Consider the following 72,089-nt stretch of genomic DNA (forward strand, 5'->3'; position numbering starts at 1 on the left):
GGCCCAGCTTGCGCACGCGCCCACGCTCGCCCGCACTGACAGGCGGACCCCGCCTGTCAGTCTAACTCGCCCGCACGCCCTCTCTTCCCCTCTCCCTCTCGCTGCTCGGTGGGGCCGATCTGTCGATGCCGTCTCTCTATCTCGCCGACCCCACCTGTCAGCGGTCCCTAACCTCTCGCCCACGACCCCCCGCCATCGATGCGCCCACATCCGCGCGTTCTTCGGCCACGTCCTCGCACACGCGCCACTTTTGAGCCTCGTTCCTGCTCGCCCACCTCCCCTCGCTCACTTGCGCCCTTAGCCGAACCCCTCCCCTCTCTCTCGCTCTGCGCGCGCGACCAGAGCCCCACCACCGCCCACCGACATCCGCGGCCCGTTCTACGGTCGCCGAGGAACTCCCCGCCGCGTCTGTTGCCCCGGTTAGCTCCTCCCTAACACCCGCCACCTGGAACACCCCTCGTTCGCCCCTAATCCCTCTGGTCCGCCCGGTCCGCGCTCACCGGAGTTCTTCCTGTGCAGCCGGAGCTCCGCCACCGTCGCCCTGTCGCGTCCCTGCGCCACCACCATTGCCCCGTGACTCCAACGCTTCCTCTCGAGGTGAGCAACCTGTCCGCGCCCTTATTTTGGTCGTTCCTGCCCTGGTTAGCGCACAATTGTTCGCCGGAGTTGCCTCGCGCCGCCGTTAGCCCGTCTCGCCGTGGTCAGCACCCTCTGGTGCCCCCGCGCTGGCGTGATGGCCATGGCCGAGTCCGCCAGATCGCCCTGAACGCGCCTAAGCTAAACCCCAAGCCTTTGGAGCCCTGCCGTGGCCAGCCCCCTCGTCTCCGGCGAGCTCTCGCCGCGGGACCGTGCGGGCCACCGCTCCTGTGTTTGCCCCTAGCTGTTAGATCTCAGGCGTTCGTCAGAGATCGGGCAGTTTGGATTTAACCAGAGCGGATCTAATCCCAGCCCTCCGATCTAGATCTGACTGCCCCTCTCTCTCCCCCTCACCCGCGCCCCTGCCCCTGGGCCCGGCTGGTTAGCCCGCCCTGGCCAGCTGACGCCCTCTCCCCACCTGTTAGTCGCGTCCGCGCGCCTGCGCTCGCCCGCACGATCTAGTCCTGGCCATTGATCTCTGATCCGCCGGTTGAAGTTACCCCGTACCCCTTCGCGTGTGAGTTTTACTTAAGAGACCCTCAGTTTTTAGGAAATCAACCCGTCGTCCTCTGTTTTAGCACGCAGGCCCTTGGTTTATTTTAAATAGCCCTCTATACTTTTAATTAATCACAGATTTAGCCCTAATTTCATATTTCAAACTTCAAAACTTGTTTATTTCATATCTTTCATATGAACTCCAAATTTAGTGGTTCAAATTGTAAAATGTTCATAATATTATTCTCTGTCCAAATAAACTATGTTCATCCATAGTCTGCACACTTTAATTTTACACCTAGATTATGGGATTGATGTAGATGTTGATTTATTCATTTAATGAAATAAATAAAAGGAGAGCCCAAGAAATTAAAGTATATTTAATCTTGTGAGATTAATAATATGAACTATATGAATTCACCTCTGGTTTAACTTTTAGGTCTCAATGAAACGAATAAAATTAGGTTATGTAATTATGGCTAACACTTAAAGAATAATTAAATTCCTAAAGGGGATTAGTCCATCTTATGATTTAATCTCTTTATTGTTTAAATTGCTACTCTACCTTTTCGAGATATGTTCCAAACACATATAGAGTAATCAACTCCTAATTAGAATTAGTTTACTTTATAACCTGACCTCATTACATTTATTTAATACTACATCTTTTGAGTTATGTTCCAATGTTTGTACATGTTTGATGTGATGTTCATTTTTTTACTTTCCAAATGTATAGAATGGATGATCGCTTTATTTAGACAACGGGCAGCTCGTGGTTCCTGAGTGTGTTGCCGAAGATCCCTCTGAGCAACAACCTGGTGAAGGCAAGTGTCCTCAGACCTATCATGTCCTACTTTACTTTATAATTCACTGTCACGCATTACATTATTAAAACTTAAGGATTGACTAGTTTGTATTTACCTTACCCTTGTTTACCTTTTTGAGTTAATCATGGTTAGCTTATGATATTGCTTTAACTTAATCAATGAACATGATGTGATTATTTATGATACGATGATGTTATCCTAATGAGGTTCTTGTGATTACTTTAGGGGGCTCAGGCTGTTTCCTGAGTACCTCTTTGTAAGGACCTGTTTGGGGAGTGACAACCCGAGATAACAGTGCAACCATGAGGGTGGAATGAGATGCCCTTAGCTGATTAATTAGAGGAACCAGAGGAGTAGTTGGCTTCGCCGTAGGACCGTCAATAGGGTCCAGGCACAGTACTTGGTCTGCCGAGGCTGGTTGCGGAGGTTCTTTGATTTGGTTTTGTTAGTCACCCTTCCTTTGGGGAGATGTACTGTGTTTATCAAACTGGAGAAACCTAACGGGCGACTATGACCTCTGGGAAATGTTTGTAAAGGCTACGTAGTGAGACCCTACTAGGTCACCTTGGTAGTGATCAATGGGGAGGCTAGAACCCCGGGCAGAATGGGAATCACGGCTTGTGGGTAAAGTGTGCAACCTCTGCAGAGTGTTAGAAACTGGTATATCAGTCGTGCTCACGGTTAAGAGCAGCCTTGGGATCCTCTTTGATTAGAAGAACTTTGATTACTTTTATGATGATGATTAGCAATGATGATTATAATTCTAATCTCTGGTATTTCCTCTTGGAGGGAGTACTTCTGGGTAATAACTGGGTTTATTACTAAAATCTGGCTCTACTTATAGTATTAAAACTTGACCAACTAAAAGCAACTGCTTAACCTTAATTCCACATACAGCTAGTCCACTTTAGCCAAACGGGACATTTGCTGAGTACGTTGATGTGTACTCACCCTTGCTTTACAAACCACCCCACCCCAGGTTGTCCCCACTGTACTCAGTGCTCAAGAGGAGATGTTGGCAACATGGAGGACTTTGAGGAGTTCCAGGATTACGATGAGTTCTAGTTTACTTTAGTGACAAACCCCCAGTCAGCTGCCTGTGTAGGCTTATCTTCTACGTTTCGTTACTCCGCACTTTGATATTATTGTTGAACCCTTTGGATATGTATTAGACTCTATGGATGTCTTGGACATCTTGATGTAATTAAAGTACCTTTCCGCTATTTAATTTGAGCATTATGTGATGGTGTCCAATTATGTAATCGCTGTGTATGTGAGTTTTGATCCTGGCACGTACATGGTTCGCATTCGGTTTACCTTCCAAAACAGGGTGTGACATAAGTGGTATCAAAGCCTTGCTGACTGTAGGACCGCTAACCTAGACTAGAATGGTCGCCCTAAGGACTATAGATCCCTACTCTTACCTTGACCTTAGTGTCCTTTCAAAAGTTGGTCATCTTGACCAACTCTATGTTATTTACTTATCTCAAAAGTTTTATCTCACTTTTCTTTCTGTTTACTTTCTGGTCTCCTAATTCTATTCTTACTCTTGTGCTACGATGCCTTTCGTAGATGGCCCGTATCAGGTGCACTGCATGTAAGTCTGTGATCCCCTTTTTGCCATCTCGTCTGGTGGAGCGTCCACTGCGTCGCACGGTGCCAGGTCAGTCCAGTCACCTGGAGTGATTGCATCGTCGCCTGCATGAGGACCAGGAGCGCTGATGTCAGGAGCAGGAGCAGTAGGACTCTTCCCCCTCGCCTCAGCAGGAGGTGGAGTCTGAGAGGCCGCATTCCCTTGCACCCTAGCCAAAGATGCCCCTGCACCACCACAGGGTATCCCGACTACTAGAGGAGACCCTGAAGGAGACAGAGACGGAGACGATGATGACGCCGGTGGTAGTTCGAGCCACGACACGGAGCGCTTGGAGGAGCCTTAGCCGGAGGGGTGGATCGCTAGACCCATCACTCGCAACGTCGCTCGCGGGTGTCACTTCCACGATGCTCTCGACACCCTGTTGCGTCGGGCCTTCGACCGACACACTTGGTCCATCGAGTACCGTTGTGTAGTCTAGCAGCATCGTCGTGGGTCATACCTGGACCAGTGGGAGGCTACTTGCTTGGTGCGCCGTCCGAACGATGATCTCCGAGGTGCAGAGGCCTTCTCAGAGCACTATTATATTACTGAGAGGGATACTCGAGGCAGCCATGCAGGATGCAGCACGACAGTCACTTTCTCAGTATTGCTCGTTGTTCAGCGGGGTGGCTGATGGCCTTGACCTGAAGTACTACCCTCGCCGTTCGACCGGCAGTGCTGGAGGTGCGATTGTTTTGCCAGTTGGTGAGGGCAATCCCAGGCTGAACAGCATGGTTAACCTGGCCGTCATGCTCAACACAGAGTTGGACCACGCCCTTGACGAGTTGGGCAAGGTTCAGGTGGAGGTTGTGGAATTGTGTGTTGAGTGCGCAACACGCCACTATCAGGATGGTGGTTCTCCCGCCCCTGTCAGGATTCATCACCCTTACCGTTTACCGCCGCGTGGTCGCTTTGACTATGGAACCCCAGACTTAGATCCATAGATCGATGGAGTCGGAGTCTGTAATAATGCTTAATTCAGTGTCTTAGTCTAGTCAGTCTTAGTTAGAGTTAGTTTGCTTATCATGTGTCGGAATGCTTGTTATGATGGACATGTAATGAAGTTGCATCTTTGTATTGATTGTCACCAAGGTGTGGGTATCTCCTACAACTTGGTGTAGTTATTAATAAAGTCAGTTTTTTAGTTAGGTAATCCATTTATTTCCACTTTCCTCTTTATATGAGAAGTTGTGAGTAAAGATGATCAATTGTTCGGTGCTATGAAGATTTTTGTATATCTTTTCTTATGCTGAAAGACTGCAGAGTTAGATCTGATGTATGTGTGCTTTCTACAGATGCCTGAGAACAGGCGTAGAGGTGCAAGGCGTGCTCAGCCGGAACAACAGGCACCCCAGGAGGATGCAGCCCCGCAGCAGCATTTGCCACTGCCACCCCCGATGACCATTGAGCAAATGTTCCTGATGCAGACCCAAGCAGTCCAAGCAATTGGTCAGACCTTAGCAGCGATGCAGCAGGTGTAGCAGCAGCCACCCCCACCTCAGCCTCCACTGCAAGTCCAGATGCCACAAGTGCCCAAAGACAAGCGGGCAGAATTCATGAGGGGCCATCCCCCTGTTTTTGCCCACTCTGCTGATCCCATGGACACGGAAGATTGGCTGCGTACCGTGCAGCGTGAGTTGCACACTGCTCATTGCAACGATCGTGAGAAGGTGTTGTATGGTCCACGACAGCTGAGGGGAGCAGCACAGTCTTGGTGGGAGTCTTACCTCACCACTCATGCCAACCCTGAAGCCATCACTTGGGAGGAGTTTAGGGACAGCTTCCGTCGCTATCATGTGCCCGAGGGATTGATGATAGCGAGGAAGGAGGAGTTTCTCGCCCTGAAGCAAGGTCCCCTGTCCGTTAGTGAGTACATGGATAAGTTTCTGCAGTTGTCACGTTACGCCCTAGAAGATGTCAACATGGATGCCAAGAGACAGTACCACTTTCTGAGAGGATTGGTTGATCCCCTTCACTACCAGCTCATGAACCACACTTTCCCCACCTTCCAGCATTTGATTGACAGGGAAATCATGACTGAAAGGAAGCGTCAGGAGATGGTGGATAGGAAGCACAATATTGGTGGACCTTAGGCCGGGAGTAGCAGCTGTCCCTGCTACTTAGGCAACTCACCCTAGTAATTCAAGCAAGGTCACCAGCACCAATGCTAGCATCAGCACCAGTACTAGAGGCAGTTTCCGCAGCAGCAGTACCGTCAGAGCACCTAGCCGGGAGGAAATCAGTACCCGCGTCATTACAACCAGGTAGCTCGCCTTCCTGCCCTAGCACCCAACCAGAATGGCCAAGCAGCCCCAACACAAGTGGGAGGTCATGCATCCTTCTACTGTGGAGAACAAAACCACTGGGCGAAGAACTGTCCAAAGAAAGCAGCTCAGCAGCCGCCAGCAGTAAATGCACCAGCAAGACAAGGAGCGCCACAGCAAGCATCAGGAGGCCGTGGTCAGGCCTACAACCATGGAAAGGTGAATCGCCTAGAGGCCGAGGCAATCCAGTATGCTCAGGACGTGGTAGTAGGTATGTTTACAGTCGAATCCTACCCAGCAAAAGTAATATTTGATACTGGTGCCACATATTCTTTTGTTTCTGCATCTTGTGTAGAATCACATAACATGCCCATAGAACCAATGATCCCACCGTTAAGAGTTAATTTAGTTGGGGGAAAAGTTCAGTCCGATAGGATTTGTTAGAATCTAAGGATTGAAATAAGGGGGATAGACTTCCCTGCTAGCCTAGTAGTAATGGGAACTCAAGGGTTAGATGTCATCCTAGGGATGAATTGGTTACACAGAAATCAAGCCACTGTCAGTTGTGACAAGAGAACAGTTAAGTTGGTGTCCCCATCCGGAAAGGAAGTAGTAACCAAGTTGTACTTACCTAAACTAGAAGAAGGAGCATGTCACCATTTATCAGTAGATGACAAGGAGTCCAATCCAATTGAGGCAATTAGGATTGTGTCAGAATTCCCCGATGTATTCCCTGAAGAGTTACCAGGCATGCCACCTGAAAGGAAAGTTGAATTTGCCATAGAGCTTATCCTAGGCACCACCCTTATTTCCAAGAGATCCTATCAAGTATCCGTACCAGAGATGGTGGAACTCAAGAAGCAAATTGATGAGTTGTTAGAGAAAGGCTACATCAAACCAAGTACCTCACCTTGGGCAGCCCCAGTGTTATTTGTGGAGAAGAAGGATGGTATGAAGAGGATGCATATTGATTACAGAGCTTTGAATGAAGTCACTATCAAGAACAAGTACCCCTGCCTCGATTTGAAGACCTATTTGATCAGTTGAGGGGAGCTAGTGTGTTCTCAAAGATAGATCTAAGGTCAGGTTACCATCAGCTTAGAATCCGACCTTCAGACATACCGAAGACACCATTCATCACCAAGTATGGACTATATGAGTTCATGGTTATGTCATTCGGATTGATGAACGCGTCAGCTTACTTCATGTATCTGATGAACAGCGTGTTCATGGACTACCTCGACAAGTTTGTAGTAGTGTTCATTGATGATATTCTCGTATATTCCCAGAATGAGCAAGAGAATGAGGAACATTTGAGGAAGGTACTTCAGAGGCTACGAGATTGCCAGTTGTATGCCAAGCTTAGCAAGTGCGAGTTCTAGATCAGCGAAGTTCTGTTCTTGGGTCATATTATAAACCGAGATGGACTAGCTGTGGATCCAAAGAAGGTAGCAGCGATTCTGGACTGGAAAGGACCAAAAGATGTCCGAGGAATCAAGAGTTTCATTGGAATGGTTGGTTATTATCGGCGTTTCATTGAAGGTTTCTCCAAGATTGCTAGACCAATGATAGCCTTGCTAGCAAAGAAGGTCGAGTTCAAGTGGACCCCAGCGTGTCAGGAATCATTTGAGATGTTGAAGCAGAAGTTGACAACAACACCAGTATTGGTTCTGCCAGGTGTTCACAAGCCATTCTCAGTATATTGTGATGCTTCGTACACCAGACTGGGATGTGTGTTAATGCAGGAAGGGAAAGTAGTGGCATACTTGTCTCGATAGCTAAAAGTTCATGAGAAGAATTACCCCACTCATGATCTGGAGCTAGCAGCAGTGGTTCATGCACTTTAGACCTGGAGACACTATCTTTATGGGCAGAAGTGTGATATCTACACATATCACAAGAGCCTCAAGTACATATTCACTCAGTCAGAGTTAAACATGAGGCAGCGAAGATGGCTAGAATTGATCAAAGACTATGAGCTGGAGATCCATTATCACCCAGGCAAAGCAAATGTAGTTGCAGATGCTCTTAGCAGGAAGAGTCAAGTTAATATGTTGGCCGCTCACCCGATGCCGTTTGAGCTAGCGAAAGAATTTGATAGATTGAGTCTCGGATTTCTGAACAACACTCAAGGAGTGACAATTGAGTTGGAACCCACCCTAGAGTAAGACATCAGGAAAGGTCAGAAGGATGATGAGAAGATCAACGAGATCCGGCAGCTAATCATAGATGGGAAAGGTCCAGATTTCTGTGAAGATGCAGAAGGAGTGGTATGGTTCAAGGATAGGCTGTGCGTTCCTGACATCACATCGATCCGAGAACTGATTCTCAAGGAAGCTCATGAGACAGCATATTCTATACACCCTGGTAGCGAGAAAATGTACCAAGACTTGAAGAAGAGATTCTAGTGGTACGGAATGAAAAGAGAGATAGCAGAGTATGTGGCCAGATGTGACAGTTGTCAGAGAATCAAGGCAGAACATCAGAGACCCGCAGGTTTGTTGCAGCCGTTGCATATTCCTCAGTGGAAATGGGATGAGATTGGAATGGACTTTATAGTCGGTCTTCCCCGCACTCGAGCTAGTTATGACACCATCTGGGTAGTAGTGGACCGTTTAACAAAGGTGACCCATTTCATACCAGTCAAGACCACCTATAACACTGCGGTGTTGGCAGAACTATACATGTCCCAGATTGTGTGCTTGCATGGAATTCCAAAGAAGATAGTATCGGACAGAGGCACCCAATTTACTTCTCATTTTTGGCAGTAGTTACATGAAGCCTTGGGCACACACTTGAAGTTCAGTTCAACTTATCACCCGCAGACAGATGGTCAGACTGAGAGAACCAACCAGATTCTTGAGGATATGTTGAGAGCTTGTGCGTTGCAAAACAAGTTAGGTTGGGACAAGAGGCTACCTGTTGGGGACTTTTTCTCAAATACTATGAATTAAGAACAAGGCAACACAAAATGTTAAATGTTAGTGTCCTTCGTCCTTGGAAGCACTATTTCCCTTAGGATATAATGATCTTTAGACGAAGGTTATGAAGGACATACCTTCATCAACGTGATATATGCTAATAAAAGAAGAAGCATATGATATATAAGAGGCAAGATAAGCAATCACATAATATTATCAATTCATTCTCATTATATTATTCTAAAAAGACAGAGACAATATTGAATTAGAGATGTACCTTTTACTCGATAGAAGGCAAAAAGTACAAGCGTGACGCAAAAGCCAGTACAGGTCAGCGTGAACAGTACGGGGTACTGTTCATCTATTTATAGGCACAGGACACAACCTGTGAGAAATTACAGTTATGCCCTTTACATTTACTATTGACTTATAGAAAAATCTATAAGGACTAGATAGCCTTTTCCCCTTTAAGTCGGTTCCTTTTTCTGCAATTGAGCCGAAGCTCCCTTGCGCGTAGCTTCGGAGCAATGGCAACCTTCGTCACGATCATGCTCTTCTCATCGTGTATGCTTTTAACCTGAATCCGAAGGTACCTGTCCATAAGCCATGCTTGGAAGACATTGTTAAATCACGTTTTTGAGGACCTTCGGGGGACGAAGGCCCCCAACACTACCGTATGCAGAATTCTCCTACAACAACAGCTATTAGGCCAGTCTGAAGATGTCACCATTCGAAGCAATTTATGGGAGGAATTGCAGAACTCTATTGCATTGGGACCAACCCGGTGAAAGACAGGTGTTCGGTCGAGAGATTTTGCCTGAAGCTGAAGAGAATATCAGAATGGTCCGGGAAAATCTGAAGGCAGCGCAGTCGAGACAGCGAAGCTATGCTGACACCAGAAGAAGGAAACTCAGTTTTGAAGTGGGAGACTATGTCTACTTAAAAGTGTCACCCATCAGAGGAACCAAAAGGTTTGGAGTCAAAGGCAAGCTAGCAACTCGCTATGTCGGGCCGTATCAGATTCAAGCAAGACGTGGAGAAGTGTCTTATCAACTCAGCTTACCAGAGAATCCGTCTGCCGTGCACGATGTGTTCCACATGTCTCTGTTGAAGAAATGCTTACGAGTGCCAGAAGAGCAGTTGCCAATGGAAGACCTTGAAGTTCAGGAAGATCTGACGTATATTGAGAAGCCAACCCAAATTTTGGAGACAGCAGATCAGGTCACTCGGAGGAACAACATCAGAATGAGTAAAGTCAAATGGGGCCATCACTCAGAAGAAGAAGCATCCTAGGAAAGAGAAGATGATCTGAGAGCCAAGTACCCCGAACTCCTTGCTAGCCAGCCTTGAATCTCGAGGGCGAGATTCTTTTAAGGGAATAGGTCTGTAACACCCTGAATTTGGGGGTATAAAATTTCGTTCTTATGATCATCCAAATTCAGGTGTTACTCTTCTCTATCTCACTCTAGTTTCTCTCCCTCTCTCTAGTTTTTATCCCTCTCTTCCTCTTTTGATTAAGAGTTAGTTTAATTAGTGAAGGATTATTTATTTTATTTTGCCCAAAACATATGAGTCATGGAATGTTGCATCATATTGAGCCTAAATAATCTTTGAATTGTTGCACATATTTGATTTGGTTTGAATTTGAATCTTGGTTTGAATTTAAATTGAAAACCCCAGAGAAAATAAATAGAAAAGGCAATAGAAATTCCCTGAAAATAGAAAAAACCAATCTGGCCCAGTTAGCCCAAGTCGGCCCAGCTTGCGCGCGCCCGCACCCGCCCGTGCTGGCGGGCGGACCCTGCCTGTCAGTCTGTCTTGCCCGCGCGTCCTCTCTTCCCGTCTCCCTCTCGCTGCTCGGTGGGGCCGATCTGTCGACGCTGTTCCTTTTCCCCGCGCCCGCTCTCTCTCTCCACCCCGCCGACCCCACCTGTCAGCCGTCGCTAACCTCTCGCCCACGATCCCCTGTCGTGGACGCGCCCACGTCCGTGCGTTCTCCGCCACGTCCCCGTGCCCGCGCCCCTTTTGAGCCCCGCGCCCTGCTTGCCCACCTCCCCTCGCTCACTTGCGCCCTTAGCCGAACCCCCATCGCCCTGTCTCTCGGTTAGCGCACGTGACCAGAGTCCTACCACCGCCTACCGACGTCCACCGCCCGTTCTATGGTCATCGTGGAACTCCTTGCCACGTCATTTGCTCCGGTAAGCTCCACCCTATCACCCGCCACCTGGAACACCCCTCGGTTCGCCCCTAATCCCTCTGGTCCGCGCTCATCAGAGTTCTTCCTGTGCAGCCAGAGCTTCGCCACCGTCGCCCCATCTCGTCCCTGCGCCACCATTGTTGCCACGTGACTCCAACGCTTCCTCTCGAGGTGAGCAACCTGTCCGCGCCCTTATTTTGGTCATTACTGCCCTGGTAAGCACGCGATTGTTTGCCGGAGTTGCCCCATGCCGCTGTTAGCCCGTCTCGCTGTGGTCAGCGCCCTCTGGTGCCCTCGCGCCGGCGTGATGGCCATGGCCGAGTCCGCCAGACCGCCCTGAACGCGCCTGAGCTAAACCCCAAGCCTTTGGAGCCCCACCGTGGCCAGCCCCCTCGTCTCCGGCGAGCTCTCTCCGCAGGACCGAGCGGTGCCACTGCGCCTGTGTTCGCCCCCAGCCGTTAGATCTCGGGCGTCCATCTGAGATCGGGCGGTTTGGATTTAACCAGAGCGGATCTAATCCCAGCCCTCCAATCTAAATCTGACCGCCCCTCTCTCTCCCCCTCACCCGCGCCCATGGCCCTGGGCCAGGTTGGTCAGCCTGCCCTGGCCCGCTGACGCCCTGTCCCTACCTGTCAGTCGCGTCCGCGCGCCAGCGCTTGCGCGCGCGTCCGCACGATCTAATCTTGACCGTTGATCTCTGATCCGACGGTTGAAGTTACCTTGTACCCCTTCACGTGTGATTTTTACTTAAGAGACCCTCGGTTTTTAGGAAATCAACCCGCCGTCCTCTGTTTTAGCGCGCAGGCCCCTGGTTTGTTTTAAATTGCCCTCTGTACTTTTATTTAATCACAGATTTAGCCTAATTTCATATTTCAAACTTCAAAACTTGTTTATTTCATATCTTTTTCATATGAACTCCAAATTTAGTGGTTCGAATTGCAAAATGTTCATAATATTATTCTCTGTCCAAATAAATAATGTTCATCTATAGTATGCACACTTTAATTGTACACCTAGATTATGGGATTGATGTAGATGTTGATTTATTCATTTAATGAAATAAATAAAAGGAGAGCCCTAGAAATTAAAGTATATTTAATCTTATGAGATTAATAATATGAACTATATGAATTCACCTCTGGTTTAACTTTTAGGTCTCAATGAAATGAATAAAATTAGGTTATGTAATTATGGATAACACTTAAAGTATAATCAAATTCCTAAAGGGGATTAGTCCATCTTATGATTTAATCTCTTTATTGTTTAAATGCTACTCTACCTTTTTGAGATATGTTCCAAACACTTATAGAGTAATCAACTCCTAATTAGAATTAGTTTACTTTATAACTTGACCTCATTACCTTTATTTAATACTACATCTTTTGAGTTGTGTTCCAATGTTTGTACATGTTTGATGTGATGTTCATTTTTTTACTTTCCAAATGTATTGAATGGATGATCGCTTTATTTAGACAACGAGCAACTCGTGGTTCCTGAGTGTGTTGCCGAAGATCCCTCTGAGCAATAACCTGGTGAAGGCAAGTGTCCACAGACCTATCATGTCCTACTTTACTTTATAATTCACTATCCCACATTACATTATTAAAACTTAAGGATTGACTAGTCTGTATTTACCTTACCCATGTTTACCTTTTTGGGTTAATCATGGTTAGCTTATGATATTGCTTTAACTTAATCAACGAACATGATGTGATTATTTATGATACGATGATGTTATCCCGATGTGGTTCTTGTGATTACTTTAGGGGGCTCAGGCTGTTTCCTGAGTACCTCTCCGTAAGGACCTGTTTGGGGAGTGACAACCCGAGATAACAGTGAAACCATGAGGGTGGAATGGGATGCCTTTAGCTGATTAATTAGATGAACCAGAGGAGTAGTTGGCTTCGCTGTAGGGCCGTCAATGGGGTCCAGGCACAGTACTTGCTCTGCCGAGGCTGGTTGCAGAGGTTCTTTGATTTGGTTTTGTTAGTCACCCTTCCTTTGGGGAGATGTACTATGTTTATCAAACTGGAGAAACCTAACGGGCGACTATGACCTCTAGCAAATCTTTGTAAAGGCTACGTAGTGAGAACCTACTAGGTCACCTTGGTAGTGATCAATGGGGAGGCTAGAACCCCGGGCAGAATGGGAATCACGACTTGTGGGTAAAGTGTGCAACCTCTGCAGAGTGTTAGAAACTCGTATATCAGTCGTGCTAACGGTTAAGAGTAGCCTTGGGATCCCCTTTGATTAGAAGAACTTTGATTACTTTTATGATGATGATTAGCAATGATGATTATAATTCTGATCTCTGGTATTTCCTCTTGGAGGGAGTACTTCTGGGTAATAACTGGATTTATTACTAAAATCTGGCTCTACTTACAGTAATAAAACTTGACCTACTAAAAGCAACTGCTTAACCTTAACTCCACATATAACTAGTCCACTTTAGCCAAACGGGACATTTGCTGAGTACGTTGATGTGTACTCACCCTTGCTTTACAAACCACCCCACCCTAGGTTGTCCCCACTGTACTCAGTGCTCGGGAGGAGATGTTGGCAACATGGAGGACTTTGAGGAGTTCCAGGATTACGACGAGTTCTAGTTTACTTTAGTGGCAAACCCCCAGTCAGCTACCTATGTAGGCTTATCTTCTATGTTTCGTTACTCCACACTTTGATATTATTATTGAACCCTATGGATATGTATTAGACTCTATGGATGTCTTGGACATCTTGATGTAATTAAATTACCTTTCTGCTATTTAATTTGAGCATTGTGTGATGATGTCCAATTATGTAATCGCTATGTACGTGAATTCTGATCCTGGCATGTACATGGTTCGCATTCGGTTTACCTTCCAAAACCGGGTGTGACAATGTTCAAGAAGATTTGCTCATCCTAGAAAAGGAGATACCTAGAACTTAAAGGGTTGCTATCCAATAAAGATGAAATGTTAGAATTAATGACTAAGGAAATGCCTTTAGTCAAAATAACTATAGAGGATAAAGAAAAGGAAATTTCTATTGCTAAAACCTCTATAGTTAATCTTGCAAATGCTAAAGAGGCACTTGAGTCAAGCATATCACAAGGGAAAAGGGGCTTAGGCACAACACAAATAGGATGAACCCTAGCATAGAGCACAAGGGGTGGAGATCCCCTAAGTTCAAAGAAGGTACTACTTTGTATGATGCTCTAGGGAGGATCCACTCCTCTAAAGGCTAAACAATTCCAAGAAAGGAAAACTTACATCCGACAAAGGGCAAGTTAAAAGGGGTTGTCAAAACCTATGGAGACAAGGCTCCAATCCCTGTCTCACAATCCTATTTATGTGATTATATGTTAACCTAGGATCAAGGGAAATTTATTGTTAAATATGTTGGTGCCCACACCAAAAGAAGAGTAATGAAGAAGTGTGTGTGGGTACCAAAGGCATTGACTAACACGGAAGGACCCAATTCAATTTGGGTACCTAAATGCATAGCATAAATTTGTTTTGCAGGTCTACTCCGGTGGGGTCAAGCTTGGTGCTTGAAAGTGGGTGTACAAATCACATGACCGGGGAGAAATACATTTTAACTCCTTGCAGCTAACTCAAGACGCACAAGAAATCATGTTTGGAGATAGTGGCAAGAGTGAAGTGATTGGTATGGGTAACATCTCCATCACTGCCACCAGTCGCTTTCAAATGTTTTGTTAGTTGATTCATTAAGTTACAACTTGTTGTCCGTTTCACAACTTTGTGGAATGGTGTATGATTGTCTATTTACTAATGTTGATGTGAAAAATCCTTAGAAGGGAGGGTTCCTCTGTTGCTTTTACGGGTCACTTGAAGGGCAAACTCTATCTTATTGATTTCAATACAAGTAAAGTGACGTCTGAGACTTGTTTAGTGGCAAAATTGGACAAGGGTTGGCTTTGGCTTCACTGGCTAGCTCATGTTGGCATGAGGAATTTGGCCAAACTTCAAAAGGATAATCACATCATTGGACTAACAAATGTTGTGTTTGAGAAAGACAGGATATGTGGCGCATGTCAGGCAGGAAAGCAACATGGCATTCCACATCACCCAAAGAATGTGGTCACAACCAAGAGGCCATTGGAGCTTCTTCATATGAACCTCTTTGGACCAGTGGCCTACATAAGTATAGGTGGAAGTAAGTATGGACTAGTTATTGTTGATGACTTTTCTCGCTTTACGTGGGTTTTCTTTTTGAGTGATAAAGGTGAAAGCCAAGAAGTATGGAAAAAGTTCATGAAAAGAGCTCAAAATGAGTTTGAATTAAAGATCTAGAAAGTAAGAAGTGACCATGGAACATAGTTCAAGAATACAGGTGTTGAAGAGTTCTTAAGCAAAGAAGGGATCAAACATGAGTTTTTAGTTCCCTACACCCCACAACAAAATGGTGTTGTGGAGAGAAAGAACCAAACACTTATTGAAGCCACAAGAACTATGTTAGATGAATATAAGACACCTGACAACTTCTGGACAGAGGCGGTCAACACCGCTTGTCATGCAATCAACCTCCTATACCTTCACAAGATATATAAGAAGACTGCTTACGAACTTCTCACTGGTAACAAACCTAAAGTTGTTTAATTTAGAGTTTTTGGTTGTAGATGTTTTATTCTTAAGAAGAAAGTCAAGAGCTCAAAGTTTGCTTCTAAAGTGAACGAGGGTTTCTTGCTTGGCTATGCATCAAATGCGCACGGATATCGTGTTTTCAACAATACCACTGGTCTTGTTGAAATAGCGGTAGATGTGACATTTGATGAATCTAATGGCTCGCAAGGGCATATCTCTAGTGATATTGCATGAAATGACAAATCATCTTGTGAGGCCATCAAGAAGCTTGCAATAGGTGAAGTAAGGCCACAAAAGAAGGACGATGACGAAGGAAGAATTTGGATGACAAATGGGGTCATTGATGGGGTGCAAAGTTGTTGGTGATAAATCTTCCACCCAAGCAAACCCATCGACCTCAAGACATCCAATTCTTGAAGAAGTTGTCCAACCTCAAGAGATGCCAATTATTGTGGAAGATGAGCAAGAAATGGTTGTTAGTGAAGATCCTCTTGAACAAGAGGATGATGATGATCAAATACAAAGACAACCTCTGGTGCCTCATCCTCGAGTACACCAGGGCATTCAAAGGGATCATCCGGTGGACAACATCCTTGGTAGCATCAGGAGGGGTAACAACTCAATCTCGTTTAGCAATTTTTTGTGAATTTTACTCTTTTGTTTCCTCTCTTGAACCACTTAGGGTAGAAGAAGCACTAAGTGATCCAGACTGGATTGTTGCTATGCAAGAAGAGCTAAACAACTTCACAAGAAATGAAGTCTGGTCCTTAGTAGAAAGACCCAAGTAAAACATTATTGGAACCAAATGGGTCTTTAGGAACAAGCAAGATGAAAATGGTGTGGTAACAAGGAACAATGCGCAGTTGGTTGCTCAAGGTTTCACTCAAGTGGAGGGACTCGACTTTGGGGAAACCTATGCACCAGTAGCAAGGTTAGAGTCAATAAGAATACTAATTGCCTATGCTACTAATCATGATTTCAAGTTGTATCAAATGGAAGTCAAAAGTGCATTTCTAAATGGGTCACTACAAGAGTTGGTCTATGTGGAGCAACCGCCGGGCTTTCAAAATTCAAAGAAGCCAAATCATGTGTTCCTCCTCCACAAAGCGCTCTATGGGCTAAAATAAGCACCTAGAGCTTGGTATGAATGTCTTAAAGATTTCTTACTTAAAAATGGATTTGAAATAGGAAAATTAGACTCTACTTTATTTACTCACAAAGTTGATAATCAATTATTTGTGTGCCAAATATATGTCGACGATTTTAGGAAAATGGACCCCAGGCCATTTGGCTCAATAGGTTTTGGTGTTTGATTATCAACATAACATGTGGACAAATGTGTTTGCTAGTGTTTGTGTTTGTAGTTCACAAGATGCTAAAGTTACTTGGACTAAGGCATTAAGGAAAGCAACACCTCAAAAGAAGACATTATGAAGATCAAGTGAAATCCAAGAAACAAAGGAAGTGTTGCCTGCGGACTGTCTAGTCCGAAGCATCGGACTGTCCGGTGGCACACCAGATTGTCCGGTGCCACATGCCGGACTATCCGGTGCACCAAGAACAGTATCCCCAACGGCTAGTTCCAGGTGGCACTATGGAGACAAGACAACCAGACTATATGGTGTGATATCTATAGTATCCGGTGTAAAAAGCCTGTGCGCCAACTGTCATCTGCGCTGCTAGATCAACGGCTAGGCGCACCAGACAGTGAACAATGCACTGTCCGGTGCACCACCGGACTGTCCGGTGTGCCGCAGAGAGCACAACTTTTCTCTAGCAGCTAGTTTTGTGTTGGGGGCTATAAATGCATCCCCAACTGGCCATTCCAAGGTGTGGGAGCCTAAGCAACATACCAAGGCATATAGTAGACATTCACAAGTGCTCATACACCAAAGTGCTTAATAGAATCATTCAGTGATTAGCGTAGGTGCTTTACGAATTGCTTAGGTTAGTTAGACAGCTTTAGCGCGTGCTCAAGGTGAATCCTAGTTAGTTGAGTGAGTTTAGATAAACCACACAACCCCTCGTCTCTTGCTCGAGCCGTTGTAATTGTACCGAGTGGGGCGAGAGTCTTGCGAGACCGTGAAAACCGCAATTGTGTCATGGCCGCCACCGTGTACCGGAGGGAACAAGGCCCGCGACATTTTTTAGCTGGAAGCTCGATAGTGGAGAAGGCGAGGAGCGTTTGAGAGGAGCCGGAAGTGGAGCACCACTTGCACGTGGAGAAGGCCCGCGGCTCTCTACGGAGTTACTCGGCCAAGGTGCTTGGCCCTCGTGTGGGCTTCCCTTTGCATAGCGGCACCAACGAGGATTAGGCAGGACATTGCGTGGTTCCGGATACCTCGGTAAAGACCAGCATCATCCATGAGAGTTTGCATCTCTACCTTGCTCTTTAGCTTCTGCATTTACATTAAGCATTTAAGTTTCAATCTTGTATTTATACTTATATTGTTAGGATTGAAACTTAGACATTGCAGTAGAGATAGCAACACTTAGGCAAAACTTAGTTTGTATATTCCAGTTTGATTAATTGCATAGGTTTTGCTCTAGGGATTTATTTGTGGCCTAGTTTAGAGAAAGTGTCACACCCGACTTTTAGGGGTCCAAATCCCGGGCGCAAAATAATCACCAGGTGTGCTGGGACCAAGTCTCACACATATGATGAATCATGGCACATGATCGAATGTCACATCTTTACTATATAATAGCATTTATGTACAAAATAAATAAATAATTACATTATAAGGAGACAACGGTCCAGCAACCCAAAGTTGACTGGGAGACGACGGCCTAGACCTCTCACGAACTCGTCACAGCATCCTCCATGCACCTCATCCTGCGGTACCTGTTCTTGACCTGTGGGGGGTGTGAGACAGCAAGAGTGAGCTCACATACGTTCATAGCCCAACAAGTTGTGGGGAATAATGTGCATAAACTCGCCAAAGGTGGGAGCTCATGTGAATGTAAGGCTTACCAAAGAGGATGGTTGAAGCTGAGCATTGCTTTTAAAGTTGGTCAAAATTTTATTAGCAATTACTAAGTATAAGTAAATACCAAACCCAATTAAGTAGTAGAACAAAAGTAACAACAACACCTGTGATGCAATGCATATGACAAATTGAATTTAGTTCCATAAATTAATCATGTGAGTGTCCGAGCTACTCATGACCGTGAGCACGGCTAGTATACCAGTTTTACACTCTGCAGAGGTTGTACATCTTTACCCACAAGTCATGCTACCCATCTGCCAAGAGATGGCCAATCCCATACACCTTTACCGAGGAGACGAGGCAGGGTAACACTAGAAGGCCTTTACAAAGTTCCACTAGCTTCAGAAAACCCGCTATAGTTTATAGGAAGCTCCAGTGCAGGAATAACTCGCCCGACCGCCATCGCAGCAAAATCAACCCAAGGACCTCCCTACACTGACCACTCCCCTACTGCCCTTGCCCCTTTGGGTAAGGTAGTCATCCACTAGCTTTCCTAGTTAATCAGCCAAGGGCGTTCCATTACACCCTTGTGGTAGCACTGTTTTCCCGAGTGGTTCTCCATGTTCCAATTAACATAATGATCTTAACATGAACAGTAATAATAAACAGATAGTAAAGATGAAAGCATGAATAGTGTATCTCCATACCCAAAACCACAATAAGCAATAAAATATTCAGTGGTAACAAGGTATAAAGATAGCCAAAACTGGGGTAACCTATTGGATCCCATCAAAATTACCCTATGCAGATCATTATAATTAATAAGAACATGGTGGGAAAAAGTAAGTGATCAAGGGCACAACTTGCTTGGGACTTGAGATTCCAGGTACCAACTTGCTCATCAGGTGACTCTTGACCTCACGCTGGTTGTAGCAATACAAACAAACATGGTATAGACAAATTTAACATCACACCAAACATAAGAATAAACTGCATAATAATAATTTATGTGTTGCTACGAGATCGTGGACTCGAGAATCACTGAATTCGGAGCTCTGGTTAAGAAGTTATAGTTTTCCGAAGATCCACGTGGTTAAATATAGAATAGACTAAGTGCAACATTTTAACCTATGTTTCATGACAAAACAAAGTTACCAGATGATAATAAATATTATTATGAGACTAATGCAACTAGATGTGATCAAAACGGAGTTACAGTTATTGAGTTATGAATTTCTAGAGTTATTGAGTACATGGTATAATTAATTCAGATGAATAACTTTAATTCATATTTCATTGCTAAACAGAGGTACTAAGTGGTAGATAATATTAAAACAAAATTAATGTCTCTGGAATGAATTGATTTGGAGCTAAAATGAATTTAATATGAATTATATAAGTTTCTAGATTATTTCTAAACTAAAAATCCTTTTTCTGAATTGTTTTATTCCTTTTATTCTCTGGTTGGACTAGGGACACTATTCTGTGAAAGACAAGGGGCTATTTTATAAGAAACCAGGGCCGGTTGGAAACCACGACGGGTTCTTCGGCCCGAGAGCTTTGGCAGAGGTTGTTCCGAAGCCGCGCCTGTGCCCAGATTCCTATCCGTCCGGTTTGGTGGAGGAGGAGCTGACGCTCTAGTCCCACCCAATAGTAGCTGAGGAGGGTGCTCGTGACAGTGCCAAGTCACGAGCGCATGTAGAGGTGGGCCGCACGGGGATCTCGCCAGGGTTCAACGGAGCTCGGAATTCAGGGGCGCCATGCAGGGTTGTTGTGATGAATGGGATAACTCTCACAAGTTGGCCCCACGCATTGGTGACCCGAACGCGCGACAGAAGAGACTGAGAGATCGGCCCCACACGTAAGTGGCGGGTGCGGCTGAGGATAAGTGGGCCGCACGGGATTGCTAGGCCCAGACCGAGGGAGAGAAGAGTGGGCTGAGGGAAGAGTGGTCGGCCCAAACAGGTAGGGTTTCATTCTTTTCTTTTTATTTTCCTTTTCTATTTCCTATTTTCTATTTATTCAAATTTAAATTGGGTTTTGAATTCCACACCCAAGTTCAAATGCATAAACAAAATATATTCCAGCATTAAATGAAAAATTGTATTTTATTTATAATGTTTGGTTATCTATATGCCTCAAACCACACACACACACACACACACACACATATATATATATATATATATATATATATAGGATACTCATTTGGAATGTATATTTTAATTTTCATTACTTATTTTCTTTTAAAACAATAAATAAACAAATATATATTATATGTGTCACAAACTATTTTAATATAACTAATTGATTATAAAAGAAAAGGTCCCAATAACTTCTAATGGTAAAACAAAATCTCAAACCTTATTATAAATATATTTATTTATTTAATTTTTTCTTATTATTTTATACCAATTTCGGGCTTCACAAATCCTACCCCCCTTAACATGAATCTCGTCCTCGAGATTTGTAGAAAAAAGGTTATACCAAGATTGGTTTGTAATTGAGATTGTAGTTTCTAATTGATTCAAAAATTAAGAGTCTCTCTCTCTTTTTAATACTATTTAGCAAGTAATTAGAAATGCATGGGTATCTTCAATGTTTAGACACCCAGTTAGGTAAGAAGAGAGATGGTCAGAGTGAGGTTAGCTGATGGTAAGAAGAACTTGGTAAGGGAAGACTCCATCCAAGGTGGTAAATCTTGAATCATCTCGAGATCTGATTTGACTCGTATTCTTCCACGTCGAGGTTGATCTCCAACTTCTAGCTCTTTGGTGTCTCCATCTGGGTTTTAGAAGGTTTAGATACGTAGATGGTTGTGAAACGGGATATAGGTCAAACATGGTTTACTTTGCTTACATGTTAGGATAGGTGGATTAGACAACTTATCAAGTAGGTCAGGTGGTTCTGCATGGCCATGTTGGTCTAAGGTACTAATTTTAGGTCAACACATATTTATAGGATTAGGGTCTAATCTATTTCACCAGCATTAACTAACTTATTTAAGAACTCACCTTAGATTAGATCAAATTAGATTAGATAGATTGGCATGACTAGATTAGACTAGATAAGATCTAATAAATTTTGGACAAGATCATGGTGGTTACTCCAGGATGAGATAAGCAAAGTGGTTAGGATAAGATAAGATAAAATAAAATCTTTTAAGATGAGATGAATCTATTAAGGTAAGAGAGTATCTTTTAAGATAAGATGGATCTTATGAAGCTAAATGTTGGGGACTTGTTCTCAAATGCCCGCTATGAGTTAAGAACAAGGCAACACGAAATGTTAATGATTAAAGCCCTTCGTCCTTCGAAGCATTATCTCCCTTAGGATATAATAATCTTCAGACGAAGGTCATGAAGGACGTACCTTCATCATCACAGTATAAATTAATGAAAGAGGAAGCATATGAAACATGAGAGATAACATGAATAATCATATGATATTATTAATATATTTTTATTATATCATTATAGATGAATAAGAACAATATTGAATTACATTTGTACCTTCGACTTGACAGAAGGCAAAAAAGGTCTCAGCGTGACGCACGAGCGAATACAAGTCAGCGTGAACAGTACGGGGGTACTGTTCATCTATTTATAGGCATAGGGCGCAGCCTGTGTAAAATTACGTTCATGCCCTTTATGTTTACTACTGACTTAAGGACAATCCAACGAGGACTAGATAGCCTTTTCCCTTTTAAGTCAGTTCCTTTTTCTGCCGCTGAGCCGAAGCTCCCTTATGCGTAGCTTCGGAGCTGCATCAACCTTCGTCTCGACCATGCTTTCCATATCGTGTCCAGTTTTAACCCAAGTCCGAAGATATCTACACGTATATTACACCTGGGAAACATTGTTAAACCATATTTTGATGACCTTTGGAAGACGAAGGCCCCCAACAGTAGCCCCTCGCAGTGTTAATTTGTTATAACAACGAATTCAGACTGCGACATGAACGAAAGCCTTAAGCCGAAGGTCTGAAAAAACACCTTCCCTTTTGCTAGAATAGCAATAGTCCATGACAGATGGGGTCCACCAGATTGCAAGGCACTGGGCGTATAAATATGAACCCACACCGGCAACATTTGATACGCCATTTCTAGCATTCGCGTTATTTTCTCAAACTTTTTAACTCTTGCTCACTAGCTCTCGCCTGATTTTCAAGCTTTTCGAGCTTCGGTTTAAAGACGTGCTTTCACCATGTCTGGGGAAAATGACTGAGGAAAAGAAGATGACTGAGGAAAAAAGGATGACTGCGGAGACGAAGCTGACTGAGGAGACGAAGCTGTTCAAAGAAAAGAAAGCTGTGAATCCTTTTATCGCCGGGTTTATTGAGTCTATGTGAAAAACAAACACAGAGAAGATTACTAAAGAGATACTTGAAGGTTTATCTAAAGATACTTATGACAGTGATAGTTATGATGCAGAAAGTGGAGATGAAGATTCTGAAGATCGGCCCTGGCGACCAAGCCATTCTGTCTTCGGAAAATCGACTATTAAATAGAGTCATCTTGACAACATGAGAGGAAGATACTTTCGCGATATGTCTATCATGAGAGTTGGCGGAGACAACATCGTCCCTGCCCCTGAGGAAAATGAAGTTGTTATCTACCGAAGCTTTTTTAAGGTTGGTCTTCGGTTTCCTTTGAGCAAGTTTGTAGTTGAAGTGCTGAAGATATATCAGATCTTCCTTCATCAGATCACCCCCGAAGCTATAATGAGGATGGGGATTTTTGTCTGGGTAGTAAGAAGTCAAGGGCTGGAGCTGAGCGCGAAGTGCTTCTGCAGCATGCACGAGCTCCTGTATGAGACGAAGGCTACTGGCAAAGAACAGTACCACAACAACTTTGGTTTTATGGTTTCATTGCTCGCCCTAATGCAAGCCACCCGGTACCAACATTCCAGAAGAGATGGCCTGGGTCCTGGATGGGAGAGTGGTTTTATGTTAAGAATGATTTAAAGGCAAGGGAGGACATCAAAGAAATTATTCATCGACCCATCTAGTCTCGCTTCGGCCTTCGAAGGCCGAAGGTGGAAATTGATGGCAATGTCGAAGCATGTCAGAGAGCTTTTAGCACTGTTTGTGCCTTCATTGGCACAAGGGATCTGATTCAAGAGCATATATCCTTCAGGGTATGGCCACTTGTGGAAAGCTGGGATATGCCGAAGGAAAGCACCGCCGATTCTAGTGAGGGTGGTCTGGTCCGACTGAAGTATACCTTTAGATTCAGGGAAAACTTTGATGAGCCAAATGACGACTGGCTGAAGTGCATCGAAGCTACCAGTGATGAGCTACTTGGAGCATACTCCAAGGCCGAAGATAATGCTCTGTCCGCAGCTTTTGGAGGTCGAGGGAAGAAAAGATTAAACACGGTATTTGATGCTATTGGCTTCGTATACCCTAATTACCGCTACTCGCTGCGAGGGCAAGAGAAAAAGAGGAAGATTGCCGCTTCGGTCACCCCAGCTGAGCCTGAGCCGAAGAGCAGAAAGGTGAAGGTTCTGACCCACCGATCGTGTTATATTGAACCGGCCGTAGTGCCTGAACTTGGCGCAAGATCCACTTCAGCAGCCGAAGCAACAAAAACTGCTTTGATTACACAGAGCGCTGAAGAGCCGACCGTAATGCCCAAGGCGCATACAGTCGAGCCAGTTGAAGATAAGGTTGATAAGGCTGAAGAAATAATAAGAATGCCAAAAATTCTGAGCCCTCCAACAGAGGCAAAACTGCCGAAGGTGCAAAAGACTTCTGTCGCAACTCCCAAGAGGAGGAGGATGGCCAACGTGCTAGATGCAGTGTTGGAAACTACGAAGGCCTTAAGCCCTACTGTTACAAAGAAAATTGCTGAAGCTACAAAAATGCAAGCCGAAGCCAACACTGGGCAAGCAGAAGCCGAAGCTATACAAGCTCAAACTGGAGCCGAAGCTGGGCCTTCAGTGCTCACCGAGACGGAGCCTGCCGCGCCTGAAGAAAAAACGACAGAGCAGATTGCACCTGAAAAGATCGAAGCTCCTGGTGCCAAAGCTTCGAACAAAAACGCTGACTACATCATTCGTCATGCTTCGGGAAAGGAACTATCCCAAGAAGAAATACTAGAAGCATGACACTATGCCCAAAGATTGAAATATCCGATGGGGGCCTTAGTGTTCAATGGTAGTAACGAAGAAGATTTTCTATACTGTCTCCCGAATAACAAAGAAATATCCGTTTGTTGGGAGATAGGTAAGAGCGTAGGATTCGCTGGAAGACAACCTTTCGATTTTGTCGAAGGATGAACTTGCTGACAGCCCAGCATACAACAATATAAAGGTATAAAAGTTAACTTTGAATTTTAAAATGGAGTATTTTATTTGCCATGCTCAATTCTTTCCTCCTCTTTGCAGGGCTTAATTCTTAGTAATGCCCTGAGGGCGCAGAAGAATATTGAAGACGAAGGCTAAACAATGGCTCTAAATAACCTTCGTTCAGAGGTTATTGAATTGAGAAACGAAGGTCTGGAAAAAGGCAAAATCTTAATTTCACTGGTAAATAAAGTAAAGAAAGACGAAGCTAACTATAAAGCTCAGGCCGAAGCCCAGAAAACGGAAATTGATGATCTTCGGAGGCAACTGGCCAAAGCTAAGGAAAAATGCACAGTCGCACAAACTAATCAAGAAATCAGCGAATATTGGAAAAACTATCTAGAGGAAAATGTTGAAGAACTTTGCACATCCAAGGAAAGGTGCTGTGAGAAATCCTTGGATTGCGTGAAGAAAATAAAAGCTAGCTTCGCCAAAGTGGGTGCCTATTCTGCTGAAGAAAACTTCATACGAGGCGACCCCGAAGGCGTTGTTGAATGGACAAGTGGAGAAGCCGAAACCTTCGAAGAAATTTTGAGTGATCGCGGGGATGTTTGCTCGTTTTCCGGTGCGTGGGGAATTTCAGCCATCTTGGAGAAGGCGGGATGTGATCACATTAAAGTCGTAGCCCAGGCCGAAGCTGCCTTCTCCGTAGATGATACGAATGATCCTTCAGCTGAAGCAACATAGATGGGCGGGAAATTTTACAATGATGTCTGGGTGAATGGTGGCCGAGAGATGGCCCATGAAATTATAAAGAAAAGTGAAAAAGACACCCATGAAGTCCAAGCAGAAGCAAGGCGAGCTGAAGAAGCTGCAGAGTGCGAAAAGCGTATAGGTATTATTTTTTGGTTTTTAGTTTCAGCATTTGTTTTTGTGGCTTCGGACTAATTAATTTGCCTACTTCAGCTGAATTATCTCCGCCGCCGGAACCGTTCGATCCCCTAGCTGATCCAGAAATCAAGGAAGCGTTGGACTTCATAAACAAGGCTGAATCCATTGTCGATGAAGTCGTCAACAACTTGCTGAACGAAGTTGCAGAGAAAGTCCTTAAAGAGGAATAAATTTTATTGTAATAAACATTTTGAAAAGCTTGATGTATATCTGTACTACTTATTAAGAAGGTAAGAGTAGTCTGCCTCCCCTACGTTCTGCCGTTCTGCCGTTCTGCCATCCCTCGATCTCCACCGTGTATCCCACATCCCTGTTTGTGTGCGTCGCCTCCCGTCCGCCCCTTCCCGTTAGCAGTTCTCCTCCGCACGGACGAGCTCCCACCACACCTACGCCGCTCTCAGTCGCCTCTCCCACCGCGACATCACCCACAATCTGCGCCTCCCCTACCGCCCCCATTCCATCCATGGCCGTTGCACCTAATCCACGGTGCCGACCGCTCCACCACCGCAAGTGCCAGTTTTGCCGCCACCGTCGACTCCGGTTAGTCCTCATCTGCGCGTGGATGGCGCCCGCGCCTCTCTCCTCCAAGTGTGCCGTCCACACCAAGCTCCCCTGCCTCACCGCGCCCCGGCCCGCCACGCGATCTCTAGCCCCGCCGCGCCCGCCAAGTCTCCGAGATCGAGCAGATCCGCCATCCTGCACCCTCGCCCCCATCACGCGCTCACCTTGGCCCCGCATCCCTGCACCGCCATACCCTCGGCCTCGCCCTCGCCTCATCCTCCCCTGCCCCCGCACCGCATACAACGTGCAGATCCAGTGCCGTCGCCGCGATGCCTGCCCATGCCACCACGTGCGCCGAGTCGAAGAATCGGCGAGGAACGGTCGCAGGAACTGCTCCACGATGGAGGACGAGAAGCCGAGCTGCGCCAGATGCTCCCCCGTGGTCGTCTCTGGCGCCCCTGTGAAGCTCGGGTCCGCGACCACCACCCCTGCTCCCCCTCCATCCCATGCCACTCCCTTTGACGACGATGCGCTCGCCTCCTCTTCCGAATCACAAGTTCTTCGACAAGTCGTGGCGTAAGCTCCATGACGCCATCCGCGAGATCTACAACCACAACTGCACCGGCCTCTCCTTCGAGGAGCTCTACAGGTTAACATTGCATGCTTGCCCCTGGTCCCTTGGCATTTTTGGTTGCCGCCATGTTCCATCAGATTCTGTTCCAGGCACTTAGGTCGCGCTATATGATCACAGATGATTCAGATAGATAGCGGTCATGAATGGATTGATTGCTGTGCTGATTGGTGATCTGTAATTTTTCATGTTTTAATTTATAACCAATCCCCGTGTGGGCTTGTCAGCTTCTATGCATGTGAATAGATTAGTGTAGTAGGGCTTGTCCTGTTACCATAATTTGTCAACATGATATTAGGATATTTTATTATTGGTAGTTGCTCGAAGCCTTTAGTTTAGGCCATTTGCGGCGTCATTTTCTCGGTCTCGTCATTAAATGCTTAAACGTTGGAGATCTTCTTTCGATTCCATGTTATGCGTACACCAGAGCTGAACTGACGAGAACTGCCATCTAGACCTGCATAAACATTATATATTATCTAGAGAACTCCCTTAATAATCTTGTGCTCGTGTTCCTGTACTTCATAATATGTCTTGGCATCGATATTCCCTGCATAGTTGGCACTTAGCAGTCCAAGTAAATGGGTTGTACCATTCCCTCGTATAATGATACGAGGAGATTCGACAATGGTGCTCCACCACTCTCCCTACATAGTTGGCCCCTGCATTTCCTACCCCACCTACTACCACTCCTTCAAATTTGGCTCCATCGTTTATCCTAATTGCTGCTTCTGGTGGTTGGTTGCGAGCAGGGAGGGCTGGGAGAGCACGACGCCACCACCATAACTTCCTGGTAAGCAATGCCACCACCACGACCACTTTTTTGTTCTTTGTGTCATCTCATTCTCATGACTGAGTTGAATAGAATCGTGAGATGTGTGGTAGTACATTTGGTTAAAGTCTGTATTTGTTAGGTGACTACCTATTTGTTCCTTCGAAATGTCAGGGTGGCATTCAAAGAGTTCATATTATAAAATGATGTGTAGATGGATCACTTCTATTAGAACTGTTTACAGGAGATGGAGAAGGAACAATGATCGCTAGGTATTTTGAAGCTCTTGTGTTTATAAACATTTTGCTCAAATTTGTTGTTTTAGTGCTCGCCACGGACACCGTGCACTACAATCCCTTCGACCTGCCGTCCTGGGTCGAGAGCATGATGTCCGAGCTCAACGCGCCCTCGTCGCCACTCCCGCCCGTGACGCCGGCCCCAAGGCTTGCGTCCACAATGATCGCTAGGTATTTTGAATATGCAGGTTTAGGAAAATATACAATTTCTTATTTGATGAAGACTTTCTTGCTGAAAAAGAAGTGAGCTTAGTGTTCATATTCAAATGCATTGATTAGAAGATGTTTCTATTCGACAAAAATAATTCTATCCACATTTTTTGTAGAGACTCCAAAAATGATTAAGAAATCTAAGGACCTAGATGCCATTGGAGAAATGAAGAGTCGTGTCACGTGGATTGTACGTATACTTAACATGTTGGTTGTTACCATGAAAATTATCTTTTTTTCATAAAAGGTTGATGCTTATCTTGTAATAATCGGTGAGCTAAACTTCCTGAATTTTAATTTACTGGTAGCATATTTGGTTAACTTTTTGTCCACTGGATATAAGATAGTTGATTGAAGTATGTTGACTATGTTCACTTCAACAGTTCAGTCCCAGTAGGCAAAAAGGCAATGTTGGCCATACTGCATCACTAGAAACTAGAAAGAGTATCCATCATCGGTGAAACTCTTGGATATCTATGTTTATCTGCTAAAAGTATATTGTGGATATAATTATTTGTTATTGCATCACAAACTAGAGAACAACTGTGATTTTTGATTTGAATGGAGTTAAAGATAATTTTAGCTGTTACGCGTTGCCAGAAACAAGCTGACATCTATGAGAGAACTTTTAAAAGCTGACTTTGTATGCTTTTGGGAGCAATATGATTGATTGGTTTAGTTGATTCCTGGAATGTAACTACCTACAGGATAAGCAGTTGACGTCTCATCCTCCAAAGAACATTGAATCGGAAATCTTGCGTGAGCATATCAAGAAAGAGAGGGAGGCAGCAAAGGCTGGAAAACGATCATACTATCTGAAGAAATGTGAGTTCCTCAATCCCAATACCTCCTTCCTCTCCTCACTGTCTGTCTATCTTCTAATCAAATTGTTACTATCTGTTCCTCAACCTGATGGTTGATTTTTTGTTCACCAGCTGAACTTTGTGAAAGGAAGCTGGTGAACAAATACAACGAGCTCAAGGTAAAGTCTACAAGGTTTAAGGGGATGCTTGTAAATATTGATACAAACAATGGTGATCCTCAAGTTGGTATGTGTCACTACTATATATAACTCCTTTGTTTTTGAATAAGCGTATGGCCTAATATTATTATATGTGTTACACCGGAAGCAGACATTTATTTATTTATTTATTTTTATATATATAGAAAGAAATAAAATGAGGCATGCATAGTAACTTACCTTACTGTTATGGACAAGTTAGGACACATATCAATTTATGATAGACATTGCAAAAGCTACTTTGGTTATGTCAATGTAGCTAAGAATGTGAACGACATGAATCAGCTATTCAGCTATCTCCCTTTTTACTAAAATCTACAGTTTGCCTATCAACTTCCTGTTTCCCTCATAAGTTGTTGTTGTGTTTTTGTTTAACAGGGTGGACTTGTATAGTTGCATCTGGTGGTTTCAACTTTGATGCCAAGTTGTCAGTCCCATTGTCATATGATTCTTGTTCTGTGAAAAAATGGAATTCAACCAACATAGGATTCTTTTGTGGTAATAGGCGGAGGGAAAGTACTAAAGTTGAGGACATGTTTGTTGCTCATATCTCTGAAATTGACACCCTAGCCCATGGCCTTCACAACGTTGCCAAGCTGATTGAGGTAACTAAAAAAGCATTAAGATCCATTGAACTTTTCCCATGTAGAGGTTTTTAAACTGGAAGTTATTCTGTGGTAGTAGGTGGGTATCTGTTGTTCTGTGATGTTTGGAATAGTTCCCTAGATGATCTCTTCTGCAAGCGGTACCAGAGCGTCTGGTAGTGAGATTGGTGCCTTGATTGAGGTACGTCACTTTCAAGTGGAGTTTGGTTTGTTTTTCGTGAAGAATTGAATTCGAATTTGTGTAGGTTGTAACATTGCTCTATGGCTCTAAACATGCTAGGAAAGGAGACTTGATATGCTAGAAAAGAAGGCTCTAGAGTGCAGTGAGCCCACTGTTCCATCCAGCAAGCAGGTAAATGTGTTGATAGTCTAGGCGTCCTCTCTACATGTGTGATGATGGTTGCCGATTGGGTATATATTTCATGATGTGTTTTCCTGATGCAGAACTGCCAGAGATTCTATTTCAGTCCGCTCTATAGATGGTGCCATGTCCATAGCTCTAGACACAGTGGAAAGAGAAGATGCCAAGGATGGAACAGTGGGCTCACAATAGTGTATCCACAGATGGTGAGTTTCATCCATTATATATCCACGTGCTAAAATGACTGACTTTTGTTTTACTAATTTACTATACTTTCATCTTGAAGACATATTTAGGATTTGTGTTCTATACACCACAACATATGGTTCAATTTGTTTCTCTATACGTGAATGGTTTGCAAAAATATTGATAGTTGGATATTGCTTTAAAGTTTAAATGCTTCACTGTAGGGTTGAAGTTATTTTTAGAAGGCATCAAACATGTCCTTTTATTTTAGGTTTCATCCATTATGTTACCTTAGCTTTGTTTGTAGTTTCATAAATATTCAATTTTCTTCTATTCGTTGAATGATTTTATGCCAATATTTCCCTTGTTCTTATTTTAGCTCCTAATATCAAATACTACGTAGTTTGCAGATTACTCCTACATGTAATATGTCTTTGATGTCAACCAAGAATGGGTAGTGGGGCCAATAATTCCATCAGCCATCAAGTCCTCGTGCTTTCCAGTGCTATATCCATACTCAAGCTGCTACTGGTAGAGCCTCTACTTGCAAATATATCTATTCTAATCTTATATACACGTAAGCTACAACCATCGACGAGAAGGTATGCCATGTTGACAGCACTGCAGTTCACGCAAGCAACTTCTTTGAAACCAGTTTAGACAGATAGCTCAGAGCCTTCCTTGAAAACTCAGCGACAACCTACACAAGGTAATATGATTTGTAATTAGTTGACCAACACACATTTTCAAGAGATTCTATGATGGAATCAACTTTTGATGCCAGCCTCAAAAATGTAGAGCCATCATCAATATCAATCCCCTCTTCAGCAACTCCCTACAATGAAGCAAGTCAGACCCTAAGATGGTAATCCCCTCTTCCTCCACCTCCTCACCGTTGTAGTTCTCGTCTTTTTTTCTTGTCTGGTGATGTGATATTGACACTGCTCTTCCTAAACTGAATGAGCGAATAGGATGCACAACAAGGATGGTAAGAGTCTACAACATCTTCCTCATTGAAAATTTTCTGTTTTTTTGTAACATGTTCTGTTAGTATGTTAATGAACCGGGTAAGATTCTTAGTTCTTTGTTATTATGTTATTTACTTTGCATTTATTTTATAATATAAATTACTCCTTTGTTTCAGATTATAAGATGGTTTGGCTTTTCTAATACATTGTTCTTATTACTTATTGTGCAACTAAGAGTATATCATTTTAGAAAAAGACGAAACATGCAACATTGATAAATTAGACAATGTGTTTATATGTGATTAATTGCATCCACTGTTTATTCTCTTTCCACTATAGTTTGCATTAAACCTGGAGGCAACTTCTGACTCTGCTTTTCGGACTAATGTTGTTAACATGCATTTATTGGTTGGATGAGAGATCTACGTGGCATAGTGATGGCAACCAACAGGTGTGTTATATCTTATCATGTTCATTATGAGGGTACAACGGCTCTTGTTATTTTAATGTTGTGATCCAGCCGCAAGACATAGGCCTTTTATTTGTCAGGTGTATCCATCTCGCATGTCACTTCTGTTGAGAGCCATCTCACTCTACACCGATAAACCAGAGGTTGACATCTGTCCCCAATTTGTTCTCTAGAACAATTTTATGCCCCGACACCTATTGTATTTTTTATCTTCATGATTTTATTATGTATAGACCATTGTTTTTAGAAACAACTTTATATCTATGTGCTCCTATTGCATGTTATTGCTCAAATATGCTGCCTAAATCTAACTTAACTACTCATAACCTGAGGTTTCTTAATTTGTCTCTAATCACCCTAAATATCATGAACATGTATGAATTTGTTTTGAACAAAGCTCAGAGACTGACATTTGATTCATCATCACCAAATGGGATCCTTATGTTCCGAGAGGTTAGCAAGATAATCGTGGCTTATGGATCACGAATTATATTGCTTCCTAATGGCACATACATTTATGGAAGTAAATTCAAAGGCATATGGATCTCACCCACTATTCTTTCAAGGGGTGAGTAAAAATGTGTTTAGTCCTGCTAATTTTATATATACTGCAAGTGAGTTGATTATAGGTTCTATTAGGGTAGTTCGATGAAATGCCTGCAAGAGCCTGGCAAGTTTTTGAAATGGCAAGCTAAGTAACTAAGTTCTTTTGTGCGCAACATCTAAGGATATGTCTGCTGCTGAGTAAGCTATTGGAGAAGGACCACTAACGAAATAATGGGTCAAACTCGATCTGTTTTGCCAAATTGAACAGAATGATTTGCATTGTAGTATAATTTGTTTTGTATCGATTTAGTTTTTTATTGGTTGTTGCCAAAGAATTTGTGAAATATTGATGTTGATAATATAGGTGGCGTTCATTTTTATGTAATCATTGTTCACTAATATTTTGTTGAATATTATATACATCACTAATACCGTAAGGGGTCGCTCCTGCTCTGCAAAGGTACAAACAATCATGATTGTGGAGGAGCGTGGCGGCGAGGGTCGATTGGCGTCCGACCACGATTTGCATGTGGCTCGTGCTCGTCGCCACCGCAATGACGCCCACCCATGTGCTCATCAACCTTAATTGTTTAGAGTGCTGAGTTTGGCAAGTTAGCAACATAATCTTTCCCCAATAATCTACACTGTCTAACTGTTTCCACGGCATATATGTGTGATGCTACTTGACAAATCGCATTGTCCTCACAAGGATCGTTGTTAGTGAACAACATTTCCATAACCAGGTTTTGTACTGTACGTCAGATACCTAAACATCCAGCATGTATCCGTCAGTCAGTTTGTTTGGTAGGTTTTATCTGTTCTTAAAGTTATATTTATTATTGTTTGAAATTGTTTCCCTGTATATTCTATCATTTCTCATGTAGCAGATGAAGAAAAGATCATGACAGAACTTTGTTATATGCTTAATGTTGCTTCAGACTAATGTATTTAAAGCTGGAGCAGTCCCTCTTTTAGTGCAGTCTCTGTCGTTAAGATCATCAGATGAACAAGTTGAGCACACTCCACTTATTGTTCCATATCTCTACCAGTACAACTAAACTGTGTAAAGTTTGGGTGTGTTGATCATTCACATGATAATTGTATCACTATACTTAGTTATTCTTTTCTCTTATCAAGATTCTTTATGCTTTTTTAATTGTAGTTGCTAGAGGCAGCTTGATGCCTTACAAACATAGCGACAGGGAATCATGAGGAAACTAAATCCTTACTTCCTGCTCTACCATTGCTCATTTCTCACCTTGGTGGTTAGTTTTCTTTTATTTGTTGGTCAAATGTACATTTATCATCCTGGTTCTTTTACTAATATGTACAAGTACATCCTGCTTAATCAAATGTACAATTACTAATATGGAGTTTCTTTTATTTGTTACTCTACCATTGCAAAAAATCCATGTTCAAGCAGACATCCTGGTTGTAGTTTGGTAATTGTCATGCTTCATTGTCATGTTGGAGAAGTTCCTTTCAAGTATGATAGCTACATTTTTCAGCAATTTTCAAATCTGATTCAATGTATCCATGTATATTCAAAGCTTGACTTGTTATTTCTTTCGTTCTACTATCTACTGTAACTTGTTTCTTGTCAGACAAATCTTGCTCCTGGAACTAACTTCTGGTTGCTTTTATATGCCACTGAATGATTTGGCAGTATTTTACCATTCTCTCTTGAAGATGCCAATTGCTCCCTATGAGTATAACAGCTCTAGCATACCAACAAAAAGAAATAAAGTTCTACATTGTGATTGTGATATATTAAAAGGAAAATTTTCTTTGAAATATACTAATTAATGTTTCATGAACTCACTGGTATAGCCGAAGTTAGGATAGACAATAGATCAATTAACAAAATATTATGGAAGAATGAAAATAGCCAAACTGGACTGAACACTTCTTTTTCTTCAAACTAACAAGTTCACTAACCAAAAATCATCACTCAGATTGTGAAAACAGGAGAAGAGTACGAGGTTGCTGGTAACTTGACACACATATAAGAGATTAGATATTGGGATAAATCATTTCAATGCCTTTATTGTAAAGTAAGACTTTATTCCACTTCCATGCATAAAAGTGTTATCCTTTATGCAGAGTAAGTTTGCTAATGATTTGATCAGATTGTTGATTACAGTATATTGTATTGTTCAATGTGACTGCTAGGCCTTAACTACTCCACTGGATCTGGATTTTTTTAAGGACACAAAGTTACTTCTTTTCTGACCTCCTCCCCCCTATGATATCCAATATGTATGAATCAGTTGTTGTTTCTTTAAATTCCAGGCCGAGAAGGATGAGCTTCGTGATGAGAAGCAGAAGCTAAAATTGGAGAAGGAGAGTTTATAACACCAGATGAAGCTGACGACATCGACTCCAACCTACATGCCTCATCCAACCCTGATGCCGGCGCCTTTCCCTCAGGCACCCCTAGCGCCGTTCCATGCCCAGGGGCAAGCTGCAGGGGCAGAAGCTGATGATGCCCTTTGTCAGCTATCCGGGGTACACAATGTGGCAGTTCATGCCGCCTTCAGAGGTCGACACCTCGAAGGACAGTGAAGCGTGCCCTCCTGTTGCATAATCGCTTCGACTGGCGGCTGGTCATGCTCACACCATGCGAATTAGTCGCAACTGAAGCCCCCCTAGCTGCTGATCCATTGATTGGCTATAACTGCTGTTGTTATATTTGTAGTTCGTTGGTGACCAAGTAAGTTGTTGATATCTGTGGCGGGGCGCCCTACTATAGAGGCTACTGATACCCCTTCAATGGCTGTACATTTTTTTACTGTTATTCTTTTTGCGGAGAAAAGAAGAATGTTCGTTCTTGTTCTCCACAGCAACAATGTCACATACCCTATTATTCTAAATATATATATGTATATATATATATGTCGTGTATCTTATATTTAACAATGTCGCGTCTTAACTCATGTCTGTCTGTCATGAATAATTAGCAGTTATTATTTGTTCAAATGTACGTAATGCTGCATGGATAGATATAATGGATGAATGTAACAGTGAGCTAGGCAATGGTGAGTTCGTCCTGTACATACGCTGGCCACTAGTGTGTTGAATTTGGATACGATCGGGAACCAACATGATAACAATTTTAGAGAGGTTCTGATCAGTGCGCAATACTCTGTGAATACAAATATGAAGAAGATTATAAGCTCGTATTATAAAATTGATCATCACGAACTCTTAGCTTTCTCCATTCTCCTTATCTCCTGTTTTTGTTATGAGGAGAGGTTTAGGGGGAACCTGGACTTAAGCCAACATGAGGCAGTTTGGAGAGGTTCAGACTATAATGTGTGCTTTGACTGATAATTCTGCTTCTGTTAATGTGAAATGGTGCATCCAGCGAGTCACCGGATGTGCTTGTTTCAGTTGTTTCTTGTAGTCTGTTTCACACAAATGTACATTTGTCTGGTGCATTTGGTGCATAGTGTTTATTTGTAAAAATCTGGTTGCAATATTGGGACACATGCAAATCAAGAGGTAGTGTTTATTTGTGTTGCAATCTCAATCTTCACGCTTACCACCAGACAACAAATTACTGCTATTTTTCTCACTTGGTACTGCTCTTTTGATACTGCGATGAAGCCAGCTTTATGAAGGTTTTTTATAATTTTCTAGACTTTTGTATTTATACCTTCGGTTTGTGATTTATAAAAGTACTATTTAGAAAATGATTGCAGTGTTATAGTGATGGTTACACAATATGGTTTACCTGACCCTGGCTGATCATTTGTGGGGCAAGCAATTGATATAGATGTGAAAATCACAGTCACTAACCACGCATACTCATAAGATTGCATCATACCACGCGCACTTAGCACAGATCATCATATATGTTGGATGAATACATTTCTCTGGTTACTTGCCTAGGATTTAAGTTTCGTTGTTGTTTCGTTTTTTAATTCAAAACTCAGGCGGAAAGTTGCACCAGGCATACCTTCTCATGATGCATGTTTGCTTGTATGTATTTTGCTGGCTGAACATTATATATATGTACAAACTGGTTAGCTTCTCATGATGGAATGCAAAAATGTCTCTATCTTATTCTTTGGTTATCGTGTTATTATATGTTTCCGTTGCAACGCACGGGCACTCACCTAGTAACAAATGAAGGAAGATCAGGTTTCTACTGTAACAAAACTATGTAGTATTCAGAGTGTGTAATGTTACATTGAATATGTAAATTATTGCAGCTTATTTCTTCGCGATGCATGAAATTTACACATATACCGTTTTTGAGCCTTCGGCGAAAAAACACCTTCCCTTCTTTTCATGCTTCGTAAAGAAAAAGATCCATGCTTCGTAAAGAAAGATATCCATGCTTTGTAAAGAAAGATCCCTTCTTGTGACAAGGCTGATAAAACTGTATTTGCTGAAACTTACTTCGTGCCTTAGCACTTTTTTTATTTTGACGAAGCATTTGCCGAAGATCAGCTTCGTATTCAATTCTTGTGTCATTGATGCAATATGATGTATGATGTGATGTTATGCGAAATGATGTGATGATATGATGCAAAAATGATGAGGATGCCGAGGACACACACCCACACGCCCACACTGGAACACACAAGCTCTACATCCCCTTAGGAACGACTTTTGAGCTTTTTCACCTTCTATTTCGGTGATATAAGTTTTGCATTCCCTTATAAACGTCTTTTGAACTTCTTCGCCTTCTATTTTGGCGGTATAAGCTCTGCATCCCCTTAGGAACGACTTTTGAACTTCTTCGCCTTATATTTCGGCGGTGTTTGGCTCTATATTCCCTTTGGAATGACTTTTGAGCAGAAAACTTACGCTGCACTCCCTTAGGAGTGACTTTTTGTAGCTTCGGCAATTTAGGCTCTGCATTCCCTTAGGAACGACTTTTGAGCTCAAAACTTATGCTGCGCTTCCTTATAAATGACTTTTTTTTGTAGCTTCGGCAAATTTAGCTCTCCATTCCCTTAGGAACGACTTTTTGAGCTTCGTAAATCTATGAAGAAGATATATTTCATTCTGATAGAAGCAAAATCATTACAAGAAATTAAAACTAAATTTACATTGCTTGTTCCTTATTAAAAAGCAAAATGGCATAGAACATAAAAGTATTTCAGATGCAGGATATTGCTCAGTATATGTGTTTCGATTCTGGTACAGTACTATTGACTGTACGACCTTTGGACTCCTCCCTGAATTCACGTTGTTGTTGGGAGTGCTGGCGCCCTTCTGGCTGCTGGCTTCGGGAATAAGTAGGTTGCAGTAGTGGTGGCGGTGGGAGCTGGGGCCAAGAAGCCTGTGAATGGCTTGCCGAAGCAACAGAAGCTGCAGGTTGGTTGCCCACATATTCTGGTATGTAGGGAAAGTGGCACGAAGCAGTATGTCGGACTTGCTTTGGCTGATTCTGCTGAGCTTCTGCTTCGACAATCTCTTTTTGCTTCAGAATAGTGATCTGGCAAGTCCTTGTAGTGTGGCCTTTGTCCTCACCATAGAATAAGCAATAAATTTTTTTGGGTTGATCCCCATATCTTCCTCCGAAGCCCCTGTCGCCTCTGCCCCTTGGAGCTGGTGGCCTGAAGGAGCTTTGCTGCTGTCCCGAAGACTGTGAGGTGTGATGTGGCATCTGAAGCTGGCTTCCTTTGTCATCAGTCTGACTGGAGCTGTGGATTGACCTAACATGCCTAGGGTGGATTCTTCCTCCAAAGCACCTAGTCATTTCAGAAAATCTGTAAGCTTCCTCCCTTCTTTGTCGGAAATCATTATCAGCCCGGATGTACTCATCCATTTTCTGAAGCAGCTTCTTTAGAGTTTGAGGGGGTTTCCTGGCGAAGTATTGGGCTGTAGGTCCAAGCCGAAGACCCTTGATCGTGGCCTCAATGACGATTTCATTGGGCACTGTGGGCGCTTGTGCTCTCAGTCGCAGGAACCTTCGGACATACACCTGAAGGTATTCCTCATGGTCTTGTGTGCACTGGAACAAGGCCTGAGCTATGACTGGCTTCGTCTGAAAGCCTTGAAAACTGGTTACCAGCATGTCCTTGGGCTTCTACCATGATGTGATTGTCCCTAGCCGAAGAGAGGAGTATCATGTATGGGCCACGTTTCGGACTGCCATGACGAAGGACTTGGCCATGACAGTTGTGTTGCCTCCGTATGAGGATATTGTTGCCTCATAGCTCATCAAGAATTGCTTTGGGTCCGAGTGCCTATCGTACATGGGTAGCTGGGGTGGCTTGTAGGATTGTGGCCATGGGATAGCCTGCAATTCTGCTGCCAAGGGAGAAGCATCATCAAAAGTAAAGGTACCATGATTAAAATTATCGTACCATTCATCTTCGTTGAATGAGCCCTCTGGATGAAGCTCCCTGTGTTGGGGTGTAACACCCCGGGATCCACAAACACCCCAGAATGCTACTAAACTACACATCTAATATTCATATATAAAATTTCGACAGCATCTCCTTTGAAAATTGCATAAACGGGGGAAGCAACAAAGAATAAATAGATATCATGATAAGAAAACATATAAGACATTAATAATCTGCTAGCAATGGGAAGACAACCATAACAACATGAACTGAATTAATCAGTGCGCACGACTAGTTAAAAACAAACATCCTTTGACAAGAAGTTTCTAATTAAATCATGGCTGCGTCTGGGCAGCATTATTATGAGAATGAAGGTGGATGTGCTGCTACTTCCCACTCCCCTTGATGAGCAACAAGCACCTGCATTGAGTAATGCAAGAGTGAGATGAAACATCTCAGCAAGCTAATTGTTCTGACGAGATATTTAAACCACAAATTGAATTCATCAACATTTTAAAAGAGTCACAATTAAGAATCAGAAATGCTTGTAGATATAGAACTCAGTAGTCCCACTATAACCAATACCATCTCATTTCCTCGAACAACCACAATAGGTTCTATAACACTTCCCTGCGTCAACAATACCTGCAAATATCACTTCAATGTATGCATAGGAATGCAATGTGTAGGTACTCTATCTTCATACCTCTGGGGGTATAAAACCACATCATCTGCAAATATCACTTCAATGAATGCATATGAATGCAATGCATATGTCCTCTGCCTTCATACCTCTAATGGTATGAAGCCGCATCGTACCCCTTCTCGGGCAACGTACGATGCTAAGTTGTACCGGTACGGTCGGACCATAGGTCACGACAAAACTTCATATGCAAATGAGTCATGCAATGTATATGGCATGCTACATTTATCAATAAACTTCACTTCCTTCAGATACAACACAAACCTCAAATAATACTTCATTTACCTTCAGATACAATACCAACCTCAAATAATACTTCATTTACCTTCAGGGGTGTGAATTAATCTCATGAGTCATACTCAAATCATAATCATCATCAATATATGATTGAGCATCAGTATAATGCAAGAAAGTAAAGCATCACCATAGAGTCCAATTATGAAAGAATCTGATACTTCTGAATATTAGAGTGTAGGCGATAGAAATAACAGGTCAGAACGGAAGCAACCACCGCTACATTCACTTGCCTTCATCGAAGAAGAAGAAATGTACTAGACATGATCTGGAGTGTAGCCACCTGCTAGTGGGCATAAAACTTAGTACAAATATTTCACAAACATTTGCCATCAATCAACAAAACACTCCTACACTTGAAACCAAGACCCAGTGGAAAGACTCCCACCCTGAACCACATGCCATACAGCAGCAACGCTGTTTGTTAATTTTGTATCTTTAAAATTAAAACAGCGGTGATATCAAACAAATACTCTAGGAGTATCTACACAAAATACTCTACAACTTCAGTATTCAATAGATAATTAAATTCTGCCATCTACAAGTTCTAAAACATCTGACAAGATAACTGACTGAATCTGTTTTAGACAGCAGTATGGTTAACTTTAAAATTCGATATCTCCAAAACTGCTAAACCAAAAATTATGAAATTCTACTGGAAGTAAGAACTTTTATCCCTCTACAAAAGTATCCATAGTTGGAAGAGCCAATTCGGCCATTTACTAGATGAAACCCACCAGTGAACAGACCCACTCATTTTTGTCAGGTAAACAGGAACAGCCACAGTAAAACAAACATAACTGGAGTTTCACAAATCATATGAATGCACTCTTTAACAATCTGGAAATCTTATAAAATTATCTACAACTTCTTTTACCAACCCACAGTTTAATTCTGTTGATAAAATTGCCTAAATCTTAAGAGAACAGATTCTGCACAGAATTATGAGACTGAAAAACTGCTATAGTAAAACTGCAATAACTTTCTGGTCGGATGTCCGATTGAGGTGTTCTTCACGGCCACGGAAAGATCTACAAATTATCTACGACTCATACATAGACTTTTTATTTTTTTGAGGCCACTAAGACCACGGAAAACTGGCATGAACAGAAACTGTCGAATCTGCCATTCTGCAGAAAACTAAATTCGAGATCAAAACCTAACCCCACATCAAATCCAACCTCTAATCCTTTAATTCCCATGATCCACAACCTCCAAAAGCCTATAATTACAGGGAGGAACAAGGATCTCATCCATACCTAGGGTTTCCCCAAGAAATCTTCAAGAGGAGATGGGGAAGAACATCTCCTTGATCCTCTCTTCCTCTTCAATTCAACGTGCCCCTCCTTTTCTCGATCCTTGCTGCGTAGGGGGAGATCTTGGGGGAGGAAGCAATGGAGGATGGCTGCCATAGGGGGAGGGGGCGTCCAGCCAAGGGGGAGAAAAAGGGGGTGGCGGCCAAGAGGGGGGGGGGTGAAGGGAAAAAAGGGGTGGCCACCTAGGGTTTTTGTGGGAGAAAGAAACGACGCCTCAGATGACTTCTATCTTTGCATCCAATGGCCCACAACCCTTTACCTCATCCACGCACCAGAGATTAACTTTTGGTCAACATTTTTTTTGGGATATTACACTCTACCCCCCTTAAAAAGAATTCGACCTCGAATTCGGCCACTCCAAGCAAAACACCCAAGGTACCCCATATAGCACCACAATTCAAAACATGGGTCCATTATTGGTCTTAATTAACACAAGAACTTCTACCTTGGACTAATTGTCTAAGGAAACTACACGACCTGACATCAAGCATGAAACAACATGTAATGAAGCTCAAAGCATGTCATAGTTGCAATCAACACTCCAATTTCACACCATCAAATTTGGATGCAGCTATACATCAACATCAATGTCTTAAGACAACACTCTTTTATGAAGGGGTAATATGCACCAAGCACAACCCTTACCAACTTCAACCATTAATTTTAATTAAATGGTGAAACATCTACACCCGACGAATGTATAAGAAGATCAAACACCTCACCTTAAAGCACTATGAAACAAGTAGTTCTATTGGAACAAAACTCCTAATCTTCCTAAACCTTATTCTTGCAATCATGAAAAGATAATCATGTAATCTAACATTCCTTGCACCCCACCAAAAGGGAGAAAATCTATAGAACTAATGGAGCAATAAAGCCAAAAGAAGCCAATAACATCTTGTGCGGCATAGTTCATCGAAGAAATGCCAAAAACTCTACATAGAGCACTGATAGCCCAACAACAACACAATACTTGCTTAACCCATGTCACTATACTTCATTCAACATCTCAACTAAGAAAAATATCCAACTAGTAAGGATAACCTACACATAATATAAGTCTTCATCTACTGTAGTTCAGAAACTTACATTTCATTCTATCATACGATGCACTCAAAGTACCAGACATACAAAGTCAATAATAATAACCCCTAATCCTTCACACATTTGACAAACATATTAAGCTGATGTAAACACCACATGATCTAGGAATAGGTGACTAGCCACACCAACCAACTCTAGGCTAGGCAAGGACTTCCTTCAAACCAATAGATAGGTGGTCTAAAAAAAATGGCTCCACAAGCATGCATAGAAAAGGGAACCATCAGATCCTCAATGTATCAATACATAATCAATGGATCAAGAGAATCAAAGATTTATTCTACAATTAGTATGACTAACAGGCAACCACTTTAAACCACATCTAGGCTTTGTGGCAACTAAAACACACAATATGAGAGAGACATGTAAGCCATTCTGGCTATGAAAAGACTTCCCCCAAAAATCCATATAAAGTACCAATATTCATTTCTTTCAAAACTGGTTTCTCAACATAAACAATCATTCTTTGCAATGATAGTTGGAGCTATCCACCAACCGCTCAACAACTTAAATTCAAATTGATGATTACCTTGTACCCCAAAACACGCAATTCACACTCCTCTTAGAAACATCCACAATCAAGCATATATAACAATATTATTGTAATAAAACTCAACCATGAAAAACATGGTGAAAACAACATAGGCATACTTGTATATCACAAGCATAATAACAACTTCATTCTCACCAATGACCAGCGATATCTACCGCATTAATAAAACAATATCAAAATTTCAGAAATAAATTATATCAAGCATTAAGCCATAAACAACTTACCACATCACCGTAAAGGAATAGGGAGGGGTGAAACTATTGTCATCTGCACTCCAAAGACATTAATATATATCAAAGATATTTGAACCCATACCCTTCCTATATGTGCAAGTGTGTCAAATTTATCTTCAAATTGCCAAGAATCTAAAGCCTATGCTTTGATACCAACTGTAACACCCCGGGATCCACAAACACCCCAGAATGCTACTAAACTAAACATCTAATATTCATATATAAAATTTCGACAGCATCTCCTTTGAAAATTGCATAAACGGGGGAAGCAACAAAGTATAAATAGATATCATGATAAGAAAACATATAAGACATTAATAATCTGCTAGCAATGGGAAGACAACCATAACAACATGAACTGAATTAATCAGTGCGCACGACTAGTTAAAAACAAACATCCTTTGACAAGAAGTTTCTAATTAAATCATGGCTGCGTCTGGGCAGCATTATTATGAGAATGAAGGTGGATGTGCTGCTACTTCCCACTCCCCTTGATGAGCAACAAGCACCTGCATTGAGTAATGCAAGAGTGAGATGAAACATCTCAGCAAGCTAATTGTTCTGACGAGATATTTAAACCACAAATTGAATTCATCAACATTTTAAAAGAGTCACTGAAAGGGAATTAGGCTTACACCTAGTTCCTATATAATTTTGGTGGTTGAATTGCCCAACACAAATCTTTGGACTAACTTGTTTGCCCAAGTGTATAGATGATACAGGTGTAAAAGGTTCACACTCAGCCAATAAAAAGACCAAGCTTTGGATTCAACAAAGGAGCAAAGGGGCAACCGAAGGCACCCCTGGTGTGGCGCACCGGACTGTCCGGTGTGCCACCGGACATGTCCGGTGCACCAGGGGGACTCAGACTCGAACTCGCCACCTTCGGGAATTTTCGGTGGCGACTCGGCTATAATTCACCGGACTGTCCGGTGTACACCGGACAGTGTCCGGTGCGCCAAGGGAGGTCGACCTCAGGAACTCGCCAGCTTCGGGAAAAGCCAACGGCTCGTCCACTATAATTCACCGGACTGTCCGGTGTGCACCGGACTGTCCGGTGCGACTCCAGAGCAACGACTATCTTCGCACCAACGGCTCTCTGCCGCGCATTTAATGCGGGCTCTGCGTGCGCAGATGGCAGGCACGCCCATGCTGGCACACCGGACAGCAAACAGTACCTGTCCGGTGTGCACCGGACACCCAGGCGGGCCCACAAGTCAGAAGCTCCAACGGTCAGAATCCAACGGCAGTGATGACGTGGCAGGGGGCACCGGACTGTCCGGTGTGCACCGGACTGTCCGGTGCGCCATCGAACAGACAACCCAGCCAACGGTCAAGTTTGGTGGTTGGGGCTATAAATACCCCAACCACCCCACCATTCATTGCATCCAAGTTTTCCAGCTTCCAACCACTATACAAGAGCTAGCATTCATTGCAAAGCACACCAAAAGAGATCAAATCCTCTCCCAACTCCACACAAAGCATTAGTGATTAGAGAGAGTGATTTGTAGTGTTCATTTGAGCTCTTGCGCTTGGATCGCTTCTTTTCTTTCGCATTCTTTCTTGTGATCAAACACTCACTTGTAATTGAGGCAAGAGGCACCAATCGTGTGGTGGCCCTTGTGGGAAGTTTGATTCCCAAGTGATTTGAGAAGAGAACCTCACTCGGTCCAAGGGACCGTTTGAGAGAGGGAAGGGTTGAAAGAGACCCGGCCTTTGTGGCCTCCTCAACGGGGAGTAGGTTTGCAAGAACCGAACCTCGGTAAAACAAATCTCCGTGTCTCACTTGCTTATTCGCTTGGGATTTATTTTCCGCCCTCTCTCGCGGACTCGTTTCTTTATTACTAACGCTAACCCGGCTTGTAGTTGTGTTTATATTTGTAAATTTCAGTTTCGCCCTATTCACCCCCCCCCTCTAGGCGACTTTCAGTCACAATTAAAAATCAGAAATGCTTGTAGATATAGAACTCAGTAGTCCCACTATAACCAATACCATCTCATTTCCTCGAACAACCACAATAGGTTCTATAACACTTCCCTGCGTCAACAATACCTGCAAATATCACTTCAATGTATGCATAGGAATGCAATGTGTAGGTACTCTATCTTCATACCTCTGGGGGTATAAAACCACATCATCTACAAATATCACTTCAATGAATGCATATGTCCTCTGCCTTCATACCTCTAATGGTATGAAGCCGCATCGTACCCCTTCTCGGGCAACGTACGATGCTAAGTTGTACCGGTACGGTCGGACCATAGGTCACGACAAAACTTCATATGCAAATGAGTCATGCAATGTATATGGCATGCTACATTTATCAATAAACTTCACTTCCTTCAGATACAACACAAACCTCAAATAATACTTCATTTACCTTCAGATACAATACCAACCTCAAATAATACTTCATTTACCTTTAGGGGTGTGAATTAATCTCATGAGTCATACTCAAATCATAATCATCATCAATATATGATTGAGCATCAGTATAATGCAAGCAAGTAAAGCATCACCATAGAGTCCAATTATGAAAGAATCTGATACTTCTGAATATTAGAGTGTAGGCGATAGAAATAACAGGTCAGAACGGAAGCAACCACCGCTACATTCACTTGCCTTCATCGAAGAAGAAGAAATGTACTAGACATGATCTGGAGTGTAGCCACCTGCTAGTGGGCATAAAACTTAGTACAAATATTTCACAAACATTTGCCATCAATCAACAAAACACTCCTACACTTGAAACCAAGACCCAGTGGAAAGACTCCCACCCTGAACCACATGCCATACAGCAGCAACGCTGTTTGTTAATTTTGTATCTTTAAAATTAAAACAGCGGTGATATCAAACAAATACTCTAGGAGTATCTACACAAAATACTCTACAACTTCAGTATTCAATAGATAATTAAATTCTGCCATCTACAAGTTCTAAAACATCTGACAAGATAACTGACTGAATCTGTTTTAGACAGCAGTATGGTTAACTTTAAAATTCGATATCTCCAAAACTGCTGAACCAAAAATTATGAAATTCTACTGGAAGTAAGAACTTTTATCCCTCTACAAAAGTATCCATAGTTGGAAGAGCCAATTCGGCCATTTACTAGATGAAACCCACCAGTGAACAGACCCACTCATTTTTGTCAGGTAAACAGGAACAGCCACAGTAAAACAAACATAACTGGAGTTTCACAAATCATATGAATGCACTCTTTAACAATCTGGAAATCTTATAAAATTATCTACAACTTCTTTTACCAACCCACAGTTTAATTCTGTTGATAAAATTGCCTAAATCTTAAGAGAACAGATTCTGCACAGAATTATGAGACTGAAAAACTGCTATAGTAAAACTGCAATAACTTTCTGGTCGGATGTCCGATTGAGGTGTTCTTCGCGGCCACGGAAAGATCTACAAATTATCTACGACTCATACATAGACTTTTTATTTTTTTGAGGCCACTAAGACCACGGAAAACTGGCATGAACAGAAACTGTCGAATCTGCCATTCTGCAGAAAACTAAATTCGAGATCAAAACCTAACCCCACATCAAATCCAACCTCTAATCCTTTAATTCCCATGATCCACAACCTCCAAAATCCTATAATTACAGGGAGGAACAAGGATCTCATCCATACCTAGGGTTTCCCCAAGAAATCTTCAAGAGGAGATGGGGAAGAACATCTCCTTGATCCTCTCTTCCTCTTCAATTCAACGTGCCCCTCCTTTTCTCGATCCTTGCTGCGTAGGGGGAGATATTGGGGGAGGAAGCAATGGAGGATGGCTGCCATAGAGGGAGGGGGCGTCCAGCCAAGGGGGAGAAAAAGGGGGTGGCGGCCAAGAGGGGGGGGTGAAGGGAAAAAAGGGGTGGCCACCTAGGGTTTTTGTGGGAGAAAGAAACGACGCCTCAGATGACTTCTATCTTTGCATCCAATGGCGCACGACCCTTTACCTCATCCACGCACCAGAGATTAACTTTTGGTCAACATTTTTTTTGGGATATTACATGGGGCCTTCGGTCATGGTCATCTTGAGTAAGATGACGCACTTCCTCAGTAGCTTCGTCGATCTTTTTCTGAAGGTCGGCCACCCGAGCCATCTTCTCCTTTTTCCTTTGCACCTGCTGGTGAATGATTTCTAGGTCCCTGATCTCCTGGTCCAACTCCTCCTCCTGAGGTGTTGGACTGGTGGCCTTTCTCTTTTGGCTCCTGGCCTCTCGGAGAGAGAGAGTGTGTGTCCTGATTTGTGTCTAGTGGCTGCAGTGCAACCCCTGGCGCTGTTATCTTCTTCGGCGGCATGACAAAGGTTGATGCTTTGCCGAAGGTTGTGGAAGCGAGTACACCGGAGGTGGGCTCCAATGTTGGGGACTTGTTCTCAAATGCTATGAGTTAAGAACAAGGCAACACAAAATGTTAATGATTAAAGCCCTTCGTCCTTCGAAGCATTATCTCCCTTAGGATATAATAATCTTCAGACGAAGGTCATCAAGGACGTACCTTCATCATCGTAGTATAAATTAATGAAAGAAGAAGCATATGAAACATGATAGATAACATGAATAATCATATGATATTATTAATATATTTTTATTATATAATTATGGATGAATAAGAACAATATTGAATTACATTTGTACCTTCGACTTGACAGAAGGCAAAAAATGTCTTAGTGTGATGCATGAGCGAATACAAGTCAGCGTGAACAGTACGGGGGTACTGTTCATCTATTTATAGGCACAGGGCGTAGCCTGTGTAAAATTACATTCATGCCCTTTATGTTTACTACTGACATAAGGACAATCCAACAAGGACTAGATAGCCTTTTCCCTTTTAAGTCGGTTCCTTTTTCTGCCGCTAAGCCGAAGCTCCCTTACGCGTAGCTTCGGAGCTGCATCAACCTTCGTCTCGACCATGCTTTCCATATCGCGTCCATTTTTAACCCGAGTCCAAAGATACCTGTACATATATTACACCTGGGAAATGTTGTTAAACCTGGTTTTTGAGGACCTTCGGAAGACGAAGGCCCCCAACACTTGATATATTTTAATGGGGGATATTCTTAGTTGATCTAGTTATATTATGATTTTTTATGCCTTTATGTATATGCAGATGCAATTGTGGACATTACTCCACAACTCATCACACTCAATCAAAGATCCAAATCAAAAAAATATCATAATAACAAGCATTCAAGCATATAGATACTTATAAAAATAGTTTTGTTTTTGTTCCTAAGAGTAGGTATCCTATTCCTAAAGGTCACTTTAGGCACGGGATTTCAAAGTGTGAAATCCACATTTGTCTTTAGAAAAGAAAAGGTAAGAGTAATCGGAGTAAAGTGGAAATAGATGAGAAAAGATTAAGATAAGTTTAGACAAGAATCAGAGTAGCAAAGGTAATTAGATAATGGTTGTCCAGTTCTATCTAGGTTTCGTCCTACAGTCAACATTCCTCTGATACCACTTCTGTCACATCCGGCTTTTAGGGGTCCAAAACCCGGGCGCGAAATAATCACCAGGTGTGCTGGGATCAAGTCTCACACATATGATGAATCATGGCACAGGATCGAATGTCACATCTTTACTATATAATAGGATTTATGTACAAAATAAATAAATAATTACATTATAAGGAGACAACGGTCCAGCAACCCAAAGTTGACTGGGAGACGACGGCCTAGACCTCTCACGAACTCGTCACAGCATCCTCCATGCGCCTCATCATGTGGTACCTGTTCTTGACCTATGGGGGGGTGTGAGACAGCAAGAGTGAGCTCACATACGTTCATAGCTCAACAAGTTATGTGGAATAATGTGCATAAACTCGCCAAAGGTGGGAGCTCATGTGAAGTGTAAGGTTTACCAAAGAGGATGGTTGAAGCTAAGCATTGCTTTTAAAGATGGTCAAAATTTTATTAGCAATTACTAAGTATAAGTAAATACCAAACCCAATTAAGTAGTAGAACAAAAGTAACAACAACACCTGCGATGCAATGCATATGACAAATTGAATTTAGTTCCATAAATTAATCATGTGAGTGTCCGAGCTGCTCATGACTGTGAGCACGACTAGTATACCAGTTTTACACTCTGCAGAGGTTGCACATCTTTACCCACAAGTCATGTTACCCATCTGCCAAGAGACGGCCAATCCCATACACCTCTACCGAGGAGGCGAGGCAGGGTAACACTATGAGGCCTTTACAAAGTTCCACTAGCTTCAAAAAACCCGCTACAGTTTATAGGAAGCTCCAGTGCAGGAATAACTCGCCTGACCGCCATCGCAGCAAAATCAACCCAAGGACCTCCCTACACTGACCACTCCCCTACTGCCCTTGCCCCTTTCGGGTAAGGTAGTCATCCACTAGCTTTCCTAGTTAATCGGCCAAGGGCGTTCCATTAAACCCTTGTGGTAGCACTATTTTCCCGAGTGGTTCTCCATGTTCCAATTAACATAATGATCTTAACATGAACAGTAATAATAAACAGATAGTAAAGATGAAAGCATGAATAGTGTATCTCCATACCCAAAACCACAATAAGCAATATCAAGTACTACCCGAAAATATTCAGTGGTAACAATGTATAAAGAGAGCCAAAACTGGGGTAATCTATTGGATCCCATCAAAATTACCCTATGCAGATCATTATAATTAATAAGAACATGGCTCGGAAAAAGTAAGTGATCAAGGGCACAACTTTAATTCATGACAAGTGCAACATTTTAACCTATATTTCATGACAAAACAAAGTTACCAGATGATAATAAATATTATTATGAGACTAATGCAACTAGAATGGATCAAAATGGAATTACAGTTATTGAGTTATGAATTTCTGGAGTTATTGAGTACAGGGTATAGATTAATTCAGATGAATAACTTTAATTCATATTTCTTTGCTAAACAGAGGTACTAAGTCGTAGATAATATCAAAACAAAATTAATGTCTCTGGAATGAATTGATTTGAAGCTAAAATGAATTTAATATGAATTATATAAGTTTCTAGATTATTTCGAAACTAAAAATCCTTTTTTTGAATTGTTTTATTCGTTTTATTCTCTAGTTGGACTAGGGACACTATTCTGTGAAAGACCAGGGGCTGTTTTATAAGAAACTAGGGCCCATCCGCAATTGTTTTATACAAGGATAGGACGGCGAGTTGATTTTACTGAAATCCGAGGGCTCCTATGTAAAGGTGCTCGGTGAAGGGGTATGTTTAAATTTGAACCGTCCGATCCTGAATCTATGAACCCGATTAGATCTCTTTTATCCGAACCGGTACGCGCCCTCAGCCCAAAGGATCCTTGATCTACGGCCAGGAACGCACCACACCATGATAATGCCTGAGCCCTCAGATCCGATCCCAACGATCCAGGTTTAATCAGGCCAAATGGTATAGCTCCATCTAATCTACACCATTCACCCTCAATCGAATGGCGTACATTCCGTCTTCATCACCCTGCCCACCGAGCCGCGGCGGCATCCCCCAGCGGCGGCGGCGCCATGACCAGGACCGAGCGAGGAGCTCCTCCCAGTGGTCACCATCGAATTGAAACAAAGCTAAACGTTGCTGAGACTACGGCGAGCGGGCATAGGGCACACTTACCCACAGTTAGGACGTCGAGATACCCCGACCACGGGCAGGGAGGATCTATGGCGGCACACGAACGACGGTGAGAAATTCCTCGACAACCAGTTGGTCTTTGCTCCCAGCGCCGGATCGAGCACGTCCCTGGGCACCTGGCGAAGCCCATAGATCTATCTTCACGCTCCGAACGGCCATAGGCGCTAGAATCGATGGCGACAGCACGTTCGACATCCAGTTTTCTCCCTTATTCTCTGGTTGCCCGATGGGGACGGTCGTGCTCGGTGAGTTGAGCTTCAGGGAGGTCTCAGGGTTCTCATATATACCAAATGCCGCGCGCGAAACTCGGATGGCGAATGGTGGCCGGTTGGAAACCACGGCGGGTTCTTCAGCCCGAGAGCTTCGGCGGAGGTTGTTCCGAAGCTGCGCCTGTGCCCGGATTCCTATCCGTCCGGTTTGGTGGAGGAGGAGCTAACGCTTCGGTCCTACCCGGCAGTAGCTAAGGAGGGTGCGCGTGACAGAGCCAAGTCGCGAGTGCATGTAGAGGTGGGCCGCAAGGGGATCTCGCCAGGGTTCAACGGGGCTCGGAATCTAGGGGCGCCATGCGGGGTTGTTGTGATGAAGGGGATAAGTCTGACAAGTTGGTCCCACGCATTGGTGACCCAAACGCGCGACAAAAGAGGCTGAGAGATTGGCCCCACACATAAGTGGTGGGTGCGGCTGAGGATAATTGGGCCGCACGGAATTGCTAGGCCCAGACCGAGGGGGAGAAGAGTGGGCTAAGGGAAGAGTGGTCGGCCCAAACAGGTAGGGTTTCTTTCTTTTCTTTTTATTTTCCTTTTCTATTTCCTATTTTCTATTTATTCAAATTTAAATTGGGTTTCGAATTCCACACCTGTCGGTGTTTTGGGTCCGACCGCGCACCCAGGGTTGCCCCTCGAGGTGCTTTTTGGAGTAGGACAGTGTTACCGATTGTAGCTCGATGGTTCGTGCCAGATGCACGAGAGACAGTGGACAATTTTGTACAGGTTCAGGCCGCTTTGAGATGCGTAATACCCTACGTCCTGGTTTTGATACTTTGTGTGGTGGGTTACAAAAGAAGTCTTCTAGTATCAAGGATGCTAGAGAACTGAGTAGATGGCTAAGTCATGAGATGTTTTTGAGGGGATGCCCCCTAGGCCTTATATACTCGACCGCGGGGCGTTACATGTGGATATGATAATAGCGTGAGCCTAAGTAATAGTGAACCGACTGAGCTTATCTTCCTATAATTTCGCCGACCTATCTCCGTTCAGTTTCGATGTATGAGGACACTTTACGGGAAGGTCGGATCACTACTGCGGTTGCCCAAATTCATCGGGCTGTCTGGGCTTGTGTTGATCCAATCTTGTGTCGCTCCACTTCACTGGACGTCCCCCCAGGCCCACGAAGGGATGACCTTGTGAATTATTGGGCACAAGGCCTTTCGTCAGGTCTTTTAGCCTTCCAGTGGACCCGGGGGATATCTGTCCCCCACAAGCCCCCCATCTTTGGGTTGATTTTGAAATAACCGGCCCGAAGATCCTAGGTCCAGCTTGCAGTTTTTTGATTTTGATAAGGAATGCCTTGAAAATAGGTCCGCCGAGCCATTGTTTCTGAACTCTGAGTGACTCGGTAGAAACGATCTTCTGTTGTTTTCTTCTGCCATTATTCATCAGCCTTTGCTTTATTCCTCAGAAATCGGTGCTCTGTCTCAGGTTTATGCTTTAGAGATCAGCATTCTGCTTTCTGGAATTCAGGATTCATTGCGTGCACCTAAAGTGCACCCAATGGGTGTAGCCCACGAGCTTCGAGTGGATTACAGAAAATAGCTGTGGCAGAACTGCCCGAATTATTCCAACTTAAGTGCCTAAGTCCCGCCTTAGAGGCTAGACCACACTTAAATGGGAATAACCCGTCAATCCCTCGGATCTAGTCCGACGGGGCCACTGATAGGATCAAGTACCACAATCTCACTCGATGGTGAGTAACAGAGCAAATACAATAAAGCATAAAACCATACATTAAGGAGTATTAAACTTATTACATGATCATCGGAGTTTTAGCAAAAGTAGCATCATTGTTCGAAGTGCAGCGGAATAAAACTAACGGTAGATCAACAGTGAGATGGGGAAGCCTGTCCCATCACTCCTCATGCTCCTCCTCAGCCGAGGTAGGGTCCCACTCGACTGTCCAACCCGGTGGCAAGATGGACGGCCAAGTCACTCCAGCAACCATGTCCTCCAGAGAACCTGTAATAATTATGCCACAAGCAAGGCTGAGTATACTAATACTCAGCTAGACTTACCCGGTGTGAGGAGTCTACTCCTCTACCTCTAGACATGCAGCTTTTTGGCTGTGGGGTTTGGTTGCCAAAAGCACTAGCTGAGTTTATAAATCAAGTTTTAGCTTTGTCAAGTTTTAGTGTGACTCTCTTAAGATTAGATGTGTACTATCTACTCCTTCATGGTGTCAAGCAAATTTAGCAATCAACATCTTGTGTCACATCATCTCATTTCCATTTGTTACTCAATGCAGTACAATGGATCAAGCAGTCTCATTAGCTGCAAGAAGCAGACGATTCGAATCGAGTTTTTATCCTTGCAAGGTAAACCTAAACACACGACGTGGCGAGGCACTCCGTCCCCACACACATCATCCGTCCCCATCGATTCCCTGGCAACAGAAAGGGGCTCACCGCCTTGGCGTACAATGCCTCACTGACCCTGACTGCCGTCGTGCAGTGACCGCACTCGTACCCACCATAACCAGAATGGGAGACCACGTCTCAGGTCACGTGAGGAGGGAAATCTACGGGCAGGTTCACTCTGTTACTAGGCTTACCGATTTACCATATTTCTCAGCATTTGCTTAGTACGTTCAAATGCTTGACACAGGTATCCGCACGTTAATCCTTATTCCAATTTTCCCATTTCGTAGACAACCAATCCCCATGGATTGTTGTCGACAGACCAGCATCATTGTGACATGAAAGTGGGTAAAACCAATTCCTGACCTCGCGCGAGTGCTAGAAAAATCACTCGACTTCTACCGAGACCTTAATTAATAAAGCAGCTACTCGACCTAGCATACTAGTATTCATCCCAATAGGATTCCTGAGATCATGCAACTAGGGTTTAAATCAGCTCCTACACTTAAGTGCACAATACAAGCCTACAAACATTAAGTGTAGTAAAATATCATATAGAACAGGTTATGCATAAACCGGGGCTTGCCTTCCAAAGCTGGGGCAGGCAGGTCCTCTGGTGTAGGCTCTGGTGCTGGATCCGGGGCTATCTCCTGAGCAGCTCCTTGCTCCGGCACGAGGACGTACTCTCCGTCAGCGAAGTTGCAATCTATCGAATGCAATGAATAAGAATATGTATGCCATGATTATGCATGACTTAGTAAACATTATGCTAAGTGAAAGAAAAACTAAGTTAGTTAGTAACTTAGGGTTTTCTTGGTCATACGTGGCCCTTTAGTGGTTTAAGCTTATCAACTTAGGTTTGGGTTTTGCTAGGGATAAGCATAGTGGATTTGTAACTTGGATTTCCCATAGATGTTTTAGTAGACATTTAAGGGATTTTGCTGGTTGTGTTAAATTGACATTACTCTCCATTATTAATTTCCTTTTTCATTTTCTATTTATGAATTCTAGGGTGGGTTTGAACTACAACAGTGATTTAACCTATTCCAAAAATTCTGAAAAATTTACAATAGGTTACTATTGGTCATTGCAGTTTGTCCTATGAATTTGAGGTGAAAACTAATTCAGATACTACTTGTGCAAAATTAACAAGAATAAGTTCTTAAAGGGCATTTTACACTATAACTGTGATTTAATTGGGGTTTCTGTACCAATTTGTATTTTTGTCCAAATACCTAGGTGATATTAGGCCTTTGTGTTAAAGATCACAGAAAAAGGCCTACTGGATATTTAGTTGTGGATTTCTAAAGTTTTATGTCAAAAAGGCACTTACTACTATCTTGTTATTTGAAAAAATGTCAAACAACAGATTTTATATTTTTCCTATGTTCTTACTAACCAAACATTAGTTATTCCAAGGTTTGGGGTGTTTTCTCCTTGGAATTATTTTTCTAGGGTTTTTCTAAGTTTTCCTTGTTTTCCTAAAATAAAAGGTATCCCATTTATTTTGTACTAAACAAGGGTATAATAAATTTTCCTAGGGAACTATACTGAATAAGTAAACTAACAAAAATGTGGGTGCTCCCTGGTTCTTTATTTAAACCTCCACTAATATTTTCTCTAACTTTAGACTAAAAAGGATTTAAATGGGAAACTCTACCTTAACTTGGTGTACAGAGGGGTTTATTATTTTAACTGGTTAGGAAGTGATTAAGTACTTCTCTAAATTTTCTTAACCTCAGTCTAACAGTGTAACTATTTTTCCTTCTATTATTTAGCTTTTGGCAAAATCAATATTTAAATCATAACTTTAAGATTTTCAGTAGCACTTAGGGGTTTTATATTTTTCCTAAGTGGTTTACATTATTTAGGACCTAGCAAAATAGGTTTGACTCAATTTGGTTGAATAAAACTGAAGTTATGAATTTTACAAGCTCTGTTTGAATTTAAATTAGAAATATTAAAAGGTTTTCCTGGAAAAACAATTTACACCGAGGACCCTGGGTTTAATCCAAATCAACCCACTCATTTCTACCCCTGCGCCACTATTCCCCTGAGTCAATGACAGTTCAAAAACCCCCCGACCTTTCCTTCTTCTTCTCGAGGTCCTTCCCCTAATGCACACAGTACACGCGGGAAAGAAAAGGACGGCACGGCTTACCAGCGGTGAGAGAGGGCCGGCGAGGGGCGGGGTTGGCTTCTGGAGGTCTTGGCGGTCACAGTGGTGTACGGCTCGACGGCGGTGGTGGCCGGAATCGGCCGGTCCACGTGCGCAGGCGGGTGATCTCGTCGGCGGCGGGTGTTCCGGCTGAACCACGGCGATTTAGTTCAATCGAATGGCACGATGAGCTCCACGGGGTGACGTAGAGGCAATGTGCACAAGGAATCGAAGAATGGGGCAGAGATTTACCCGGTCTACGTTCACCGGTGATCGGGTGAAGTCTGGCGACCGTGGACTGGCTTCTCCGGCGAAGCAAAGTCCGATTCCTTGCTCGGGGAGCTTCACCGAGGCATGCACTGTCTCTTCCAAGGGTCGGGCGTGGCTGGGAAAGGCTCTGCTGGCCGGTCTACGGTGGCAGGGGCTCGAGTGGCCGCGGGCACGCCGTGCGTGGGGCAAACGCTGGTGGTTTCGGGCTCCGGTGAGGTCGAGCATGCGAGGAGGAGTACGGTCGACGCCTGAGGGGACTTTATAGGCGCGGACGCGAGCAGGGGACACGGGCGCGGCTCAGTGCGGCACGGGGCACGCGGGGTCGGGCGAGGGCGTGCTCTGGCACGCGCAGAGCGCGTCGAACACGTGGAAGTTTTCTTCTGCCCATGTTCAACAGCTCGTCGAGATCGCTAGCGTGCGAATCTTGGCAAAAATCCGGCGCAGGTCTCTTCCGGGCACCTAGGGCTACCTCTTTTGTGTGAGTCCCCATGGCAGATATGCCCTAGGTAGGAAGATATGCGGACGCCAAATCTGGCTTGTCCCTCTGCCCACCTCGCGACAAAAGCAATGCCAAATCATGTCAAATGTCTAGGGCTCGGTCTCAACTTTTTCCAGTGGGTGCCTTAGGTGGTATGCCACATTTTTGGTATACAACTTAGGTGGTTTTGGTGCCATCTACTAAGTAAACACGGTGGATCTTTAGACTAGGTGTAGAATTTGACTTAGAGAGAATTAGAGAGCTCTAGCTCCCTCTCCACTTAAGGAATGGATTTGGGGTTCTTTTAGGGACGTTTTTGCAATGTTTCCTCTCTGTATTTTGTAGATTAATATGTTACTTAAACTTTGGCCAAGGTTAAATCATGCTTTGCACATTTGTTTAACCATTCCCCCCCCCTCTTCAACCAAGGTTTTAGGAGATAGGGCTCAAGAGGGGTCTAGGGTTTAATCCTCTTTTGCCCAAGGTGATAATTGTACAAAGTCTTGGGCAATGCTTTTGGTCATTCACATTCTTGGTTAATACATGGTCTCCAAGGTTTTTATGCTCTTCTTTTCAAGTTTCTTCCACATGTGATCACAGTCATTAGTGCATAGAGGTGCCATGGCCATGGTAACACCTGGGGTGTTACAGCCCTCCCCCCTTAAAGGAATCTCGTCCCGAGATTTTAGGTAGAGTCCTCTGGAGGGGTGCCATGAAGGCGTGTTGGTGTGTTGTTCCTTCTTTTGTTCAAGTTTCTCTAGTTAACTGCTCTTCGAATGTCATTCTCTTTGCGACTTCAGAAGGAAGCCCTTTTTACATCATTTCCACAACTTATACTACCCTTAACATCTAAGTTTTTCTTATATTTGAATTCAAAGGGCAGGTGGGGGGTGGGATTTTTTGGGTTACGTACCGACTCCTTTGGGCAAAAAGTCGGGGAAGCGAGAACGTAGAAAATCCTCAGTCTCCCATGTAGCTTCTTCTACTGAATGGTGACTCCATTGAACCTTATACATTTTGATCGACTTTGCTCGCGTTGATCTCTCCCTTTGGTCCAATACCTTGACGGGGTGCTCTTGATAAGACAAGTCGGGTTCTATCTCAGTTTCTGGTTCAGGCAAAACTTCAGTGGGTAAGCGGACACATCTCCGTAGCTGAGATACATGGAACACACTGTGAACTACTGACATGTGGGGTGGCAACTCCAATTGATAGGCTACGGGTCCACAATTTGCTTTGTTCTCATAGGGCCCAATGTAGCGCGGGGCTAACTTGCCCTTGATTCCAAATCTCTGGACACCCTTGGTGGGTGACACCGTAAGATAAACATGATCTCCCACTTCAAACTGTAGAGGCTTCTGCCTCTTATCATGATAGCTCTTCTGCCTGGCCTGAGCAGCTTCTAGGTTCTTCTTAATGACTCTGACCTTTTCCTCTGCTTCAAGTACCAAGTCTGGTCCAAATATTTCCCTCTCTCCTGCTTGAGACCAATTGAGCGGTGTCCTACACCTCCTCCCATATAAGGCCTCAAAAGGCGCCATCTTTACACTGGACTGGTAGCTGTTATTATAGGACAACTCTGCCAAAAAAAGACACTTGTCCCAATTTTTACCATAGTGTAACACACAGGCTCGCAACATGTCTTCGAGGATTTGATTTACTCTCTCTGTTTGGCCATCTGTCTGCGGATGATATGCGGAGCTCCTTATTGCATGGGTCCCAAGTGATTCTTGCAGCTGCTCCCAAAAGCGTGCCACAAACAGTGCTCCTCTGTCAGATACAATGGTCTTTGGAATACCATGCAAACGCACTATTTGATCAACATAGATTTCTGCATATTTCTCTGTCTTGTGGGTGGTGTGTACCGGCAAGAAATGAGCTGTCTTGGTCAACCTATCCACAATAACCCAAATAGAATCATGGTGCCGGGAGGTATGGGGCAATCCCACGATGAAATCCATGCAAATGAACTCCCATTTCCATGATGGTATGGGAAGGGGTTGTGTAACGCCCGAATTTCGAGTTGAATTTTTTCTTTCTCTATCGCTCGCTAAATTCGGGCGATGCCTCTCTTTCCTATTTATTTTCGCTAAAACCCTACCTATTTCCAAAACTCCAAGTCGTATAATAATAAACCCTAGGAGTATTTTATTTGGATTGTTGCACCATGCCGGTCCCTGCATATCTTTTGTTTGTGGATTGAATTTGTGAGCTTTTAGAAAAATGATTAAAATGGGAAAAATCCTTTCTTTTTCCCTTCCTCTTCTCCCCTCTCTCCCTTGGGCCGGCATTCCCCTCCTGCGGCCCATCTGGCGCCCCCCCTTCTCCCACGTCCCCCTTGCGCCTTCCCCTCTCGTGGGCCGACTAATCGGCGCGGCGGCCCAGCCGAGCCCCTCTTCTCCCCCTTCCTTTCTCTCGTCGTGGGCCGGCCAGGCGTTCGCGGCCCAGCCGCCGTACTCTCTTCCCCCCGCCCCCCGCGGCCTGGTACCTCCCCTTCCCCTCTCGCGGGCCGAAAACGCGGCGGCCCGGCTCCAGCCGCCTGCGCAGGGGCGCGGCGCGCTCGCCCGTCAGGCACATAAGGCGGTTTGGCAGGCGCCGTTTTCGCGCGTGGGGCCCGCCTGTAAGCCGTGGAATCTTCCCCTGTTCATCCTCTTCCCCACGACGCTTCTTTCTTCTCTCCCCAACGACTCTCGCCGCCCGGAAAACCGCCACCCACCCGCGCCTTCGCCCACGGTGAGCCTGTCCCGCTCCCTTCTCCCCGTCCCTTTCTCCCTCTGCTCTTGACCTCGGCGCGCCCGGCGCGGCGGACGTCGCAGCGTGGCGGCCCGGGCTCACCCGCCCACTTCCCCGGCTCGGCCAGTGCCCGTCGCGGCCTGTGCCCGGCCTCGGCGTGGCGGCGCGGCGTGCCCGGCGCGGCCCTGCGCGCGGCGCGCGGCTCGCCCGCCCGCTTCCCCAGCTCGGCCTGCGCCCGTCGCGGTGTGGCGTGCCCGTGGCGGCCCGGCGCGACCCCTGCGCCAGCTCTGCGCTCGCGCGGCCCCGCCCGGCGTAGCCTGCCCGCGCAGCTCGCCCGCGGCGTGCACGCGTCCGCGGCGCGACGCGGCCCCTGGCGTGGCACGTTCGCGGCCCCTGCTCGACGTAAAGTGCCCCTGGCATCTCAGTTCGCCCGCAGCACGCTCACGGCAGCCTGCGCGGCTTGCTCGTGGCGACCTGCGCAGCACGTGGCAGCCCATCCGTGACGTGCTCGAAGCAGCGACTCGCTCGCGTGCGTGGCTGGTCCATCCCCGGCTCGCCTGCGTCGGCCTGTGCGGGGCACGGCCAACCCGTTCGCGCGATAATCCCATGCGTAGTGGCTTGTAGCTTTGTGCACGTGATAATACACATGTTTTGGTTCTCGTTATGCATAGTTTCGCGCGGCGACTCCCTACACCACTTAAAATTGCTAACATTGATTGGTTTATGTTATGGAGCGACACATTAACTAAGCGTAGAATTAATTATGCTTAGATATTAACCATAGTTGCACCTGCATTAAATATTGGTTATTATAACCACATGAAATGAAGAGTTTAAGTTCATTCTTTCACCAAACATGAACATATCGAGTTGTCGATTATGGTAAGGGTTATGTTTTACTCACTACTTCAAATGGTCGTTAGCGCTAGCCATATGTCGTGTGTACGATTATGGGATTCATCTCTTCGTATGGTGTATTGTTTACTTTTCTGATTTGAAATGTGAATGTATGATTGTGTTCGCGTAGAGAGCGATCTGGTCGAGGAAACCGAAGAACTCGCAGAAGAAGCCCCTGAGCAGCAGTCGGTTGGTGGAGGCAATTGTCCCTTGACCTATCTCTGTCCTATACATTCTTTAATTCACCTCCCGCATTTCATAGTTATACCTAAGGATTTACTAGCTTTCGTTATCCATGTCCTTGTTTACCTATTTGGGTTGGATTATTATTGTTTAGCTTTATGCTATTGCTCAACTCTAAACAATGAACATGATGAGAATTATCAATGATACGTTGTTTTCCCCTCCTTTATTATGATGTTATACTTGTGGTATTCAAGGGGGCTCGAGCGATTTCTCAAGTGCCTCTCCGTAAGGACCTGTTTGTTGGATGACCGCCCGGGAAAACAGTGCAACCATGAGGGTGGAATGGGATGCCCTTAGCTGAATAATTAGAGGAACTAGGGTGTAGTTCGCTTTGCTGTCGTGCCGTCAATGGGGCTCAGTGTATGCGGCTCGCTCTTCCAAGGTTGATTTGTCCCTTGGGGAGGAGTGCGGTACATTTAGGAAACCTAACGGGCGGCTACAGCCCCGGGGAATCTTTGTAAAGGCTACGTAGTGAGACCCTGCCTACTCACCTTGGGAGTGTTCAAGGGTCCGTACAACCCGAGGCAAAAAGGGAATCACGGCTCATGGGTAAAGTGCGCAACCTCTGCAGAGTGTTATGAAACTGATATATTAGCTGTGCTCGCGGTTATGAGCGACCAAGGGAGCTCCAGTGATTAGTGATACTTGATCAGAGATGTTCAGATTGCAGGTGACAATGAGACTGATGGTTCTTGGTTTTGACTCTGGTAATGGTAAGTGGTACTCTTTCCGCTTGGAAAGGAGTACGTTTCGGTTAATAACGTGGGTTAACCCTAAAACTCGGCCTTCTCTACTAGTAATAATAATCTGACCAACTAAAAGCGACTGCTTGACTTATCCCCACATAAAGCTAGTCCACTACAGCCAAATAGGATACTTGCTGAGTATGTTGATGTGTACTCACCCTTGCTCTACACACCAAACCCACCCCCCCCAGGTTGTCCGCATTGCAACCACTGCTCAGGAGAAGATGAAGCCGTGGAAGGAGACTTCCAGGAGTTCCAGGACTACGACGAGTTCTAGGCGTGGGTTAGCGGCAACCCCCAGTCGGCTGCCTGTGAAGGCCGCGTTCATCCACTTTTCGTTTTCGCACTTTGATTTATTGTAAAGACTATGTGGATGTCTCAGACATATGATGTAACCGACTATTTCCCTTTCAATACTATTTGAGCACTGTGTGATGATGTCCATGTTATGTAACTGCTATGTACGTGAATTGCTGATCCTGGCATATACATGGTTCGCATTCGGTTTGCCTTCTAAAACTGGGTGTGACATAAGTGGTATCAAAGCCGTGCTGACTGTAGGACCGCTAACCTAGAGTAGAATGGTCGTTCTAAGGATTATAGACCTCTGTCCCTGCCTTGACTTTGATATCCCTTCAAAAGTTGGTCATATCGACCAAAACTATGTTCTACTGTATATTATACCTTGCTAAAAATTGTGTTTTATTCTAATCCTTCATTTATTTATGGTTCATTACTTGCTGGTCATATTAATTCTGTTCTCACTCTTTTGCTTGCGGTGTCTTTTGTAGATGGCTTGTCTTAGGCACACTACACGAAAGTCTGTCATCCCCTTCTTACCCTCCCGCCTTGCTGAGCGTCCGCCTCGCCGTCCTGTGACCGGACAGTCCAGCCACTTGGAGAGGCTGCACCACCGCCTGCATGAGGAGCAGGAACGTCGACGACAGGAGCAGCAGGGCTCTTCTTTCTCGCTCCAGCAGGAGATAGAGTCTGTGAGGAGCTGCTCCCCCGTGCTTCCTCTAGAGGCGCCCCATGCACCACCACTGGGCGACCCAGCCTCTGGAGTAGCTGCTGGAGGAGACCCAGACGACGGAGGTGGCGACGATAGCTCAAGCCACGACACTGACTTTTCTACTGACCAGGAGCCGGATGGATGGGTTGCTCGGCCCATCACTCGCGACGCTGCTCGCGGGTGTCACTTCCACGATGCGCTCGACACCCTGCTACGTCGGGCACTTGACCGACGTACTTGGTCTATCAAGTATCGCTGTGTGGTCTACCAGCAAAGTCACGGGGTCTACCCGGACCGCTGGGAGGCGACCTGCTTGGTGCGCCGTTCGTAGAACAGTCTCCAGGGTGCTGAGGTCTGCTTAGAGCACTATTCCATCTCTGAGCGGGACTCAGCTGAGGCGGCCATGCAAGATGCCGCACGGCGAGCGCTTTCGCACTACTGCTCAGTGCTCGGCGGGGTAGCCGATGGTCTCAACCTGAAGTATTACCCCCGCCGTCCATCTGGCAGCACAGGAGGCGTGATTGTCTCACCTGTTGGTGAGGACAATCCTAGGTTGAGCAGCACAGTCAACCCAGCCGCCGTGCTAAACACGGAGCTGGACCATGCACTAGACGAGCTGAGTAGGGCTCATGCTGAGATCGCCCAGCTGCGGGCTGAGCGCGTGGAGCGTCGTCATCTGGACGGTGGTTCCCCCGCTCCCGTCGGGACTCAGCACCCGTACCGCTCACCTCGGCGTGTACACCAGCCTTATGGCAATCCCGACTGCAAGACCAAGATAGATTTGGAACCATAGATCGTCAGTGTTGAGTCTTGTAATAAGTGCTTAATATAGAAGTTTTAGTCTTAGTCTTAGTCTCAGTCTTAGCGTTAGTCTCGCTCTTAGTTAGTCTTAGTTAGACAGGGTAGTTTGCTATATCATGTGCATTTATGCTTGTCATTATGAACTATGTTTGATTTAGATATTTGTAATGACTGTCACCAGAGTGTGGGTATCCTCTGCATTTTGGTTTACCTGTTATATGTTAAAGGAGTTAGTTATCTAGTTGGGAAGCCTTTTATTCCACTTTACTCTTTATCTGAGAAGCTGTGTAGTCTGTGTTGGAGATCAGTGAAGATGCTCATCTGCTCAGGGTTGTTGAAGAATTCTATGCTCTTTTCTTATGCTGTAAGATTTGCAAGATCAATTCTGATGGGTGGTTGCATTCTGCAGATGTCAGAGAACAGGCGCAGAGGAGGAAGGCGTGCTCAGCAGGAGCAAGCCGCTCAGCAGGAAGAGGTACCCCAGCAATAGCAACTGCCGCCCCCGCCCCGATGTCCATCGAGCAGATGTTCCTGATGCAGACTTAGGCAGTTCAAGCCATCGGTCAGACTCTAACCGCTATTCAGCAGCAGCAGCAGCAGCAGTCACCACCTCAACCTCAGATGCCTCAGATGCCCAGGGACAAGCGTGCTGAATTCATGAGAGGTCATCCCCCAACGTTCGCTCACTCTTCTGACCCCATGGATGCTAAAGACTGGCTGCGCACTGTGGAGCGAGAGTTGCATACCGCTTAGTGCGATGACAGGGAGAAAGTCATGTATGGTCCTCGTCTGTTGAGAGGAGCAGCTCAGTCATGGTGGGAGTCTTATCTTGCCACCCATGCCAACCCCGACACCATCACCTGGGAAGAGTTCAGAGGTAGCATTCGTCAGTACCATGTTCCTGCATGTCTGATGACAGTGAAGAAGGAGGAGTTCCTAACCCTCAAGCAAGGGTCATCGTCTGTCAGTGAGTACCGGGACAGGTTTCTGCAGCTGTCTTGCTATGCTCCTGAAGATGTCAACACCGACGCCAAGAGACAGTATCGTTTCCTGAGAGGCTTGGTTGACCCTCTGCAGTATCAGCTGATGAATCATACCTTCCCGACATTCCAGCACCTGATTGACAGAGCAATCATGACAGAGAGGAAGCGTAAGGAGATGGAGGATCGTAAGCGCAAGATCAGTGGACCCCAGCCTGGAAGCAGCAATTGTCCTCGTTTCTCAAGCCATCAACCACATCAGTTCAGGCAGAACCAGCGCCCACCTCAGCAGCAGCAGCAGTTCCAAAGGCAGTATCCCCAGCACCAGTATCAGAATCGTCGGAACAATCAGTCAGAAGGAGGTCAGTTCCAGAGGCAGAATCAACAGGCATCTCGTCTTCCTGCCCCAGCAAACCAGCAGAACAGTCAGGCAGCACCAGCTCAGGTTGAAAATAGAGCATGTTTCCACTGTGGAGAGCAGGGCCATTGGGTGATGCAATGTCCGAAGAAGGCAGCCCAGCAACAATCAGGCCCCAATGCCCCAGCAAAGCAGAACATGTCTCAGCCTGGAGCAGGCAACCGCTCTCAGTCGCGTTATAATCATGGGAGACTGAATCACTTGGAGGTTGAAGTAGTTCAGGAGACCCCCGGCATGATAGTAGGTATGTTCCCAGTCGACTCTCATATTGCAGAAGTGTTATTTGATACCGGAGCAACACATTCTTTCATTACTGCATCGTGGGTAGAAGCACATAATCTTCCAATAACTACCATGTCAACCCCCATTCAAATTGACTCAGCCGGTGGTAGAATTCGAGCCGATAGCATTTGTTTGAATGTATGTGTGGAAATAAGGGGGATAGCGTTTCCCGCTAACCTCATAGTAATGGGTACTCAGGGAATAGATGTCATCCTAGGGATGAATTGGCTAGATAAGTATCAGGCAGTTATCAGTTGTGACAAGTGGACAATCAAGTTGGTGTCCCCACTAGGAGAGGAAGTGGTGACCAAGTTAGTCCCGCCTGAGCCGAAGAAAGGAAGTTGTTATCAGATGGCTGTTGATAGCAGTGAAGCAAACCCAAATGAGAGTATCAAGGTTGTGTCTGAGTTCCCAGACGTGTTTCCAAAGGACTTACCAGGTATGCCACCAGAGTGAAAAGTTGGGTTTGCTATAGAGCTTCTTCCTAGCACCGCCCCCATCTTTAAGAGAGCTTACAGAGTATCAGGACCAGAGTTGGTTGAACTTAAGAAGCAGATTGATGAGCTGTCAGAGAAAGGTTACATTCGGCCAAGCACCTCGCCTTGGGCCGCCCCTGTCCTATTTGTGGAGAAGAAAGATGGCACCAAAAGGATGTGTATCGATTATCGAGCTCTGAATGAAGTCACAATCAAGAGCAAGTACCCCTTGCCCAGAATAGAAGACTTGTTCGACCAGTTGAGAGGAGCCAGTGTGTTCTCCAAGATAGATCTGAGGTCAGGTTATCATTAGCTCAGGATCCGACCTTCGGACATTCCGAAGACGACATTCATTACCAAGTATGGTTTGTATGAGTTCACTTTGATGTCTTTCGGTTTGACCAATGCACCAGCCTTCTTCATGAACTTGATGAACAATGTATTCATGGATTACCTTGATAAGTTTGTGGTGGTATTCATCGATGACATTCTGATTTATTCTCAAAGTGAAGAAGAGCTTGCAGATCATTTGAGGATGGTATTGCAGAGATTGCGAGAGCACCAGTTGTATGCAAAGTTGAGCAAGTGCCAGTTCTGGATCAGTGAAGTCCTGTTCTTGGCTCATATAATCGACAAAGAAGGATTGGCTATGGATCCGAAGAAAGTGGTAGACATTCTGAACTGGAAAGCGCCAACAGATGCTCGAGGAATCAAGAGCTTCATTGGAATGGCCGGATATTATCGGCGATTCATTGAAGGGTTTTCGAAGATTGCGAAACCAATAACAGCTTTGCTAGGCAACAAAGTCGAGTTCAAGTGGACCCAGAAATGTCAAGAGGCCTTCGAAGCGCTGAAAGAGAAGTTGACTACAGCGCCTATCTTAGTCTTGCCTGATGTGCACAAGCCCTTCTCGGTGTATTGTGATGCTTGTTACACAGGTTTTGGATGTGTGTTGATGCAAGAGGGAAGAGTTGTGGCTTACTCGTCCCGACAGTTGAAGGTTCATGAGAAGAATTACCCAATCCATGACCTAGAGTTGGCAGCAGTGGTTCACGCACTGAAGACATGGAGGCACTACCTGTATGGACAGAAATGCGATGTTTACACAGACCACAAGAGTTTGAAGTACATATTCACTCAGTCAGAGTTGAATATGAGGCAGCGAAGATGGTTAGAGCTGATCAAAGACTATGAGTTGGAGATCCATTACCATCCAGGCAAAGCGAACGTAGTGGCAGATGCTTTGAGCAGAAAGAGTCAAGTCAATCTGATGGTTGCTCGTCTGATGCCTTATGAGTTGGCCAAAGAGTTTGACAGGTTGAGTCTCGTATTTCTGAACAACACGCGAGGAGTCACAATTGAATTGGAACCTACCCTGGAGCGGGAAATCAAAGAAGCACAGAAGAATGATGAGAAGATCAGTGAGATCCGGCGACTGATTCTAGATGGCAGAGGCAAAGATTTTCGAGAAGATGCAGAAGGTGTGATATGGTTCAAAGACCGCTTGTGTGTTCCCAATGTCCAGTCTATTCGGGAGTTGATCCTCAAGGAAGCTCATGAGACAGCCTATTCGATTCACCCTGGTAGTGAGAAGATGTATCAAGATGTGAAGAAGAAATTCTGGTAGTACGGAATGAAGAGGGAAATCGCAGAGCATGCGGCTATGTGTGATAGTTGTCGACGGATCAAGGCAGAGCACCAGAGACCAGCTGGATTGTTGCAACCGTTGCAAATCCCTCAGTGGAAATGGGATGAAATCGGTATGGATTTCATAGTCGGATTGCCTCGCACTCGAGCCGGCTACGATTCCATTTGGGTAGTAGTGGACCGCTTAACCAAGTCAGCCCACTTCATACCAGTCAAGACTAACTACAACAGTGCAGTATTGGCAGAGTTGTACATGTCTTTGATCGTTTGTCTTCATGGTGTGCCAAAGAAAATAGTGTCAGACAGAGGAACACAGTTCACCTCTCATTTCTGGCGGCAATTGCATGAGGCCTTGGGCACACATCTGAATTTCAGTTCAGCTTATCATCCGCAGATAGATGGTCAGACCAAATGAACCAATCAAATCCTTGAAGACATGTTGAGAGCCTGTGCGTTGCAAGATCAGTCCGGATAGGACAAGCGATTTCCTTATGCAGAGTTCTCCTATAACAACAGTTACCAGGCTAGTTTGAAGATGTCACCATTCCAGGCGCTCTGTGGAAGGAGTTGTAGAACTCCGTTGCAATGGGATCAGCCTGGAGAGAAGCAGGTGTTTGGGCCAGACATTCTGCTTGAAGCTGAAGAGAACATCAAGATGGTCCGAGAGAATCTGAAGATAGCACAATCAAGGCAGCGAAGCTATGCAGACACAAGAAGAAGGGAGCTGAGTTTCAAAGTCGGAGACTTTGTCTATCTGAAAGTGTCACCGATCAAAGGAGTCAGAAGGTTCGGAGTGAAAGGCAAGCTAGCACCCCGCTACATCGATCTGTATCAAATCCTCGCAAGGCATGGAGAAGTGGACTATCAACTCAGCCTACCAGAAAATTTATCTGTTGTGCATGATGTCTTTCATGTGTCTCAATTGAAGAAGTGTTTGCGTGTGCCAGAGGAGCAATTGTCGGTGGAAGGTCTTGAAGTCCAGGAGAACTTGACCTATATTGAGAAGCCAACGCAAATCCTTGAGACCGCAGACAGAGTCACCCGGAGGAAGACCATCAAAATTTGCAAAGTCAGATGGAATCATCACTCTGAGGAGGAAGCGACCTGGGAGCGTGAAGACGATCTGATGGCCAAATACCCTGAGCTCTTTGCTAGCCAACCCTGAATCTCAAGGCAAGATTCTTTTAAGGGGGATAGGTTTGTAACGCCCGAATTTCGAGTTGAATTTTTTCTTTCTCTATCGCTCGCTAAATTCGGGTGTTGCCTCTCTTTCCTATTTCTTTTCGCTAAAACCCTACCTATTTCCAAAACTCCAAGTCGTATAATAATAAACCCTAGGAGTATTTTATTTGGATTGTTACACCATGCTGGTCCCTGCATATCTTTTGTTTGTGGATTGAATTTGTGAGCTTTTAGAAAAATGATTAAAATGGGAAAAATCCTTTCTTTTTTCCCTTCCTCTTCTCCCCTGTCTCCCTTGGGCCGACATTCCCCTCCTGTGGCCCATCTGGCGCGTCCCCCTTCTCCCGCGGCCCCCTTGCGCCTTCCCCTCTCGTGGGCTGACTAATCGGCGCGGCGGCCCAGCCGAGCCCCTCTTCTCCCCCTTCCTTTTGTCTCGTCATGGGCCGGCCAGGCGTTCGCGGCCCAGCTGCCGTACTCTCTCCCCCCCCGCGGCCTGCTACCTCCCCTTCCCCTCACGCGGGCCGAAACTGCGGCGGCCCGGCTCCAGCCGCCTGTGCAGGGGCGCGGCGCGCTCGCCCGTTAGGCGCGGAAGGCGGTTTGGCAGCCGCCGTTTTCGCGCGTGGGGCCCGCCCGTAAGCCGTGGAATCGTCCCCTGTTCATCCTCTTCCCCACGATGCTTCTTTCTTCTCTCCCCAACGACTCTCGCCGCCCAGAAAACTGTCGCCCACCCGCACCTTCGCCCACGGTGAGCCCGTCCCACTCCCTTCTCCCCGTCCCTTTCTCCCTCCGCTCCCGACCTCGGCGCGCTCGGCGCGGCGGACGTCGCAGCGTGGCGTCGCGAGGCTCGCCCGCCCGCTTCCCCGGCTCGGCCAGTGCCCGTCGCGGCCTGTGCCCGGCCTCAGCGTGGTGGCGCGGCATGCCCGGCTCGGCCTGCGCCCATCGCGGTGTGGCGTGCCCGTGGCGGCCCAGCGCGACCCCTGCGCCGGCTCTGCGCTCGCGCGGCCTCGCCCGGCGCAGCCTGCCCGCACAGCTCGCCCGCGGTGTGCTCGCTGCTCGCGTCCGCGGCGCGACGCGGCCCCCGGCGTGGCGCGTTCGCGGCCCCTGCTCGACGTAAAGTGCCCCTGTCATCTCAGTTCGCCCGCAGCACGCTCACGGCAGCCTGCGCGGCTTGCTCGTGGCGACCTGCGCAGCACGTGGCAGCCCATCCGCGACGTGCTCGCAGCAGCGACTCGCTCGCGTGCGTGGCTGGTCCATCCCCGGCTCGCCTGCGTCGGCATGTGCGGGGCACGGCCAACCCGTTCGCGCGATAATCCCATGCGTAGTGGCTTGTAGCTTTGTGCACGTGATAATACACATGTTTTGGTTCTCGTTATGCGTAGTTTCGCGCGGCGACTCCCTACACCACTTAAAATTGCTAACATTGATTGGTTTATGTTAGGGAGTGACACATTAACTAAGCGTAGAATTAATTATGCTTAGATATTAACCATAGTTGCACCTGCATTAAATATCGGTTATTATAACTACATGAAATGAAGAGTTTAAGTTCATTCTTTCACCAAACATGAACATAGCGAGTTGTCGATTATGGTAAGGGTTATGTTTTTCTCACTACTTCAAATGGTCGTTAGCGCTAGCCATATGTCGTGTGTATGATTATGGGATTCATCTCTTCGTATGGTGTATTGTTTACTTTTCTGATTTGAAATGTGAATGTATGATTGTGTTCGCGTAGAGAGCGATCTGGTCGAGGAACCCGAAGAACTCGCAGAAGAAGCCCCTGAGCAGCAGTCGGTTGGTGGAGGCAAGTGTCCCTTGACCTATCTCTGTCCTATACATTCTTTAATTCACCTCCCGCATTTCACAGTTATACCTAAGGATTTACTAGCTTTCGTTATCCATGTCCTTGTTTACCTATTTGGGTTGGATTATTATTGTTTAGCTTTATGCTATTGCTCAACTCTTATCAATGAACATGATGAGAATTATCAATGATACGCTGTTTTCCCCTCCTTTATTATGATGTTATACTTGTGGTATTCAAGGGGGCTCGAGCGATTTCTCAAGTGCCTCTCCGTAAGGACCTGTTTGTTGGATGACCGCCTGGGAAAACAGTGCAACCATGAGGGTGGAATGGGATGCCCTTAGCTGAATAATTAGAGGAACTGGGGTGTAGTTCGCTTCGCCGTCGTGCCGTCAATGGGGCTCGGTGTATGCGGCTCGCTCTGCCAAGGTTGATTTGTCCCTTGGGGAGGAGTGCGGTACATTTAGGAAACCTAACGGGTGGCTACAGCCCCGGGGAATCTTTGTAAAGGCTACGTAGTGAGACCCTGCCTACTCACCTTGGGAGTGTTCAAGGGTCCGTACAACCCGAGGCAAAAAGGGAATCACGGCTCATGGGTAAAGTGCGCAACCTCTGCAGAGTGTTATGAAACTGATATATCAGCCGTGCTCGCGGTTATGAGCAGCCAAGGGAGCTCCAGTGATTAGTGATACTTGATTAGAGATGTTCAGATTGCAGGTGACAATGAGACTGATGGTTCTTGGTTTTGACTCTAGTAATGGTAAGTGGTACTCTCTCTGCTTGGAAAGGAGTACGTTTGGGTTAATAACGTGGGTTAACCCTAAAACTCGGCCTTCTCTACTAGTAATAATAATCTGACCAACTAAAAGCGACTGCTTGACTTATCCCCACATAAAGCTAGTCCACTACAGCCAAACAGGATACTTGCTGAGTATGTTGATGTGTACTCACCCTTGCTCTACACACCAAACCCCCCCAGGTTGTCCGCATTGCAACCACTGCTCAGGAGAAGATGAAGCCGTGGAAGGAGACTTCCAGGAGTTCCAGGACTACGACGAGTTCTAGGCGTGGGTTAGCGGCAACCCCCAGTCGGCTGCCTGTGAAGGCCGTGTTCATCTATGTTTCGTTTTCGCACTTTCATTTATTGTAAAGACTATGTGGATGTCTCAAACATATGATGTAATCGACTATTTCCCTTTCAATACTATTTGAGCACTGTGTGATGATGTCCATGTTATGTAACTGCTGTGTATGTGAATTGCTGATCCTGGCACGTACATGGTTCGCATTCGGTTTGCCTTCTAAAACCGGGTGTGACATGTGGGGTGGCAACTCCAATTGATAGGCTACGGGTCCACAATTTGCTTTGATCTCATAGGGCCCAATGTAGCGCGGGGCTAACTTGCCATTGATTCCAAATCTCTGGACACCCTTGGTGGGTGACACCTTAAGATAAACATGATCTCGCACTTCAAACTGTAGAGGCTTCCGCCTCTTATCATGATAGCTCTTCTACCTGGCCTGAGCAGCTTCTAGGTTCTTCTTAATGACTCTGACCTTTTCCTCTGCTTCAAGTACCAAGTCTGGTCCAAATATTTCCCTCTCTCCTGCTTGAGACCAATTGAGCGGTGTCCTACACCTCCTCCCATATAAGGCCTCAAAAGGCGCCATCTTTAGACTGGACTGGTAGATGTTATTATAGGAGAACTCTGCCAAAGAAAGACACTTGTCCCAATTTTTACCATAGTGTAGCACACAGGCTCGCAACATGTCTTTGAGGATTTGATTTACTCTTTCTGTTTGGCCATCTGTCTGCGGATGATATGCGGAGCTCCTTATTGCATGGGTCCCAAGTGATTCTTGCAGCTGCTCCCAAAAGCGTGCCACAAACAGTGCTCCTCTGTCAGATACAATGGTCTTTGGAATACCATGCAAACGCACTATTTGATCAACATAGATTTCTGCATATTTCTCTGTCTTGTGGGTGGTGTGTACCGGCAAGAAATGAGCTGTCTTGGTCAAACTATCCACAATAACCCAAATAGAATCATGGTGCCGGGAGGTATGGGGCAATCCCACGATGAAATCCATGCAAATGTCCTCCCATTTTCATGATGGTATGGGAAGGGGTTGCAAAGGGCCTGCTGCCTTCAAATGACTGGCCTTGATTCTCTGGCAGGTGTCACATTCGGATATATACTTGGCAATTTCTCTCTTCATTCTGGTCCACCAGTATAAGGATCTGAGATCATGATACATCTTATTGCTGCCCGGGTGCATGGACAATTTTGAAAGGTGAGCCTCATCCAATATCTTCTTTTTGAGCTCAGGGTCCTTGGGAACAACCAATCGATCTCCAAACCATAGAATTCCTTTGCTGTCCTGACGGAAGCATTTGTATTTTTCTGCTTTCTGCTTGATCATTTCCTTGATAACCTGAACACCCTTGTCTTCAATCTGTGCCCTGACTATTTGCTCTTGTAATGTGGGCTCCACCGAGATATAATTTAAAGCACCTGAAGAAACAACTTCCAGGTTCAGCTTGCACAACTCATCACACAGGGTGGTGACTTTTGCATCCATGCTAATACAATTGCACTGGGCCTTTCTGCTCAAGGCATCTGCCACAACGTTGGCTTTGCCAGGATGGTAATGCACCTCCAAATCATAGTCCTTGATTAACTCTAACCATCTTCTCTACCTCATATTTAGATCTGCCTGAGTGAAAATGTATTTGAGACTCTTATGATCAGTGTAAATGTTATAGTGAGCTCCCATCAAGTAATGTCTCCATATCTTGAGAGCATGAACCACAGCTGCTAACTCCAAATCATGTGTAGGGTAGTTCTGCTCATGGGGTCTAAGTGCTCAGGAGGCATAAGCAATTACTCTG

This window comes from Zea mays, chromosome 7 (assembly GCF_902167145.1).
Source record: "Zea mays cultivar B73 chromosome 7, Zm-B73-REFERENCE-NAM-5.0, whole genome shotgun sequence".
Classification (NCBI taxonomy): Eukaryota; Viridiplantae; Streptophyta; class Magnoliopsida; order Poales; family Poaceae; genus Zea; species Zea mays.